Here is a 71546-nt window from a genome sequence, read left to right on the forward strand (position 1 = left end):
CTTTTTCAACAACTCTTTTGTCTTTAATTGTATCTCTGCAACTTTTAATTTGGTTTACAATCTTTGAAACTCGTGAAGAGAAATCACGAACCGACTCCCTTTCTTCCATTTTGAGATTGTCAAAATCTTTCCATAAAGATTGAAGTTTCAAGGCGATAGTTTTTTCTGAACCTTGAAAATCTTGATTTAAAATTTTTCATGCATCTTTGGCATTTTTAGCACCAAATATACAAGGAAAAATTGACTTTCTAACTCCTTGTTGAATATATCGCAACCCCATTTCATCTTTCTTTTTATATTCCTTTTGTAACTATGGATCTTCTTCATCTCCTTCATTCGAATCTTCTATCACCTCATCTTCTTCAATGACATCCCATAAAACTAAAGAGATGAAGAAAGTTTGCATTTGACTACTCCAATATTCATAATGCTCACCTTCAAAGATTGGTACTTGACTTGGCAACTCCTTGTTGAATATATCGCAACCCCATTTCATCTTTCTTTTTATATTCCTTTTGTAACTATGGATCTTCTTCATCTCCTTCATTCGAATCTTCTATCACCTCATCTTCTTCAATGACATCCCTTAAAACTAAAGAGATGAAGAAAGTTTGCATTTGACTACTCCAATATTCATAATGCTCACCTTCAAAGATTGGTACTTGACTTGGTGAATAAGTGAACAAGGAGGCTGCTGAATTTGTTGCCATAGCTGCCCAGTTTCTGTTAAAAATCTGCTGCTGCTATGGTGATTTTTGGGGTTGATTTTGTTTCAACTTTTGGTAGGATTTGGTTTATATGTTTTGCCTAAGCTCTGATACCAAAATTTGTTGGGCGTACAAGGAAATAAATAAGAGAAATATGAAATTTTTCTTATGAAATTTGAGGAATTACAAAGGAGTTGTTACAGCACACTCTTTCTCAATTTTTTTGAGAGGTTTTTCTCACTTTTTCTACATACATCACACTAGATGGATATCTCCCTATTTATAGAAAATATTGAGTAAACTAGTTTTACTAATTCTCTACAATTACAACTAGGTAAAAGCTATTTTTCTTCATCATTTACAGCTGGAACATAAGCATTTGCAGCTGTGTTTGAACATCACATAAGTGTCAAATGGCTGCTGACTGATGTAATTTCCAGATTGCATAACATCAGAATATATATTGATTGCTGTCTATGTTAATTTCCAGCTTGCATAAGTTGAGTATACAACTTGAATTGAAAATTTTATCCTTTGACCATTCAATGAATAAAGCCATTGTTGGTTGAAGTGTTCAATTTTGATTTGAACTCTTTGAATCTTCTTTTGTTGTTGAAGTTTCGAATTTGGATTTGGACTAGATTAAGATTACAAATTACTCTAGAACTTTTAACATTAGCAACATCCTTAGTTTTTATCTTGGTGGAGCAGTCCCAATAGATTACTACCCCCACTTCCCCATATATACCCCACGAGGACCCGACCGTGTCCCATCATCAAAGGTAAATAAGAAAGTCACAATAATTCAAATCTAAAGTTCCATCATTCTACACAATTACCAACCTGGAAATCTCATGTTATCTTCGCTTTAAGCCGCTATTTCACGAGGGAGAACAATGGCCACTCCATTTCTATACTATAATTTAGCAAACAGCTAGCTTGTGGAGAAAATAAGTGTTAGACAATCAGGGCTTCCAAGAAACGTTTCTCAGAATCTTTAAAAGAGAAAAAAAGTGAAAACTGACTCAAAGACAAGGAGCTTTGAATCCTTTTTATACATATACATGAAGTGATAGTACTAGTACTATATATATAGAAGGAGAAGACTAAGACTAAGACGAAGACGAAGACTAAGAAGAAGAAGGTTAAGTTTAATTGTGAGTGATCTGGTCGGGTGTACGTAGCAGGGAAAAAGATATGGCCCCAGTCGGATTGCCTCCAGGTTTCAGGTTCCATCCGACTGATGAAGAGCTTGTCAATTATTATCTCAAAAGGAAAATTCACGGCCTCGAGATTGAACTCGATATCATTCCAGAAGTTGATCTTTACAAATGTGAGCCATGGGAATTAGCAGGTTATTCCTCACTCTTCTCTATATCTTTGTGTTTGGAAATGATTAGACAGTATTTCTATAACATAATACTGTCAATTTCTTAGTTTTTCATCACATGATTTTGAAACTTGAATATTGTTATTTTATTTCCGAGTCTTATAACATTGCTACTGCAGAGAAATCATTTTTCCCGAGCAGAGATCCAGAGTGGTATTTTTTTGGACCAAGGGACAGGAAGTACCCAAATGGATTCCGAACAAATAGAGCAACAAGAGCAGGATATTGGAAGTCCACCGGGAAAGATCGGAGGGTGAGTAGCCAAAATCGATCCATTGGAATGAAAAAAACATTGGTATACTATCGAGGTCGAGCTCCTCAAGGAATTAGGACCGATTGGGTGATGCATGAGTATCGTCTTGATGATAAAGAGTTCGAGGAGACTTCTGGGATTCAGGTAGCTTGTATGGTTATACCAATTAATCACAATCACATGACGTATAATTTTTAACTACACTTACCTTCGTGATGGTCTAGATCATCCTCCCTCGATTCAATTCTTCAAAGTTATGTTTGTTTGTTATTGCATTTTTCATGGCTGCCCTCATAATATTGCTAAACTGATCTTGTGAACTTGATTTGATGATCACAGACACACACGCACGCATGCGCACACACAGAGTAATTCTTGTATATCAGTGTCTGCTCCCTTTATTTTTCTTTTGATAAATACTTCCTTTTAATTTTAATTTTTCATTTTAGGATCCTGACCATTTTTCCTCGAAACATGTAGCTAGTCCACTCTTTAGTTCTGTTGATACAGATGTCACGTTTTCATTTGTAAAGCACAAATTTCAGGCCTTAAATTGATAGAAAAGCTTTTACCCCTCTATTTTGATCTTCTCTTTTTCACTTAAAAGATGGATAGACAGCAAGATAACTACTCTTTAACATGTGCCTAGTCGATAATTGAGGGAAAATTTCTTTACGAACCCTTATTTTTCTATATATAATGAACTCATTTTCTATATATATATTGTATGGATTTGGAGTCGACTAACTCAATCCTCTAAGATCATGTATATCCATGTCTAGATTAACATGGGAATTGAAATCCTTCTTTTTCCAACAATATTATAAAGTTGGAGAGGAGAATATGTTACGTGAATTGCATGGCATGCATGGAAAATAAAACTAAAGTCACTGCTTTTGTCACCCTTAAACCACCACCTTTATCTTAATATAATCAGACAGGATATATTATTATATTATAATGTGATTCTTTAAAGATATAGTAGTAAGAAAATTACTGACATATTCTTTACTTGCACATTTCTTAGATCTCTTGAGTGACAAACTTTGGTTTCACTTTGTCTTTCTGGAATGAGACAAAAGTACTATCTCCCCATATGACTGAATCTTATCACCCCAATCATCAGTTTACTAATTTGATAATCATAAGAATTCCCACCTTTAGATTCTGCAAAATATACAATGTTACATTATTTATATATGCTGACATAAAAGCAGCCCTCCCCTACCCCTACCCCTCCCTTCCTATACTTCACTTTCATTTCTGTAAGAAGGTGTCGGTTACTTTTCACTTTATTCTTCCACTTCCCTGAATAAGACAATGGATTGCAACCCTTATGCAAGTCAGCAATTTATCTATTACTTTAATGCTTTTCTTTTTTGCTTATTATTTTTAGAGAATTCATGTGATGATTTCATTTATTAAAATACAAATTACATGGAGAGAAATTACATGAACTTGCTGATTTTCTATGGCTGATATGGAGAGAGACAGAAAGAAGTTAAAAAATTGTACTCGAGCAATTTTTACAGAGATCGGAGTGATCTTGCCTTTTTTAGTTATTATTCCAAACTTGTTATCTTCTTCTTTTAAGGCCCTTTTCTCTTACATTTTCCTCAAGTGTATCAAACTAAATTCAGCAGCCCCTATTATTGACCGATAAAACAAGATTCAGACCAATACTTTTCTTCTTTAGGAACTCCACACTCCACTCGCCTCGACTGGGGATCGTCGATAGAAAAACAATAACTAACTTGATCGTTTGACTGCAGGATTCATATGCATTATGTCGAGTTTTCAAGAAAAATGGTGTGTGCACCGAAGTAGAAGATCAAGGGCAATGTAGCGTATCGTTGCTCGACTATCCTCAGGGAGTCACGACCGAGTGCGAAACAATGTCCCCGGACGTTCCCTTGGCATCTTCGTCCACAATTTGTATGGAAGAAGAAGAGAAAGACGAGTCGTGGATGCAGTTCATTACAGATGATGTATGGTGTTCATCCAATGGACCTTTTGGTGGTGAAGAGGTGTCTCAAATGGGATTTACAAACTGATTAACAATTATTTGTGGGATGATTAATTAGTAACATAATAATTAACTTATAATTGATGCATATGATAACTTGAAGACGTTTCTTAAATTTTTCTGGTTTTCATTGTGCAATCTGATTATATGTAATTGTATTTAATTTTTTGTGTTATTGTATTGGGTGGTGATATTATTGAAGCCATGGTTACCTTATGGCTATATAGATTTAGATGTTTGTTACTTGTGGAATAAAAAGCAGATCCCTTCAAGGACAATTTTTTTGTATTTCAATTTCTTTTTTCACCTTTTCAATTAGTCCATAATATTTGCAGCTTTCTTTACTAATTCAAGGGACAATAAAATAATATTATAATTGTTACACCATAAATTCCTATGGAGGCCACGTAGCTACCAACTTAAGACCATGTTTGGCAGAGTTAAAAATCATATTTTTAATAAATTTTAATAAAATTTGATTAATGTGTGGTTGAAAATTGATAAATTTGTTAATCTCATGAATTATGCAATTAAAATTAATATTAACTTTACTTAAATTTGTATCAACTTTTTAAAGTCATGCGAAGGGCATATATGCCTGCGACAGTGAACCGTACAGAGATATGGGGCCATTGGGCCCATTCTATGAGGTCCATCTAAGGTAGATGGGCCTTTAAAGATAGGGTCATGGGGGGATTTCTCCTACTCTCAAGTAAAATTCCCTATCTATTTAAAGACTAAAGAGAAAATTAGGCTAATGAAGTACAATGAGAGGGGCAATGAAACCCCTAAACTCAAGAGTTGCATTGGAAGGAGTAGAAAGCGTTTTCACGATATAAAATTACATGTGATTTTCTTAATGCACATGTGATTTTAAAATGATTGTTCAAGTTATTAATGGATTGAATCGTAAAACACAAGGTTATGGATGACAATGGGTGAGGACTATGTTCCCCATCTCTCGTCTCAATTTCCTCCCATTCCGGAAAAGGTAATGCACGACAATATAGGCACACAAGCAAACATTTTGTCATCCCTATTGAAAAATGAAAGATTCAATAAAATGCACCTATATGTATAACTGGTAGGACAACCATTAAGAATATAGCACCTTAGCATACGAGGTTTTAAATGGCTCGGGATTCGAAGTGTCATTGTCTAACGAATAATGTCATTCAATGCGATAGGCGTATTACGTGACATCTTGTATGACAGTTTATGATTTAATGCATTAATGTATTAGTGTTTTTTTATTTTTATTTTTTATGTCACATGCATCAAATTACTAACCGTCACATGTATGCCTCGTAGAACGACTGCGATAGGTAGAGAATACAAATAACATAATTCTTATCTAAATGACATATCCTATTACCAAGTTTTTCTTCCATTGGAGGTACATTGCAGCCAATAAAACAAGCGACAGGTCGCCCCCAGGGCATATCTCCCAGTGGCAAAGGGGAGGGCGAATAGGGCTCAGCGCGACAGTGTGCAGAGTTCGATTCCCCGCAAGGTGGAATTGGTTTTGTTGCAAGCGGGAGTTACCATATGGGTTAACAGCCTTGGCCTATCCATGTGCTCTCACCCTGACTCCTGGGAGGCACATCCTGCGATTTACCTCCTCCACGATAACTTAGGGCAGGGTCGGTGGGGGCCCTTAAGGTTGAGGTTCAACCTTTAAACAAGCGGCAGGTTGGGGAAAAGAAATTATTATATTTTGGGAGCAGAATAATAATTATTGGCAATTGAAAAAGCTTTTGCCTTTATTTTACTTTGACATAAAAGTTTTTACCTTTAATTCCACTACTAATTTAATGGTCATTATATTAATGGATAAAACCAAATATGATGACACGACAAAGATAATATTGTATCAATGACGTAAAACCCTGACGACAAAGAATTGATTGTAATCTTTAAGCTTAGATACAATTATTAAAATTTAATCATGCAGAAAAAATCGCGAAGTGCGATGGAACTAGCAAAAGATACTTGTTAACACAGAGAGTGAAATGCAAAATAAATAAATAAACACACGACTAGAAATATAAAACATTTAACCAAGCATAAATAATAGTGCTAAAACACTAGTGGTGCTACGTGATAGGTCTCATTAAACGTAAAATTATTAGACTCGTTTAATTAGATCTATCATTCAGTATCATTTGATGTCACCACTACCGACGGTAAGTAGCATTACTCATGTTTAATGGCTACTTTTGGTGAAAGTAGTCAATGAAAATTGAAAAACCAACTCTTATTATTAGCATACCTTAATTTTTTGTCATATTATAGTTTAATTCTTTCTAAATTTTTGCGTTGTGTATATATATATATATATATATATATATATATATATATATATATAATAATTTCTTAGCTGTAAAATTATAGATAGCACACATACCTCGGTCAACACTAGGGAATGTTTAGTTGCACATGGTATATATATATATATATAGTACATAAACTTTATCCATAGTTATGAATCTTAAATTGGTCCGTCTGATTCGGCTCAAAATTAGTCAACCAGTCAATGATTCGTTTGGATTACAATCTTGGATTGTTTGACACTTGAATCAATTAAAGCACGTTCAAACGGATTGGCAGGAACCGGAGCTGGTTGGTAGGTTAAATCGACTCAGATTTCTTAGCTGTAAAATTATAGATAGCACACATACCTCGGTCAACACTAGGGAATGTTTAGTTGCACATGGTATATATATATATATATAGTACATAAACTTTATCCATAGTTATGAATCTTAAATTGGTCCGTCTGATTCGGCTCAAAATTAGTCAACCAGTCAATGATTCGTTTGGATTACAATCTTGGATTGTTTGACACTTGAATCAATTAAAGCACGTTCAAACGGATTGGCAGGAACCGGAGCTGGTTGGTAGGTTAAATCGACTCAGATTTCTTAGCTGTAAAATTATAGATAGCACACATACCTCGGTCAACACTAGGGAATGTTTAGTTGCACATGGTATATATATATATATATAGTACATAAACTTTATCCATAGTTATGAATCTTAAATTGGTCCGTCTGATTCGGCTCAAAATTAGTCAACCAGTCAATGATTCGTTTGGATTACAATCTTGGATTGTTTGACACTTGAATCAATTAAAGCACGTTCAAACGGATTGGCAGGAACCGGAGCTGGTTGGTAGGTTAAATCGACTCAGATTTCTTAGCTGTAAAATTATAGATAGCACACATACCTCGGTCAACACTAGGGAATGTTTAGTTGCTCACTACCATGTGACAAGATGACCTAAATTTGTCTAAAAACAATTATCAAACTCAATATAGTGCTCCTCATCTATTCTAAATTTTATAGAGGAAATTTCACCCAGTACACCATTTTTAAAAAAAAATTCCAATTTTACATTTCATAGTTTTTTATTCTGGAAATACTGTAATTTATGCAGTACAAATGAAAATTTAAAAATTCATTCTCTTCCCAATTAATCATTTAACATGCAAAAATCATGCACCAAATAGCCATTATCACTCACCCAAACCCCACCCAAATCCATATCCCCCAATTAACGTTCCTAAATATGAAATGTTTTATATTGACAAAGTAATGTCATCTGTTCATAATATGCACATTATGAAGTTAAATCGAAAGACGGAACATATTTTGTAAGATTACATAGAAGAAGGACAATACAATGTAATATCACCTGTTACATAAATATCATTCATCCGAATCAAACAAATTATGAAGTCAAATAGAAAGACAGAACATATTTTGTAAGATTACATAGAAGAATGACAATACAATGTAATATCACCTCTTACATATTTTGATTGTTCAATTCACTTCGTATGATAATCGATCTACAAAAGTAAGCAATAAAAATTTATCAGTCGATGACACTATACCAGAGGAGATTTAACTGAGATACAAGTTTGTATTCGTCACTTCCACCATTGCTGCTCTTGTTACAGTAGCATTTTAATGGTTTGAATTTGAATTCCCAAGATTTCAGCATTCTCAATTAATTAATTCCGTTTTCTATTCTGCATCTAATTGTGGTTTCAATTAGGGGTTAAAATATGGAAAGTTTGGATTATAGTAAAAGTGGGGAATTTATTTTAGTAATATAGTAATCAGTGACGGATCCAGGGGCGGCGCCCTAGCTGGATCCGCTGAGATATATATATTTTTGTTGGTAATAGATTAAATGTTTACCTTATATTTCTGATAATTGATTTTATTTTCAAACATTCTCTGTAGCTTATTTGGTGAGAGTCAGCCTTAACATACTTCAAGTCTTAAGTTTGAATTCTTGTCAATGGATTTGTTTGTATTATTTTTATTCTATGATTTTTACCAAAATTAAATAAGGGATGGACAATGAGGATTTGAACCTGTAATATCAAGCAAGGGTTGTGATAAATTTAACCATTATGGTACCTTTTGAATTGTGTTACTAAATTTAACAAAATGATATTTTGATTGTTTTAATGCAAACAATTTTGAATATTCAAATTTATACTCTTCCTTTGAATTATACAAAACTTGGCAATAATATTATTTGATGAGTTCTATTTATTCTTATAACATAATTATATATATTCAGTTTGAACAAAATAATTGTTATATTTATACTTTATGCCTTGTTTGAATCCCCTTTTTTTTAAATAAATATTTTTCTTTCTTCTTTTCATCCATACGTTCTTCAATAAAATGATATTACACGTAAATTCAAAATTTTTCTTTATTTTTAGTCACATGTTCTCCATCAAATCATCATTTCAAAATGCATTTTTTGCAAAAAAAAAAAAAAATGGATATCAAAAGGACTTTTAATATTTTATTGCAGTCAACGGTAGACGATCAACGATCGCCCGTGCTGACTCAAACTCCTGAATTCGTCCCTGATAGTAATCCCAACATTTATTTTAGTACAGTAGTAGAAAGTGAAATTTTATTTATTTGTAGGGTATTTCTAATTTTTTTCCCAATTTTATATATGTAAGTCAAAAGAACGGAATATCTAATGTAGCAACATCGAATCCACATTGCACGAATTAAACGTAAAATCATCAAGTTAAATGCTAAACTGATCATGCATAAAATAACATTTTCTAATATAGAATTGAAAAATGGACATGTTCAAATGGTTAAACACTTCATGAAATCTTACTAATAACACTATAAGATTTTTTTAATTTTTTAATTTAATTTAATTAATTAATTTATTATTATTATTTTTTTTTACCAATAATTGCAAAATCATCATGCTCAAATGGTGTTCATATAAATATTTTTGCTGAAATTTCTAAAATATTTCTCATTATTAAACTTTAACCCATTTTTCTTCAAATTCATTTTCAACAACACATTCTTCTAATAAAATAATTGTATAAAAAAGCACAAAATTTTTCCATATTTTTTTAACCACATATTTTTCAAATCTCTCTCTCTCTCAGCTCAACATGGGTTAGAAGTTTTTCGGATTGCAATTAATTTTTTTTTAAAATAGTTTTCCAATTGAACTTCAGAAGTGTGAACTTAAAAACTTCAAAAATTTAATAACAATTAAAGTTTATTTTACAAAGTTTAATGACAATTGTTCAATCATAATAATTACTGCAAAGGGAATAATAATAATTAATCAATTCTTTAATGACAAATGTTTAATCATAATAATTGATAGCATTTGATGAAACTAAAAGCCAAAACACACACCTGTAAAGCACCAAACATCTACTTCCCTATTTGCCACCAATATAATAGTATTTTCGTGCGAGTAATGTTATTCAACACTACTTAAAATGAAATATCAGTCTATGTGCCCCCGGGGGCACAACTCAATTCGTGGATCAATCAACATTTGTCTTGCTTTCAGCAGTAGGGTGGAGGTTCGAATCCTGGTGGGAACCTGCGACCAGATTTATTTGGTATGGAACAATCACTTTGGAGAAGGATCTCTTGTGCGCAGAAGTGTACAGGCGGTGGGAGGAACCTGTGATCCAATTGAGACATAATCTGCGATTTACCCCCTCCAAGGTTCTAGGGGTAAGGGTCTTGGGGGTCCAGGATTTAATCTGTGCAAGCTAAGATACCTGAATATCAAAAAAAAAAAAATACTAGTCTATGTCATTACTGTATAGTATTAAATGATATCATCATTTAAATGTAATATCACATAATTTATTTAATTGAACGTATTAATTATGATCATATAGCCTGGCGCTCTGACTATTGATGCTAGATACCTTATTTATTTTTGTGCATTATCTGAAAAATTCCTGTCTTACACGTGGCAGTAAGCGATTAGAAAATATTTATATAAACTCGCGATTGGCTGAGAAACGAGGGCTGTTTATTGCATTTTTGGTCTGCAGCACCGAGACTGGTCTTGTCCAATCATATGACAAACACGGGGCCTCGTTTGTATCCTTGTACTTGCTTTCATTTATTGCGCTAAACTCCTCAAAGTTTACTAAAATAATGTTTCAGCCTCCATTGAAATTCAAGAGTTTTATATTAGCCCATTAACATTTCAAAATAAGTGAAAATTGACTATGCTAAGATTTCAAGTGTTTTATTTATTATTGTTATTTCCAATTAAATGTTTTATTTAAAATATGGAGTACTGCTCATGAATTTAAGCAAATAAAAATTACATTTTAACACATCGACTTTATCATTTGCGAGTTTAATAATATTAAATTTCACTCAATTCAAGAAATTTTTTTAATCGTAATTTAAGTTTATCTTATTCTTTTATGTTTAACGTTCAAAAGCAATACTTGACATTGATTTTTATTTCAATCACGCTACACATCCAAACTTCAATTTAGATGGGATAGGTGTCGACACATGATTGGACAGTTTAAAAAATATAAAACAAAAACATCCAATCATTTTTAGACCCATTAATCTATCTCTTTTCTCTTTTGTTTTTAACCCTAGACAAATGGATTTATTCTTTTTATTTTATGTAAGAAAAAAGAGATAATTATTGGTTACTGAATTTAGGTGCATGTCATTGATTGGTCACTGAAATTTAAAATGTTGAGTTTTTACTACTAAACTTTGAACAATGTCAAGTTTTGGTCACTGAACTTAGGTCTATGCCTTCGAAAATGTCGAATTTTGGACATTGAACTTTGAAAAATATTGTACATTATTCACTGCAAACTCGATATTTTTCAAAGTTCAACAGTTATGATAGTGTACGTACGCCATATTTTAAAGTTCAGTGATCAAAACTCGACATTTTAAATTTCAGTGAACAATCTAAGATATGGATCTAAATTATTCATTGAGCAATTGAAGAAATTCATCTAAGTTCAGTGATCAAAATTCAATAATTTAAACTTTGTGACCAATAAAAAATATGGATCTAAGTTGAGTGATCAAAAGTCGATATTTTTCAAAATTTAGTGGCCAAAACTCGATATTTTAAAGTTCAATAGCCAATCAAAGATACTAACCTAAGTTCAGTGACCATTGGAACAATTAACTCAAGAAAAAACTGTGACATGATAGTTTCAAAAGGACAACAATTACCCAGTAACTTTGTTTGTATTCTGTACTCACGTGGATGGCATTTTCGCAGCCTCTATTAACTACCACGTCACTTTCTGAACTATCCACTTCCATTTTTTATTTGTAATTATCCCTTTCTTCAACTCTTGTAGGTGTCCGTTAGTGTTTGGGGAAAGAGGTGGTGTGGTGGTGGGCTTCGGATTTTTTCCTTAGCAGTTCGACGACAAATCCTAAAGCGGTTTCAAGGTAAAACGGAAAGTCTGATGTAAAATGCGCAGTTAATGATGTGTCTGAGTTTGTTAAATTCTCCGTGTTTTTGGTTTGATCCTGTTGGATTGAGAATTTTAGTGACTTATTATGAGTTCATTTTGATGATTAATATTGGGTTTATGTTATGAGAAGATATGTTAGTGTTTGGGGAAAGAGGTGGTGTGGTGGTGGGCTTCGGATTTTTTCCTTAGCAGTTCGACGACAAATCCTAAAGCGGTTTCAAGGTAAAACGGAAAGTCTGATGTAAAATGCGCAGTTAATGATGTGTCTGAGTTTGTTAAATTCTCCGTGTTTTTGGTTTGATCCTGTTGGATTGAGAATTTTAGTGACTTATTATGAGTTCATTTTGATGATTAATATTGGGTTTATGTTATGAGAAGATATCTTTACATGTAAAAATACAAAACATAAGCATACTTTTACTTTTCTATACGAAGAGCCTTGGCTTCCGGGGTTTGCTTTTAGGGTGTTTGTAGCGTTTTAGAAATTTTCATTTGCTGAATATGTGTTCAGTTCTCTGATGTTTCTAGGATTTAGTGATCATGTCTCATGAAGAATAACTGGATTGTTTTGGCACTTCATTTTTTTTTTTTCTTTTAAATGAATTTTGAAGGAGTCTTACCACTGTCTACTTAAGTGCTACTTTCTATCATGGCATCTGTAATAATGATATTTAAATGCATGGAAAGTGGACACTAAATGTTTTGGCAATGCCATTTTGTCTTTTATAGAAAACCGCTCTAAATTGGTGTATTAGAAATGGAGTAGTTGGCAAATTATATGTGATAACCCTTTTTGCTTTAGGGTGTGATTATCTGCAGGATTCTAATGCATAAGAAGCCGAGTATCAATAATGTTTATTGTTCTCAGTGAAGAAACTTGATTGAGCAGGATGAATACTTAAAAATGGTTACCGATAAAAGTATGATAGCATTTATCTTTCTCCTTTTACTTATTTTAATTTTTGTGGGATGGGATTTAAAAATGCATTGCTTGGATTTGAACTACCATTTCTATCTCGGTTATGCCCATTTTTCCAGAAGTTGCATTTTTTATTTTTATTTTTATCACTTTATAGTTTTGCCCCTGAACTGGTTGTTTATTATTTTTTCCAGTTTATGTGACTATGATTATTCATGTACTAAAACTGTACTTGAATTTGGTAGAAACAGTTTCTAATTCCTCTTTGCAGTAGTAGTTACCATGCTGAGGAAGAAGCGAACTGATCATCCTGGTAGAGGCAAGGGCCCTGACTCCCAGGAGACTGAACGAGGACATGGCCGTGTCCAACATCTACATCAGCAAGGTGGAGTGAGAGGATGGGGTCAACAGCGTGGAGGGTATGGTGGCCACGGCGGGAGAGGTGGAAGAATCTTTCCGCAACAGTATTATGATGGGCCTTCTGAATATCAGCAAGGGAGGGGTGGTCAGCAGTATCAAGCACCCCCTCAGCACCGTGGTGGCATTGGAGGTGGCCATGGGGCTCCTGCTGGCGTGCTGTTCAGGCCACCAGCTCCCGAGCTGCACCAAGCAACCCAGGTCCCATACCAAGCTGGGGTGACAACTCATCCATCGCCATACCAGAGGCCTGCACACACAGATGCTGAGGCTCATTCTTCATCCCGGCCACCTGAGGTAACATCTTCACAAGAGACCCAACATATCCAGCAGCAAGTTATCCAGCTAGGAGCATCTCCTTGCGATGCAATGCAACCTGCATCGAGCAAATCAATGAGATTTCCTCTACGGCCTGGCAAGGGTAGCTATGGTACCAAGTGTTTTGTGAAGGCTAATCACTTTTTTGCCGAGTTGCCTGAGAAGGACTTCCATCATTATGATGTGAGTTCTTCCTTGCCATCTCTAATTTAATTTGTTTCTTTTTAGGCACTGGGTTGTTTTTTCTTGTATAATTTGATTGCTAATCTTTTTTTAGCTTACCGGTATTAGGTATCAATTACCCCTGAGATCTCAGTCCGCGACGTTAATCGTGCTGTGATACAGCAATTGGTGAAGCTTTACCGGGAATCGCATTTAGGACAGAGGCTTCCTGCTTATGATGGAAGAAAGAGTCTTTACACTGCTGGGCCTCTCCCTTTTGTCTCAAGAGAGTTCAAGATCATCCTTATTGATGAAGAAGATGGACCAGCCAGCACTAGGTATCATTCCTAATTCTCTTCAATGTTTGTTGTCTACCCTGGTTTGCGCAATAATTTTATCCTGTAACAAGTTTTTAGCCATTGATTTCTGGTTTATCTATTGATGAAGGCGCCAGAGGGAGTTCAAGGTCGTGATCAAATTTGCTGCACGTGCTGACTTGCATCATTTAGGGATGTTTTTGCAGGGAAGGCTCGCTGATGTGCCACAAGAAACTCTTAAGGTTTTGGACATTGTTCTCCGCCAATTGCCAACTACCCGGTAGGTATATCGGCCTTGTGTTACTTATTATTTCTGCTATCAAATTTTCTTGCCGTTCATTTGATTTGATTTGTCTTTGTTAAGTGCAGGTTTTATTCAGCTAGCCGCTCATTCTATTCCCCTCATTTAGGAAGAAAGGAGCATTTGGGTGAAGGGCTGGAAAGTTGGCGTGGTTTCTACCAAAGTATTCGCCCAACTCAGATGGGGTTGTCCCTGAACATTGGTGAGCAAGTCTTGCCATTTATTTGAATTTTAAATTGCATTTCCTTTCTACTAATTAGATCCTCTTTTTACCTTTGAACTTTATCTCTAGTTTGCTTACTCATGGGGGAAGTAGTTTTTATTTTTATAATGAAATTTGCCTTCATCTTTTCTAAAAACTATATCTTTCTTCTGCTGTACAATGTTGTGTCACTGAGCAGATATGTCATCTAGTGCTTTCATTGAGCCACTCCCAGTGATTGATTTTGTCGCACAGCTTTTGAATAGGGATGTTTCGGCTAAACCACTGTCCGATGCTGATCGAGTAAAGGTTAGATACTGCATCTCCTCTCTTTATTACTTTTTCACAGTGCGTTTTGGTTGCATGCTTCATTTCTTCTTATTTACCGAGCTTGGTCACTGCACGTTTTAGTTGTCATGGTAGGGAGGTTTTGAAATTGAGATTCCTAGTTTGGCACTAGGTGCATCTCAAGGACAAGCCTCTTTTCAGAACACTGATCTTATGCTACTGGTTTGACGTATTAGCGGCCCTTTTCAGAGCAACATCCAACACCGCCAAAGTATGACTGTCCTCATATAAGGTACCATGACGACCTCAAGTCAAAGGACCAATTTCACTACCGAACGTTAGAGATTAACCACCGACACTCAGATAGTTATCCATGTGGAATCTCTCGACGGGTCTCCAATGTTTTGTTCTATAACAAATATCCACCTGTTCATTTAAGTGTTACCACACTTTAACTTGTGAGATCAGCTACTTACTTCACAAGTAAGAAATGCCACACGTGATGGTCTATCCGTAATAACGATATCCGTATCTCGTTATTACTTACGACCACGGATGATTTAAGATTCAATCAGATGTAATTTGTATCTCACAATCACAACTCCTTGTGATTAACAAATTAAAATATTTGAATCTACGGACTCTATTATTTATTTAATTGTCTATTAATTAAATAATAGATCTGCCATTTAATTGCATTAATTATATATAAAAGTATTTATGTCCAAAGTCGATTGGACCTAGGGCATAATACTTACAAAAATTACAACCTTCATCGCTGTGGTTATTGTGGTTTGATCCAAGGGATGCTTTTGCGATATTTTATTTTATTTATAGGGCTTCATGAGGCATTATATGAACTGATGGGGAAAAGGATGAAGGTCATGTAGACATTTTCCTTACATCATATTCGATACTGCTTGATATTTATAGTTCCCTGTTAACTGTTAATGGATACAGTGTATACTAATTCATTGAGTGCAAGTACTATAACACTATAATTTTGCTTGATGCATCATTATTTTATTAATCTCTCATTTGAAAGAGTGAAGCATCAGTATCAAGAATTATTTTTGGGGAGTGTGCGAATTTTATAATATAAATTCTTCATTTTTTTTTTAACGCAAATTGTCACTTTTGGTATCTGAACGATGCATTTTTACGCTGAGAGAGTGCTTAAAGTGCTTTGACACCTTTTTCATCAGACTGTGCATCATAATGCTTACTCAGAGGACCCTTATGCGAAAGAGTTCGGAATTGAAATTAGTCAAAAACTGGCTCAAGTTGAGGCTCGCATTCTGCCTGCTCCCCGGGTACTTTACTTTGATCATTTCTCTTGCTGTATATATGTTGACGTAAATTTTCTTGGTCATTTTGATGGTAAATTGTTTCACAAGTTTGGTGTTGTTTTTACAGCTTAAATATCATGATTCTAGTCGAGACAGGGACTGTTTGCCACAAGTTGGGCAGTGGAACATGATGAACAGAGTAATTTCAATTTTAAAGTTCTAATTTATTCTGCCATCTAAGCTAAAATGAACCAGAACTTCATGCATTGTTATCTTCTTATGTTTATTTTGCTTATTGCTCCAAACAGCATAGCTTTCACCTTGCAATGTTGTTCAAGTTGCATTTTTATTTTTATTTTTATTTTTATAATCATATTTGATCTTGCAGAGGATGATTAATGGAGGCACTGTCAACAGTTGGATCTGCATTAACTTTGCCCGCAATGTGCGTGACAATATGGCACAAAGCTTTTGTCATGACCTTGCTCAAATGTGTATTACTTCTGGCATGGTAAAGGCATTTGGATTTTTAACTCTTCTTTATACTGTAATATGTGAATTCTGATTTTTGTATTTTCTCACAGGCCTTCAACCCTGAACCTATTCTACCAGTTTTTACCGGGCGGCCAGATCAGGTGGAAAGAGTCTTAAAAGCTAGATTTCACGATGTCATGGCAAAGCTGCAGCATCATGGGAAGGAGCTTGACTTGCTAATTGTTATATTACCAGACAATAACGGCCCCCTTTATGGTAAGAAACTTGTGATAATCAAAACAACAGTCCTCCTCTATTTTTAGGCACCGTGCACGAATTTGATATTTGTTTGATTTTGTAATAAAATGCACATTTGATTTTGTACAGGTAATCTGAAAAGAATATGTGAGACAGACCTTGGTATTGTCTCACAGTGCTGTCTGCAAAAGAATGTGTACAAGGCGAACAAACAACAGTATCTTGCAAATGTAGCACTGAAGATAAATGTGAAGGCTGGAGGGAGAAACACTGTGCTGGTCGACGCACTCACTAGGCGTATCCCTCTTGTCAGTGACCGACCTACAATTATTTTTGGTGCTGATGTTACACATCCCCAACCTGGCGAGGATTCTAGCCCATCCATTGCTGCCGTAAGATTCTCTCTTGAGAGCTATAAGATGCTTCTTCCATATATTTGGTTTCATCTTTCTGTTGAGGTCAACTTAATGTTACTAGAATTTCATTTCAGGTTGTTGCTTCCCAGGACTGGCCAGAGGTCACAAAATATGCTGGGTTGGTTTGTGCTCAAGCTCATAGGCAAGAGCTTATCCAAGATTTGTATAAAACCTGGCAAGACCCTGTTAGAGGAACTGTGACAGGTGGCATGATCAAGTATGACATCTAACACTTCCACCTACCAATGGAAATTCTTTTACTCCACCCTTCCCACTCATGTATATGAGAGAAATAGTTGATTTATCATTTATGCTTATTTGGATTATAATTACATGGTTAATAGACATGTTTTTGTGGTTCTACAATTTAGGGAACTGCTCATTTCTTTCCATAGAGCAACTGGACAGAAGCCACAGCGGATTATTTTCTATAGGTATTGTCATTTATCAGTGAAATTATTCTGTCATTTTGGTTACCACTCTTTCCGTCATTTGTAACCTCACTATATGTGGCTGTCTACAGGGATGGTGTTAGTGAAGGGCAGTTCTATCAAGTTCTGCTTTATGAACTTGATGCCATCCGTAAGGTACTCCCTCTTTAGATTCGCGGAGTTCCATGAAACAGGCATCTAATTCCTATATTTTAATTGCTCCTTGTTTAATCTAATTCAGGCTTGTGCATCTTTGGAACCAAACTATCAACCCCCGGTTACATTTGTTGTGGTTCAGAAACGTCATCATACAAGGTTGTTTGCCAGTAACCATAATGACAGACATGCTGTCGACAAAAGTGGAAATATACTGCCTGGTATGGAGTTTAATTGAGTCACTCAGGTTTAGTGTTTTGCATTTGATATTATTATACAACACGATTCACCTTAAATACGAATATTTTCAGGTACCGTCGTAGATTCAAAGATATGCCATCCTACTGAGTTTGATTTCTACCTCTGCAGCCATGCTGGGGTGAAGGTAGAGCTTCACTTCCATTTAGTTTATGCTTTGATACAATATCATTATCGTATCGCTTACTGAAATTCAATCTTCCAGGGTACCAGCCGGCCAGCACATTATCATGTGCTGTGGGATGAAAATAAGTTCACAGCTGACGCCCTCCAGTCCCTCACAAATAACCTATGCTACACGTAAGTGCCTGATGCATATTGATTTTTTTAGGTAAAATAAATTTCTAATCAGTTTCATTTCAACTGCAGGTATGTGAGGTGCACCCGCTCTGTTTCCGTTGGTACGATTCTTTTTTATATGATTTCATGTTTTTTCTGAGAGAACTGCACTTTCGTTCCCAGTTTATTGCCCAAATTGCAAGTTGGTCTTCAACCTTACATTACAGTTCCACCATCAGTCTCCAATGCCAAAAATATCCAAATCTCCTCTTAAGTGACCCGCTCACGTCCTACTTCATGAAGATTCTGTTTATCAACTTGGATTGAGTTGGTGCCAAGAAATATGATGTGCCACATATCATGTTTTGGACAGTTTCAGTTGTTTTGGGGACTGTATGTGCAACAAAAATGAGAGGTGGAGAACCAACTTGCTAGTCAGATAATTTGTTACAGACCGAAGAATTTTCCTTCTGTACTTGACAAGGCTACTTAGAAAAATTTATATGCTGTTAACAAATGTTTATATTTTCCGGCACTACCACCTGTATACTACGCACATCTGGCTGCATTTCGTGCTCGTTTCTACATGGAGCCTGATACGTCCGACAGTGGGTCAATGACTGGTGGTGCTAGGAATGCGAAGGTTGCAGCAGCCAATGCTGCTGTGAGACCTCTGCCCCAGCTCAAGGAGAACGTGAAGAGAGTAATGTTTTATTGTTAGAGTTGTCTTCAAGAAACGGTGGAAGGCAGAATTGAATAATTACTAAGTTGATTATTGTCTCTCTGAGAATCTAAACTCGAACTTCATTACTGTGGTTTAAAACTCTGTGATGACTTGAAGATTGGTGCTTTTAAATTTGTGGGCATTTGAAACACATAATCCTTTTCATTATTGAGTATTGACATAAAATTTTTGAATTTTCTATTAATTACAGTAAGAATAGTAATTAATAATATATTTTTTATTACAATAATAAATAATTTGTACGATTAATCCCATTTATATTGAAAAAATCAAATTACGAAGATTAGTAGACTTTTTTCTCGCACGTTAATTATACTAAATTATGTGCACTAAGTATTAGGAACTCAGTTTTAAGTAATTTCATTTATCCATATAAATATTACCACAATTTTTAAAATCACAGTTTTCAAAGTGTTTGAAAAGGGCCAAGGCCAAAGTGATATGAATTATCTTACACTATCACAAGTTTGATATATTGATTGAAACAACACACTCACATGATGTCGGTATTATTTTATTTGCGCGAAATCCATGTCTCGAATGTGAGTTAAGTGTCAATAAATGTGGTCGTTTGACTTAATCCAAATGGTAGGACTAGGACATTTCCTCAAACTTGAAGGGATTAGGATAATAATTCATTACTCTCTCTCCCTATCCTCACCAACGCCGCCGTTCCCCGCCGTTGCGGGCCTGCAGTAAGAAGAAAATGCTCACCACAGCTGTTACAAATCATCATCTTCCACACCTCTTTCTTGCCCCACCGCAACCACCAATTAGCAGAACGCTGCTCGGAGTAAAAAGACAGTTTCATCCCTCACTTCGATCCCTAATACGTAGTCTATGCGTTGTGTCATGCCTCCCACCATCTTCTTCTTCTTCTACACCGAGGACCCGTTTCATTCCATCCACCAAGCTCTTCATCAGTGGTTAGCTCTGCGTTCTAATAATTCACTTTTTGTTATTTATTTTATTATTGGGGAATCTTGATTGCATCATTTATTTGTTTTATTAAAGAATAATTCAATCCATTTCATGCTGTAACCAATGGAGAACCCTTTTTGAGTAGTAATATTTTGAATTTTATTGTATTTTCTTGAACAAATATTATTCAAGTTTGTTTGTAAAGTCTTTACTGGTGGAACAAATTTTAACTTATTACGTTCTCAGAATGTTTATTTTTTTTTTCACCCCAAATTTGAAGATTCTGCATTCTTGGTTTAATTTATTCTTATTTGCCTTGTCATTTGCTCAAGATCTTTGTCTGTTTGTAGTAAATAATGCCATTAGCAGAGAAAAGAGCAGTTTTGGGGGATAAGATACAATCTTTGAAGGATAAAGTGCTATGTTGATTGTATTGTTTGGTCATGTTCAGTAGATGATACCACATGCATTTAGTATTGCATATTGTGTAAGTGGTCTTGCATGTTTGATGATTATGGCTCGTGCATCATCTCTTGTTCATATATGAGGCCTAATTCTTCACATTGTTCTACAACAAGGTTATGTCACAAAATATTGCCATCTCTGCAGGGCTTTCTTTTCGGACTACAGAGGAGAGTTTAAGGAATGCCTTCAAGAACTTCGGCGAGCTTGTAGAAGGTGAGAAAAATAGCTTTAACTTTAAGTGTTGATCAGTTATTTATTTCAAGCCCTATTGGTGAATATTGCCTCTCTCTTTTATGGAACGGTTGTGTTATTTGTTCCTAGTAAATCTGGTGATGGATAAAATCGCGAACAGACCAAGAGGTTTTGCTTTCTTGCGATATGCAACGGAGGAGGAATCTAAGAAAGCCATTGAAGGAATGCATGGGAAGGTGAGCAGTTCTTTCGTGTGTGCTTTCATTATAAAGTAATATTAAATTCAATCATGTGGAGTTCGATGAAATGTTTAGTTATACATAGACCAATAGATGCAAAGTGTTTTTCTCGAGTTTTATGATGCCTACGGCGACTGTTAGAGTAATGCAATTGTTCACCTTAGATATTAGAAATGGTTTCCTGCACTTATGGGTTTGTGTTTGCCTCCAAAGTCATGATTCATGCTAGTCTTGCTAGCATGAGAACAATGTAAAACTTGGTTTGTATCTTTTACATACAGAAGGCCAATGTAGTGAGAAAAGTGTTAATATTTTTCAAGATACTCATCGTTCCAGAGGACGTAAATATTCTTCAAATTTAGTGTTGGAATGGGTACAGGTGCTTGTGTGGGCTGACCCGAATGGAATTATGGAACCATTTGAAAATGGGTAGCTGGGAGTAGTTTGAATATCACACTTCAATCTCCCTGAACTCCAAATTTGTGGAGTGGAAGACACAATTAGAAATATGTACAAAATTTATGATCCTGTGGAGTATTATTTTCTTAAACCAAATCTGGGATCGTAGCATTAGAAAGTGTTACACTTATAGACAATTAATAATAGAAAGAAGTAGAACCTAAAGAGAAGTGACTTTTGTCTAGAGAACTGAAAGCATACAGCTCAGGTGTAACTTGGAAATTGTGCAGTTTATGAGCTATTATGATACTCAGATGGTACTCAAGAGAGAAATATTTAGACTGTTTTGCCCCAAAAACTAGAATCCAAAAAGGAATGCCATGGCTCATCGGTTCATAATAGCATCATCAGAAAGATGTGATTTTTACCCATATGCCTCTTCATATATTATTGATAACATAAGATGAATTAGTTGAGGCTGAAAAAGGGTTATGTCTCATTCTATATTTTCATTCATTTCACAATAGGGGAGTGGTCAAGCTTTGGTTTGCTGATTCGGTTGATCTCTCAAGTTTCCGTGTATATCAAGCTACTTTTGAGCTAGGCCTTTTCATCTTTCGAGGTTGTTTGACGAAGTTTTTGATAAAAGTTTTGGCATGTTATGATAAAAATTGATTAAATGTGTGGTTAAATGGATGATAAAAGTTGTAGTCTCATGAAGTGTGTGGTTAAAATTAATTATTGATTTTGACCTCAACTTTATAGCAGCTCGTGCAGCTCTCTTGAACAAGCACTTAATATTGGTAGTGATCTTGGCTTGCATGAGACTCATAACTCAAATTCTATTGGTTCCCATCTTTTATTGCGATAGATGCATTTGCTGATGAAACAAATTACATCCGATTCACACTTACCCCCTGTTAATGGTTGAAAATGAGTATGTGAAAAAAAGAGTTTAAAAATAATGGTTGTCAAATAGGGGCTTAGTTGAAGTACATTCTGTATTCCCTTGTGTATTTATACGATACCATGCATCTTTGATATGTTGACCTCAAATTGTTTGATATCTATGTTTTGTATTCTACTCTAAAGATGCAATTACACTTTGCTTCTTAAACTCACTTCAGTGCTATGGAATTTGGTGTTCACTATAACGTTTTCATACCATAAATCCATATTATTGTTTATAATGTGATTTGCTGACACAATACTGCATGATTTGTAGTTTCTGGATGGCCGGGTAATTTTTGTCGAAGTTGCAAAACCAAGATCTGAGCTTCGACGAGGACTCAAAGAGGAACCGAAGCAGTATTGAAGAGGTGGATTCGGTTTTTTCCGCTCACTAGCCATGAAGTTGATCCAGTATTGTTAATAGAGCAGGTCAAGAACACACTACGAGACACTCCCTTGACCAGAGCTGTTACGTGAGTGTCTCCCTACTGGATGATAAAGTTTCGAGCTTAAGCTCTTCCATTGTTTGAACTTGAAGCAGGTTCTTTAAAGAAAATGTCTACGCACTTTTTCTTGTGGAGTGAAAAATGCAAAGGGAAAAATACATTACCAACTTTACTTTCTGCTGCAGAAGTCACTGATTCAAGATTTATTTTTGGGAAAATTGCAGCCGAGATATCAAGCCTTTCGTTTATTATCAAACTTAACCGTCTTATCCTTTTAAAATTAGTCAAAATTCAAGTCAAAGTTAATTATTTGGTCAACTAACAGTCAAATTAACGGTTTCCATCCATTTGAATTTCAACTGCGAGTTTTTGAAAGGTTTGGTATCGTGGGTAGCACAGATGAAAGGTTTGGGTCAAGTCTGATAATAAACAAAAGGCTTGATATCACGGCTGCAATTTCTCCTTTATTTTTTTACCAGAATTTTCGATTATTATATATGTTCACGTGGTTGATGCACTCAGCTATTTAGTTTTAAGAATAAGTCAATCTAAACATGCTTATAATCTTGCTAGAGGAAGCGAAACTGGGCGCCTATGGTAATTAATAATATTAAGGCCCTGTTGAGCCCCATTAGTTTTTCATTAGAATGAAAATTTTGACCGTTATCCATCACATGAAGTTACCATATTTGACTTTTTATCTCTTATGTGGGGCTTATAACGACTATATTTTTTATTCTTATTTTTACAATAATGTGGCTCAAACGGGAGCTAAATAAGACTCGATAGTGGATGGTCTAAAAAGAAAATAAATAAATAAACGTCAATTTCATTATTATTATTATTTTTTACTAATCAACGTTTTTTTTTTTGTTTTTATTAATTTGTTCTTTCATCCTTTGAATGGAAGGTTAAGTTTGAAAATTGTTATTGAGTTGCAACCATTTTAGCTAAAAAAAGAAAAAAAATCTTCAAATTTAAAGACAATTTATATCTAGCCTGAAATTAAGGGGGAAAAAATAGAATAAGAAGAAAGAGTGTTAATTTATGAAGATAAAATTAACAGCTAGTTTGGTAGAGATTTTAATCCAATTAAAATCAATTTTTTGATCGTTAGTTCACTATTTCACTCGTTATTTTTGAATTATACTCTCACAGGTTGGATCCACTTTATCTATAACGATAAAAAAAAATCAATTATCAAAATCTCTATCAAACAAACACTAAGCTCATGTTTGGTTTCCATTCTTTCTTCATTAAAATGAAAAATATAACCGTTATCCATCACATCAAATAATCAAAATTGAATTTCTATCTCTTGTGTGGGGTCTGTAACAACTATATTTTTTTATTTTCATTCTTCCAAAATTAAGAAACAAACGGGGCTAAAATAGGAAAATTATGTCCCTGTTTGATATCCATTCTTTCCTCATTAAAATAAAAAATATAACCGTTATTCATTACATTAAGCCACCAAATTTAAATTTTCATCTTTTGTGTGGAGTCCGTAACGATTATATTTTTCATTCTCATTCTTCAAAAAATAAGAAACAAACGGGGTATATTTATTTTTGTCTAGATGGAGACATTTGCACAAAAGTAAATAAATTATTTATTTTCAAGAATAATTTACAGTCAGCAAACTTTTTCAGCACGCTGAACCTTCTGAGTTTATTATGGAGTACCTTCCACCACCACCGCCGCCATTGCCCCTGCCACCTCCAACGTCGAGATCATAAAGACTCCCTTTGTTCACCCTAACAGCTTCCAAAGCCAAACCTGCCACCGTCACTGAAACTCACTCATGAAGATGTCAATATACGCCACCGTAGAAAGAACACTGTTCAAAGACAAAAACGGCGGAGCAACCCATTTCACAATCATCAAACACCGCTTCTTAAGCTTCTTAATCTGGCAAGCCCTTCGGTTTACTTTTTTACTTTTTCTCTCCAAAACCATTTTACTTTTCCTGCTTACTTCAACCTGTTAAAGTAAGCATTCACAGATCCATTTCCCTATGTAATTGAAGCAATTAACTTTTTCAATTGATAAATTCTAGGTCCATTACCCTGACTGTACCTATCCTTCGGTTCGAGCCAGATTTCACGTGACGATTCCTTGTGCATAACACTAGGATACAACTCCTTAGGGATCGAATTTATGATCCATGATGAAACAATGTGATTACATCTACGCCAAGCAGCATATAGAGGTGAATCTATTGAAGGTCTTGATAAAGATCCATCAATGAAACCTTCTTTGTTTTTCACGCTCAAAGCCATTTCCACAGCTCGACTCCACGTCGAGTAATTTTCATCAGAAAGCATAACCGATACAATCTGCATACCTGTGTTGTCTCCATAGTGCACGTAATAAGGACTCGCAGGATTTGAAATCATTCGTTGAGCTGCAATTATCAGGTCTTTACCACGATTATCAGCTTTTGGTGAAGAATTGTTAGTCGAAACTTCAATTTCAGCATCTGAATTCGTTGCCATGAACGAAAGTCTTGATTAATGCTCTGATACTATGTCAATTTTATACCCTAATTAGAGAGCAAAATGAAAGAAAACACGAATGGGAAAAGAACTTTTCTCTCTTAATACTGTTCGTGATACAATTGTGTATATATATACATTTAACCAAAAAAATGACAACTCAGCTAACTGGTGAATTACATAAATAACCCTACATTCCCGTAAGAAGTGCAGCATCTAAGTGAGGCTTTTCTAGGGGATTCAAGATATTGACTTAGAGCCTGCACTGAGAATGACAAATCTGGTCTTGTAATGGTCAAGTATAACAGCCTTCCAATTAGCCTTCTGTACATTCCTGGATCATCTAGCAACTCCCCTTGATCTTTAGTCAATTTTAGACCCTGCAACATAGGACATTTGGCAGGCTTTGATCCTAAATAACCTGCATCTTCAAGGATTTCCAAGGCATACTTACGTTGACAGACAGCAATGCCTTTGGATGATCTTACAACTTCAAGCCCCAAAAAAAATTTTAAGACTCCTAAATCCTTCAGCTTGAACTGATTGTCCAGATTCCTTTTAAAATGCTCAATGTATGTCAGATCATTTCCTCCTATTATGATGTCATCAACGTAAATGAGCAACACAGTATAAGAGCAGTCAGTTCTCTTGCTGAAAAGTGAGTAATCAGACTTAGATTGAACAAATCCTTGAGATATGATGAAGGATGACAGCTTGGCATTCCATTGCCTTGAGGCTTGTTTGAGTCCATAGATAGATTTGTTAAGTTTGCATACCAATGTGACACCATTCTCCCCCTGCTGCTCATACCCTGGAGGCATCTTCATATATACTTCTTCCTCGAGGTCTCCATGAAGGAAGGCATTGTTTATGTCCAGCTGGTGCAGATGCCAACTTTTACTGGCTGCAACTGCCAACAACGCCTTGACAGAAGCTAACTTAGCCACAGGAGAAAAAGTTTCCTGATAATCAAGGCCAGCCTGTTGAGTAAATCCCCGGGCAACTAACCTGGCTTTCTTTCTATCTTCAGTTCCATCTTGCTTAAGTTTGATCTTGTACACCCACTTACAATCCACAGCCTTCTTATTTGTAGGAAGTGAGGTGACTGTCCAGGTATTATTATTAACTAAAGCCTGATATTCATCATTCATGGCTTGACACCAAGCTGGGGATCGAATTGCCTCTATAAAATTCCTTGGCTCAACATTGGTAGATAGTGACAACACATAAGCCCTGTGAGCTGATGAAAGTGAATCATAACCTAAAGTGTTGGATATATCACAGGATTTGCCAGCACCATGATTGGGAGTAGGTGAGGTAGAATGTTGTTGGGAACGTTGAGAGGCTAGGTCACAATGGAACTATTGGAGATAGCTAGGAGATTTTCGAAGTCTAGTAGATCTGCGAAGAGGGTTGACATTTGAATGTTGTGAAATAGATTGAGGGGTAGGATTAGATATAGGTGAGGATGGGGATAAGGACACAGGAGTAGAGGTAGAAGGTGGCAAAGATGGACTAGGCTGTGATGGTAAAGATGATGTATGAGGAATGCAATCTGATATAAGAGGAGATGAAAAAGGGAATAAAAGGGCTTGTGGAGATTGAGTAGAAGTTGCATCACAGTAACCAAGGGTAGCTAGGAATGTAGGATCATTGAATGGAAATATATTCTCATGAAAAATGACATCCCTAGAAACAAAAACCTCATGTGTATGCATATTGTACAGCTTGTATCCCTTTTGAGTGGGAGGATAACCAATGAAGATGCAAGGAATAGCTCTAGGGTCAAACTTATGCCTATGCCTTTGAAGAGTGGAAGCATAGCATAGTGAACCAAACACTCTTAAATGAGAGTAAGAGGGCTTTGCTGAGAATAGGATCTCATGAGGGGAGTTGTTTGATAGAGATGTACTGGGTATACGATTAATGAGATATGTGGCTGTCAAGATACAATCTCCCCAAAAATTGTCAGGAAGTTTGGCTTGGAATTTTAAAGCTCTAGCAACGTTCAATAAGTGTTGATGTTTACGTTCAACTATGCCATTTTGTTGTGGTCTCTCAACACAACTCACTTGATGTATGATCCCTTTTGAGGAATAAAAGTCAGTCATGATAAATTCAGCGCCATTATCAGATCTTAGTGCCTTAATTTTGGTACTAAACTGAGTTTCAACCATATTGGAAAAGGTTAGGATAATTTTCCTGGTTTGTGACTTAGTTTTCATTAGGAAAGTCCATGTGGATCTACTATAGTCATCCACTATAGTCAAGAAATATTTCGAACCATCAAGTGAATGTGATTGATAAGGACCCCAAATATCACAATGAATTAGCTCAAAAATGGATTGAGAAACATGTAAACTATGAGGAAAAGGTAATCGATGCTGCCTTGCCATAGGACAAATATTACAATGAAAGTCAGAATTCAACACAATTTCAGGTACAAACTTCTGTAAAGTGAAAACTTTAGAATGAGGAATATGTCCTAACCTATAGTGCCATAGTTCAAAAGGCAACCTAGTGACAGCATTAAAACTAGGAACATGGTCATTGTTCATGACTTTATTACAACCAGCATTGAAATGATGAAGAACAGATTTGTTGGAACAGGTAGTGTGTGATGGACCACTGTTTGAAGGAGTACGAAGCTGGTAATGATACAATCTAGCTTCAAGTTTCCCAACTCCAATTGTTGTCCATGTAGAACGGTCCTGAATGAGGCAATGGTCAGATAGGAATATTAGGCAACAATGGTGAGAATGAATGAGTTTGCTAACAGAAACCAGATTGCATTGGAAAGAAGGAATGCACAACACATTAGTTAATGATAGATTTTCAGACAACTTCACAGATCCTATATGAGTCACACGAGCCTCATCTCCATTAAGAAGTTTAACACTTGCATTTACCTCAGCAGTAATGGAGGATAAATGATTGATAGAACGTACCATGTGGTCTGTGGCACCAGTGTCAATTATCCATTTATCTTTAACAGCTGAGACTGCTAGACAATAAGTGTTACCTGAGAATAAGGGAACATCTGGCATAACTAGGTTTGCTTAGCTTTGATTATCAGCATTACCAGATTGAGGGATCACATTTGAGAGTTGAGTGTGAAGTTGTGGCTTCAGTATATTGAGAACTTGTTGGCATTGTTCCGGTGTGATAGTCAAACTTGAGAAACCATTTGACAGATCAGAAGAATTAGCATTTCCAGTTGCTTGATGTGCACTCGAAATTGGTTCCTTGCTTCTGTCCTTTGCCAACCTATGTCCTGGAGGATATCCATGAAGTTTATAACACTTCCCTTGTATATGTCCAAGCATCCCACAGTAATTGCATTTTGGCCGTTCCTTCCTTGAATTTTGGTTTGTGTGTGCTGATCTCTGGTTATTTCCAAAATTTGTTGAATTATTCATCAATCTACTTACAAATGCACCAGTTTCCACATGGACTTGGCTCCTTGATGCAACATCTCTTTGCCTTTCATCTTGTTGAACTAATGCAAACACTTTGTTCAACATTGGTAAAGGCTCCATCAGTAATATCTAACTTCTTACATTGGAATAGCACTCATCTAACCCCATTAGGAACTGCAATATCTGTTCCTCACTTAGATGCCGCACACCATGTGCTCAGATATGTGAAAGGAACACCAGGGCAAGGATTATTCTTTGCAGCAGATTCTAATTTTGAGCTCAAAGCTTTTTGTGATGCAGATTGGGCGTCGTGTGCAAATACAAGAAGGTCAGTTACAGGGTTTTGCATATTTCTTGGAGGGTCCTTAATATCTTGGCGATCAAAGAAGCAACATACTATATCAAGGTCATCAGCTGAAGCAGAATACAGGGCCATGGCAGCAGCAGTCTGTGAAATAATTTGACTTAAGAAGGTGTTGACTGATCTAGGGGTTGATCATCCTAAAGCTGCTCTACTATTCTGTGATAATCAAGCGGCAATGCATATAGCTAGCAATCCTGTCTTTCACGAGAGGACGAAACACATAGAACTAGATTGTCATTTGGTGAGAGAAAAGATACAATCTGGTGACATAAAAACCATGTATTTGTCCACAAAAATCAGCTAGTAGATTTGTTGACTAAAGCTTTAGGGGGAGCTAGATTTCAGATATTATTATCCTAGATGGGTGTTTTGAATATTCATCAGCCATCTTAAGGGGGAGTTTTAGGGGAATGTAGGGTTATTTATGTAATTTACCAGTTAGCTGAGCTGTCATTTTTTTGGTTAAATGTATATATATACACAATTGTATCACGAACAGTAGTAAGAGAGAAAAGTTCTTTTCCCATTCGTGTTTTTTCTCATTTTGCTCTCTAATTAGGGTATAAAATTCACATTTCCCCTTCACTCAATCCCCTTATACTCACAATTTCCTTTCCCTCTTCTATTTCCTTTTCTTCCACTTTTCCCTCTTCCTCTTCGCAATTTCCCTATTCATTCTCTCCTCTCCTAACCCACTTCCCTCTGCATCTCCGCTCGACCTCCTCCTCGGTTTGGCTCGGCTTCTTTTCGTTTCCAGAGGCTCGGCTGAGCCGGAACTTAGGAGAAAAATTAGGGTGTCATTGAGCTATGTTTTGTTTGTGAACTTTTGCGCAGTGGCGGGTGCAGTTTCCTTAATTTGCGTGTGCTGGGGTTGTGAAGTTTATAATGTAGAGTCGAGGTCTAGATGGTATGATGTATATGGGAAGTTGGGGGTTAGAGGTTTTGTGGTGGGGTTGTTTTATGGGATGCACTATGTGTATAAACAGCGATGGCTTTTGCGATTTCCGATTATTCAGGTAACTATGATGTTGATTTATGGGCATAACATTTCATTGTGATGAAATTGTGAAGAAAAAAATGATAAATATTATGCTCTTTTATCTCAATAATGAAAATCGAGTTTTGTAAGAATAATAATACTTGCTAATGTAAATTCAATTTGAAGGGGTGTTTATATGGAATTGTATTTCATCAGTTAGATTTGACAATATATTTGCATACATCCTTGCATATGATGTATTAATAGTTCCTGTTTGTTTTCTGTAAAAATATGTAATGCTTCGATTGTAGACGTTCAGTAACCATACATTATCAAAGTAACCTTTAGTGTCTGCATCTTATGTGTAGCTTTCAATGAAACATAAATGATTCAGAAAGCATTCCTTGAATTTGTTTGATTTTATAATCGCGTCTGCAGGGAGAATACACGTTGATTTGTTAAATATTTTAGAATAGGATGTTTTGTGTGGCAAAACACTTCTAGGTGTAAAAGGCTAATGCTGTTCAATTTTCATTTATTGATTTCCCTGTGTTTATTGTATGGTTACAGAAGCAAATCAGTTCCATTGGATCACCCTTGAAATTTTATTTGCAATGCTTGAAGGATAGATAGATTAAGATTATTCTGTCATGCTGGAGAGATTGTCGTTCTATGAAATCATCAAGAACTGCAGTTTTGTTAATGTGATTCACTTAATAACATAATCCCTTGTATCATGTCTACTATCGACAGCGTCCTCCTTTCTTCAGCTTTAAGATAGGTCTTCCCTTAGCTGTTGGGCAAGCTTTAAAGTTTTCAGCTGCTGGTTACCTGTTATCAGGTGTGCTAGCTTTTTTCCTACCTAATGGATATACAAGTCAGGACACGATGGGAAAGTTCATGAGCGAGCAGATTATCTTCTATATTGGAAGCTTTGTAGTGATTCTTTGTTGGGAATTAAACCATCATTTACATCAGGTTTCTTCCTTAGCAAGCATGTTTTATCAAGAAAAAAAAAAAATTCCCTTTGAACCTTTTGAATTTTAATTCCTTATTGTCACCTAGGAAAGCATCTCAAGTTGTTATCTGACACCATATTATTTGCATGCATGAATAATATCTCTGACTATTTAGGTGATTAAGATTATTCTGTCATGCTGGAGAGATTGTCGTTCTATGAAATCATCAAGAACTGCAGTTTTGTTAATGTGATTCACTTCATAACATAATCCCTTGTATCATGTCTACTATCGACAGCGTCCTCCTTTCTTCAGCTTTAAGATAGGTCTTCCCTTAGCTGTTGGGCAAGCTTTAAAGTTTTCAGCTGCTGGTTACCTGTTATCAGGTGTGCTAGCTTTTTTCCTACCTAATGGATATACAAGTCAGGACACGATGGGAAAGTTCATGAGCGAGCAGATTATCTTCTATATTGGAAGCTTTGTAGTGATTCTTTGTTGGGAATTAAGCCATCATTTACATAGGTTTCTTCCTTAGCAAGCATGTTTTATCAAGGAAAAAAAAAAAAATTCCCTTTGAACCTTTTGAATTTTAATTCCGTATTGTCACCTAGGAAAGCATCTCAAGTTGTTATCTGACACCATATTATTTGCATGCATGAATAATATCTCTGACTATTTAGGTGATACACACAAAGCGGTTTGTATTTGCACCTCCAAAAGGCTCAGCAGCTGCAGAAACAAATCCAAGCGAAGCACTTCTTGACACTCTTGAGGAGAGCACAACAAAGTCTCTTTTGCAGTATCTTGCATATCTTGATCTATGTATGGTATGTGAAAGCAATGTTGATACATGGCGCCGAGCAGCATTCTTTGAAGAGACCGGCGAGACTTATAAAAGAGTAATAGCTGTATGCTTGAGGCCTCTGGAACAGCTCACTGTAAAGCTAAATGAAAGTCTAGATACCCCTTCAATAGATAACTCCTCCCACCTGTCCAGCCAGTTATACTTGCCGGCAAAGGGACCTGAATACTCTAAACTCTGTGAATCAATTTATGACACCCAGGTAGAATTTTAATACTTCTATTCTCGTGTTGATTTGTTCCAGAAATGATATCCTTTTCTTATAATTCGATGTTCACCTTTCAGTTTCTGGAAATTGATATTTATTATGTTGTATGCTGAAGAATTTGTGTAAATATCTGTAAATTTTTTTTTATCAGATCTTCAGATTTGTTTGGGATTCTCAATTCATATATTTAGGTAATTCACGTACTAGAAATTTCATGGTCTTTCAACTGCTTACTAATGTACATGCACTATGTTTCAAACTGACACATTCTCCATTTTTCAGTTATATTGTTTTGTGCATATGATTATACCTTCTCATCATACTATTTATTTTATGCATTTCTTTCTCCATTGGGCCCGCTTCAAACAAAATGAGAAAAAAGGGTAGGAAGGCAGCTGCAGCAGCAGATAAGGAAGAGATTTAGAAAAGTTCATTTACAAAAAATATGTACTCAGTACCTATGATAATTGTTACACACTTCACAACATTTTCATTATAACTGTCAAACAATATATTTTTTTTCAGAGCTTCATTTTTCATTTTGATTTCATTTATCTTGACTGTAAGCATATGCATTTAGACCACTAGGTTGGTCACTGAGACATATCGAGTTTCTGGAAATTGATATTTATTATGTTGTATGCTGAAGAATTTGTGTAAATATCTGTAAATTTTTTTTTATCAGATCTTCAGATTTGTTTGGGATTCTCAATTCATATATTTAAGTAATTCACGTACTAGAAATTTCATGGTCTTTCGACTGCTTACTAATGTACATGCACTGTTTCAAACTGACACATTCTCCATTTTTCAGTTATATTGTTTTGTGCATATGATTATACCTTCTCATCATACTATTTATTTTATGCATTTCTTTCTCCATTGGGCCCGCTTCAAACAAAATGAGAAAAAAGGGTAGGAAGGCAGCTGCAGCAGCAGATAAGGAAGAGATTTAGAAAAGTTCATTTACAAAAAATATGTACTCAGTACCTATGATAATTGTTACACACTTCACAACATTTTCATTATAACTGTCAAACAATATATTTTTTTTCAGAGCTTCATTTTTCATTTTGATTTCATTTATCTTGACTGTAAGCATATGCATTTAGACCACTAGGTTGGTCACTGAGACATATCGAGTAAAGAAAATTATCAAATTAGTACGTTTGGATTCTTGTACAACCGTCACAGTGCTGATGGTAGAGTAACATGTTGATGTTTTATGATGATATATCATGTAACTGCAAGAGACAAATACACTTTCTCTAGAATATGAGATAAGACACTACCTTTTCTGTTATTTGGGAAATTCTTAAAATTATCTAGAGCGTCCACTATATGCTTTTATTTTCCTATTGTGAAATGGAGACATCACATTATTGCTTTCAGTCCTGACCTCAGAGCTCAATTCTCAGATGAGAAAAATTAAATCATATTCTGTTTGTTCCTTTGTCCTATGCCAGTAAACTTCTGGATACATCGCACCACATTGGAATAAAGAAATAATCACCGGCTTTTAACTAAAGGGGTCTATTGCTATTTCTTATGCATCCTAAACTTGCATCTAAACCGAACCTCCACCCTGCACCACCGATTACAATACGAACACAACCAGCAAAACAGAGTAATCTAGTTGCTTTAGCTTGATACTTAACTAGAATATAAAAGTATCTCATCGTCACCGTCCAAGATCAAGAAGTGATAAATAGAGGCATTGTCAGAAAAGGGTTTCAAGTTTGAGCTTGAAGTATTTTCTGTAATTTGTTTTGACATTTGGAATTACTATATTTGAAGCCTTTCAAATTGTGCCCGATTGCCTTTTTACATGAAAGCAAGGGAGGTATTCTATGAATAAGGTCTACTCTTACTATTCGCTACCAAGAGTTTTTGTTTAAAAGTTCAATAGAAAGAACACAAGAATTTGTAATCTTTATGCATGGACATATTTATACCTCTGACAACGGTAGATTTTGTTATTATCCTAAAAAACCTAACCATTCAATTGTGAGGACAGATTGACAAAGAGTGCGTTGTTCAAAAGTCTGAACACCAACAAATTTAGGCAAATTTGTATTCATTTAGAAAGTTGAGTTATCACCTGACTTGTAAAGCTGTTGACTTCTTGACTTAATCTGGTTTTCAGGTTCCTGAGAATCTGATATGGTAGTTGTTTCTGACTCCGCATCAGGCCACTCTGTTTTAATTTTGATTTTAGGGAAATGGGTTTCATGGTAAATTTGCTTGCAAATATGCTGACACTTGTCAAAATTATATGAACACTTAAAACACTGGTCAAAATTTTATGGCTGACATACATCGTGTGATGTGAGACAGAAGTTAAGGGGATAAAGAGAAAATTTAGAAGATCAATGTAGTATAAGAAGTAAAGTATTCTTCTCCTCTTACTTGATAAATATGCAATCAAGGAACCAAAACTAATAATTCTACATCATTGAGAACAAACAGACGAATAGATAGCACTAACTGTTTTCGTAGTACGGTTCCACCATTTGGGCTTTGAACAAGATGCTAACTATTGCTTCTCTATGTCCCAGGTATGTGCCCGGATTGTTTCATCATTGACTGCACGTTCACACAAGGAGGACAGATTTGGGATTGCTCAACTCTCTGGAAGTAATGCTGCCGTTATCTCAATCGTACTATCATGTTTGCTGGCTGTTGAAACTCTCATGGGGAAGAAGACCAACTTACAGTCCCCAAATCATCTGATGGTTCCTGCTGGAATCAATTGGGCCACAATAAGCACAGAGAGAAGAGACTCTACTGTAGGTGCCACAGGAAAAAGAAGAAATAGCCCTTTTTATGCCAAAGCATATGAAATTGCTGGTATTTTGAGGAGTTCAATTTACTGCATTGTCTCTGCCTTCCACAATGAGATGCTCAACAGTTCTAAAGCAGGACATCTTGAGAAGGATTGGATCGTTAGTGGTAAGCCTCTCTATGGAACCCACGAGCTCCTTTTACAGAAATTGCGTCTTTTCTTGGATTACCAAGCTTAGCTAGTGGCTCATTTGTTGGATCTTTTCCTCTCATTCCGTGTGGATACAAATTTTGAATTGTCACTTTTATGATTCTTGCAATGAGCTGAGGTTTCCTTTTTTATTAAATAGAAAAGAAAAAAAAGGAAGACAGACAGTATACCATGTAATCCGCTTCTCTTGAATACTCACAAATATACTGTAAAAGTTCCATTAATATATGGATATTTGGGATCATTTCTGAACCTATATTTTGTTTTAGTATGGCTGTCAGTTTGTAATTTCTCAAAGTATATATTTCACATTTCTGTCAATTATGCAAAATTGGATTCCATGTCTCAATCCTGAAGGGAACAAGAGCCTTATGTAACATGTGGGTTGAATAGGTGATCATCTTTATTTAGTTTACAATACGTACTACACATTGTTATTGCCTTTTCTTTATTGTCGAAAAGTACAGTCTTAGAAACTGGCAGTTCACCAAGCCTTCGTGATTGAGGTACTTGGTAGATATTGTCATTGCTAAAAAAAACTGGCTTTTGTGGCCTAATGGCTTCTTCTTTTCATCTACACATTCATCAGAGTCTTATGCTTTTTTTTTTCTTGGTACACCTTGTTTTTTCCCTAGATGAGATTTCTTGAGGAAAACATGGTCATATCTATAATGTTGTGCTTTGTTTTGAGATAGTTGTGATTTGTGGATGGTCGGAAATTGTTCTCCACTAGGATACTCCCCAGTCCCCTATTTTAACTCACAGCCACAGAACTGGATGACTTCATTGTTTCTAGTCGAGTGTCAAGTTTGGCTAGTGTTTTATGTTCTGTTTATATGTTCTATAGAACTTCATTTAAAGCTGATGAAGTATTTCACAAAATTGTGATGCAGTTTTCATATAATGTGCTTGAAGAGATATATATAATCTTGATTTAACATGGTTCAATATTGTACGAAAAGGTTTGACTCCGATGTGTTTTTTGCTGGTTGTGGCAATGAATCGAATTCAGCGATAAAAAATTGTTGTATTTTGTATAAATGCAAATAAAAATTGACATTTTGTCATTATTTTCTTCCTTTTTTCTCTCTTTTTATTCCTTTCATTCCTCATATTCTTATTTTCTGCAGTTGTCATGTATATATTTTCTAACAAAATAAATTTGACAATTTCCAAAAATGAAAAAATAATGAGGCAGCAATGCCTTGTTCTCCTAGTCTCTTTCATGGTGAACACGTATATCCATTGCCAAGGCATATAGGTTTTCTATAAACCACGAGCAAAATGGGCTAAAATTCTTAGCCTTCTGGAGGATTTGAGTGGGAGAATTGAAATGGATGTCAAGTTCATGTTGAGTCAGTTTTCATATGAGCACAACGGTTATTGGTGGAATCGTAATGGTCCCTTTGTTTATTTATGCTTTTCTTTCAAAATCAGGATTATACGAATATTGGATTTGAAAAACATACGCGCATTTACATCATGAACGAAAAATGAACAATTTTTTGGTATTTGTCAAAGATGTGCGAACAATATTTTCACATTGGGTTAGACATGAATTCTGGACTTTTGCAGAAAGTTGGGGGGCCTCAACTAATCGCGATTATCAGTGATTCCATTATGAGGGTCTAGCACATTAGATATATAATGTAGACCTTGATGGAGTGTGATTTTTCCCATGTAATCACTCAATTATGTGTGGACTAGGATGATTCAAAGCATACTTTGTGACGTGTAAGCAATATTCTCATATCCATTGGACGTTGAATATTCTTGAATTGGTCAGGTGAATGGAATAATACTGAATATTGAGATGAATGAATGGCTAGTGATTAGAGTAGGAGCATCATTTTTTCTTACTCGGATTGCCACCTCCAAGCAATGAGAAACAAGAAACTTTTTTATAGTGGCAGAATGCGTCACTGAACACTTTACAAAAGAGAGGCAGTGGACATTGGCCATGCCAAGTGTAATCCCAATTTCCCAAACCTCTGGATATAAAACAGAGACACTAGGTAAAACTTAAAAAAATACCAAATAATTGAATATGGAAGAAGAAAAACAAGGGCTTGTAAAGGGAAGAGAGAACAGGTTACAATTGACAGTAGATGAAGTGGTTGAAGAATATGTAGGATCATTTGGATTTTCACAACTGGTTCACGTATTTTTGGTGTCATTGGCTTGGATTTTTGATTCCCACAACACTTTGGTCACCATATTTACTGATGCACAACCACACAGTTGGAAATGCATTAGTCCTATATGTGATGAAAATGAGGCTTCTGTTTGTGGATTAAAACCAGGAACTTGGGAATGGGCTGCTGGGAATTCAAGCTCTACTATTGCTGAATGGGGACTGGTGTGTGATCAAAACTTTCTTGCTGCTATACCAGCATCACTCTTCTTCCTCGGTTCCTTACTAGGTAAACATTTTCCATCTCTTGATTTTCGTTGAACCACTTGATCTGAAAGTTTTTACTTGCGCAAACAGGGTCAGCTGTGTATGGTAGGCTAGCAGATGGATTCTTGGGAAGAAAAAGATCAGTGCTTCTTTCATGTCTTCTAACCTCTGCAACAACTTTTCTCACTTCACTTTCTCCAAATATATGGATATATTCTCTTCTCCGTTTTGCCAATGGATTTTCTAGATCAGGCATTGGCATTTGTTGTCTTGTACTCTCAACTGAAGCTGTTGGCCGCAAATGGCGTGGTCAAGTCGGCCAATATGGCTTTTTTTTCTTCACCGCAGGCTTTCTTTCACTTCCTTTGATCGCATATCCAACTAGAACTTGTTGGAGAAACATATACAAGATCATCTCGTTCCTTCCTCTAGTCTATGCCGTTTTTATACTTGTGCCCTTTGTATCGGAGTCTCCTCGTTGGCTTCTAGTCCGAGGTAGGAGCGAAGAAGCTCTTGATGTATTGAAAAGATATGCCAAAGTGAACGGGAAGAAGTTACCTCCAAATCTAAGTCTGCTGGAACCACCTTCTTGTGCTGAACGAGGGGCTGTTCAAGGCACAAAGAACCTATGGAACACTAACTGGGCTGCTAAAAGAATGGCTATAGTAATGATTACTGGTTTTGGAGTTGGTTTTGTCTATTATGGAGTTCAACTCAACGTCGAAAACCTGAACTTTAACCTCTACTTCACGGTAGCCATTAACGCAATGATGGAGATCCCGGCTGTTTTTGTTGGCAGTGTACTCTTGAGCTTCACCAACCGTCGTTTGCTCTTCTCCATATCGGCTTACATTGCTGGAATTTCATGTATCCTCTGCATTATCTTCTCAAGGACATCGCACAAAAAGGGAAATCGATCAAAAGGTAGTTTAGCTCAACTAACTATTGAAGCAATAGGCTTCATGGCTGCTTCAACTGCATTTGATGTGATGTACGTTTATTGTGTGGAGCTTTTCCCTACAAACGTGAGAAATTTCGCTGTTTCTATGCTTCGACAAGCCTTGATGCTAGGCGCGTCTATCGCTCCTCTACTAGTTGTTGTTGGTCGATTCAGCCCGTCTCTTTCGTTTCTTGTATTTGGGCTACTATCCATTGTCAGTGGAATGATAAGCCTGTGGCTTCCTGAGACTAGAAACTCCCCACTCTATGAGACTTTGGAACAGCAAGAAGAGGAAGAAAAATTCAATACTATTAGTGATGACATGGAAATTGAACTGGGCAAAGAGATAAATAACACAAGCGTATTTACAATTTAGTGCAATTTATCACATTCCCACCTCTCCTTGTACATATTTGAATACATTTTGCCACTACAGTTGCTACAGTAGCTCTGAAAGAAGAATGAAAGAGCTAAATTACAAGTATTATATTAATGAAAAGAAATATGCAGCTTGAATAGATGTTTTCTCACATTAGATTCAAGAAAACAAACAAGAACGACGAAACATGTATTAAGATTCTTATCATAAGATTTGATAAAGTTTAACGCTCAAGAACATAGGAAATCGCTACACAGTGCTATTATATACCATCATCTGGTAATTTTTGAATAGTTTTAATTTTCTTGGCTGTTACTAAAATTGAGATGAGGGCCACAAGATCCACAACTGAATAGATCCATTTTCTTGACCCTATTCCACAACTTGGAAACTCTTGCACCTTCAACACCTCCATGTTTAGGCTTGAAGTCCCTTTTCACATTGGCAGCAGCACTTGCACGCACTTTGAAGCAGTTATCCAAACTCACCTGACCTTTAATCCTACCAGTCTTTTTCTTAGCTTTGATTTTCTGTTCATCTTGTTTAACAAGTTGTTCATAGTACTCCTTGTTTCTCTTCTCCAGTCCATATATCTGCCCTTGCAGATCTTCAATCTTTCGACTCAGCACGAATACCCTGTGATCCTCCCTCGTCTTCAACAGACACCTCGCCAACTCAGCAGCCTTTCTCTTCAGAAACAGAGATTCTGAAACCAACCCTTTGTTTTCTTCTGCCAGTGAGGACAATCTGTAGCCCAATGTCGCGTTATCATTAAGTAGTATTAACCTTTCCGACTCGAGCACATCCAACAAGTTCTTTTGCAGCTCTATCTTTCGTGCTGATTCACTAGACCTCTTCTCTGCCATCCTAAGCTCGTTTGAAAGAATCTCGTAGTCCACTGTGTTCATAACCATGTCGGCTACCATCATTTCTACATCCACTTTGGCTGGAAGTGGAAAGGGAGATTGGAAAGACAACGAACTTTCTGCATCTGAATCAATGACTTCCTCCGAGTCTCCATGATCAGACCGTTGATTTTCATTGAAATTCGAGGGCGAAGAACAATGACTACGATGATGATAGTTCTTGGCAAGTGATTGGCAATAACGGTCTGCCAAAGAGAGGTAGTCATTGTACAAGTCTTGAAGCAATGCAAGCAGCTGAGGCCTTTTCTGATAGTAGGCATTGGCCCTTTCTGCAAAGCTATCAGCACTGTCTTCTTTAGGGATTTTTGATATCAGCATCTTCATCCTCTCGTCCAAATCTGATAAAACCGAAATTATTTAATTATATGATAATCTTGGCTTTATTTGTATAACTTTTGAAATTTGAATTCTAACTAGAACACATTTTTTTTTTTTCAAATAATTAACATTCATTTTATTTACAAGAATGGACCCATAGCACGTCCTGGATATCAAACAGCAGTGACAGTTTTGGCTCCATTTGACAATGAAATGGACTCAATTCATTTGAAATTCAAAATGATGTCGCTCAAATTATGCACAACCCTTCGTTTCACCATTAATATTTACCTTCGAGAACAACCATAAACAAGAAAACTAGCTAAATATGCTCAAGGTTATATCTATTCACTGTCAACGTGAAAGCTTCGTTTACATGTAACTATAAGTAGAACAATCTCCATATAGCCAACGGGATGAGCATACACTATAATTAGACTCCAAACATTGTAATTGTTTTCAATATTTTTGCTTATTTATAATTAATTGGCATTATACGATTCAGTGTTGGAACATGCAAATCAATGTTGGGGTACAAGAATATAGCCTAAATCTTGTACAGAATAAGACAATCTAGTTAAAATGGTAAAAAGGATTGGCCTTTTCTGCCTAAACGGGTCGGGTACGTGACAGAAGAATGTACGTAACACATGGGATGACATAAGAATGGGAGATTCGAATCAAATTGTTTCTGCAAAATCAGGGATTTGGTTTGGCAAAATGGTTCAAATTTTGAAACTAGAAAGGTGCAGTTGAGGGGGAATTGGTCTTTGCAGGCTTTTTGAATTGAACTTTTCTGGGTCATTATATGGTTGAAAGTGACCCATCAGAATAATCTGATACACTCAAAGCCAAAGAGAGGAAAGCAGGGTAAGGTTTCATCTTCATTTCCTTTTTCTGGGGACCCACATTTCAAATTATATGCCCAACGAAAAAAAAAAAAAGGATTATTTTGAAAAGTACGAATACAAGTCTCATATGCCCAATGAAATAATAATAGTAAAGCAGTAAATTAATTTTTACCAGCAATAGTGCAAAGAAGCCAAGAAGGTTTACTGAAATGGTTTGACGGTGCATAAGCTTCTGCACCAGCACCATTTTTCTTCATTTTTGCAACCATTTCCGCAGACAAAATCTGACCTACAATACCAGAAATTAATGCAGGCACCAGACAAGACCCATCATAATTATATACATACGAGTAAATTGATCTGGAGGAGTAAATGACGCAGCCTGCTTGCAGTAGTTAATGCTTTAAATGGAGTACAATTATGAATAAGAACAGCATAGAAGAAGTTAATAAGACAGTAAATATACATATTATAGAATATTACAGCATTCAATTTTGTTGAAAAATACTGCAAATTACAAACAACCCATTTCATGTTTAATCTTGTTAGTGTGTGTTCTTGGGAAGTATCGTGAAGAAAACAAAACAAAGGAAGAACAACAAAACCCAAAAATTCAACTAAAATCTTGGAAAAAGAAAACTGTGGATAAAAGATTAAACAAAGAATGCAGAAGGAGGATGGAACTTCAAATCTTCAGCGATAAATTCATACCTTTAATTGTTGTGTGAATCGGACTGGGAAAACACGCACAACACACAGTGCAGACTGCAGATGAAGCAGCTTATATAAAGGCAGAGTGGCCAAGTAAGGTTTGATATTTATATCCGACGTATAATAGTAAGAGGCATGGCATGCTCTACTTACTTCTTTGGAAATAGAGCCTATAAATTAGCCGCCAATTATTGGGTTTTATGAAATAAACGTGTCATTTTTTATTATTGGTATGATTTTTGTTATATAACATTTCTCTATTTAAGATTTAAGTAGATGCTAAAGGATCAGCAATCTAGAAACAGTTGAGTGATTGAACCCTTCTTTGGTTATCATTTCGGAGAAAATAATGCATTTTGAATGGTAGATCGATAAAGAATGTGTAATTAAAAATTAAAGAAAAGTTTTAAATTTACGTTTAATATTATTTTATTGAATAATGTGTAGTTGAAAATGAATTTTTAGAAAAACAAGAATCAAACAATGACTGAATATTTTAAATGAGATGACATTTAAATTGTCAATCATCGACAGTTTAGATAAATAGCATTATTGAACCTAAACCCACATTTGATCGAGCTTACGAGTTATTTTACAGGATGAAAAATTAATTTTTTTTGAAAAAAAAATTATTAGTAAAATTAAATTTGAATACTATTTTTGACGAATAAAATAACTAAAGTAAATGAGATTCTCTAAAAGATGGGCCGAGTTTCTAATCAAATTGACAGGGATAAAAGTAGAGTATTGGCTGTATATTTGGGACCCAAGGCCCAACTCACTAGTTGAGATGAGACCTATGGTCCGTTATATGTCCTGGGCTTAGGCCCATGGAGTTATTCTTCTAAGGGTGAAAACAGAACCCTTTAATCGATTTTCGAAGCTATAACTTTGGGTTCATATGGACCTGTCAACATTTCAGATTTGAATAGAATCAAATCATTTAGAAATAGTTCAATTTAGCTGTTTGAAATTAAATAAAATATTGTTTTTACGGTTTGTGTTAATTGAAATGGTTAAATTTTGTATTATTTCATTGCTTTTAGCTTATATTGAAACCAATATTTGAATTTGTAATACTGATGTAAAGGTTCCAATTTTAGATTTTATTGAGATTTTAAATTAATATATTTATATTTTAATTTGTTTCAAAGGCGTTACGTTTGTGTCACAATCCATGTTTTGAAATCCAAATCGAACGGCAAAAAGTGGATTATTATGAAAAGTTTTTTATTTGAATATTTTTCCAAATCTTTTTTAAAAGATTTAATTTAAGAATATACAAAAACTATTTAAATCGAACTGTATTCACCCATATTTAAGATGGGACAAGACTTGACCAAGACATTTTAGAGTAATTGCTTGCAGAAGAGGTCATAAGCCATTGTGCTTATCGTTTAGATACAAAGATTACGTAAAAATAATCCACATCAAGAAACCGAAGCACAATTTTACATTTGAAACATGCCAAGATTCTTCAATAAACCGGAGAATAGTTATATGGAAAGCCATGTTTAAATTGAGGATTACAAAAGATAAGTTGTTTGGGGATACTATGCAGTACTTAAAGATGTCGATTATTGATCATATCCAAGAAGCGTTGATAAGATTCTTGTCTTTGTAATCTCATGTTGTCGTTAAACGTTTTGATGAATGCCTCGACTTTGTTGTTCAACTCATCAAGACTCATTATAGAATCTCTTTGTAGTCCACCTCGTCGCATTATCGACACTGCATCGTTAAATGTTTCTGATTTTCTTAGCTCTTTCCACGCACAATAACTTGACCTTGAAGCAAACAATTCCTCTGAATCAACTCTTTGCACTCCTGCAGCCCTTCGCCGTCGAACCGCATCCCATGTCTCACTCTTCTTCATCACTTTTTCCCTTTTAGGCTTTTGCTTATCTTTTCCTTCCCGGGTGATCGCTTGCCATGTGGCATCCATTGTATTCGTATCCTCATATTCCTCCTCACTATTTTTCTCATCATTATTTGTAGTTGACTCGATCTTTTTGTTATGCTGTGATGGTACGACCGTTGGTAATGCTGACAGTATGATTGCCGGTGATTCTGATGATACAACTGCCCTTCGCCGTCGAACCGCATCCCACTTCTCACTCTTCTTCATCGCTTGTTCCCTTTTAGGCTTTTGCTTATCTTTTCCTCCCCGGGTGATCGCTTGCCATGTTGCATCCATTGTACTCGTATCCTCGTATTCCTCCTCACTATTTTTCTCGTCATTCTTTGTAGTTGACTCGATCTTTTTGTTATGCTGTGATGGTACGATCGTTGGTAATTCTGACAGTATGATTGCCGGTGATTCTGATGATACAACTGCCCTTCGCCGTCGAACCGCATCCCACGTCTCACTCTTCTTCATCACTTGTTCCCTTTTAGGCTTTTGCTTATCTTTTCCTCCCCGGGTGATCGCTTGCCATGTTGCATCCATTGTATTCGTATCCTCATATTCCTCCTCACTATTTTTCTCGCCATTCTTTGTAGTTGATTCGATCTTTTTGTTATGCTTTGATGGTAGGACCGTTGGTAATTCTAACAGTATGATTGCCGGTGATTCTGATGATACAACTGTTGGTGATTCTGACGGTATGACTGCTGGTGATTCTGATGGTACCACTGTTGGTGATTTGGAAACTTCTCTGTCATGATTTTCGACATCTGCATCGTCATGGTGGTGGTGGTGGTGGTGGAATCGGGAGGATATTACTATCAAAAGAATTACGAAATTGATGGCTGCGATCATGCATAGCGAGGAAGACAAAAACGAGTTGCAGAATTCGACTAGAATTTGCGGGAAAGTTGGAATCTCGGCCTCTTTGAACATGAGGAGAATGGAGATGAATCCTGCAGATAGAAACAAGATCTCCAAGGCCTTTATTGCAATCTGCACGAGTTTCCGTTTATTATGTGCTAAACTCTCTACCAACACAAAGGCCATATCAAAATACCTAATTAATAGGCGAGTAGGTAAGTGAAATTAAGAGACTCCAGAGACTGGGATATGTGTGTGTGTGTGTGTGTGTGTGTGTATATATATATATATAGGCAAGGTTCATGTCATTCATGGTGGCAGTTTTTGTATTGGGGTTTTCATTTCTTTTGCAGCTTACCCACTACTAGAAAATTATATTAATATTAGAGAGACTTCACTCAACTGCACTAAACCAAAACCACCTTTAAGCTCCACTATATTATATATAGAATTGTTTCCATTCCAAAGGGCACATTTGTAAATTTTTAATTTTTTAACTGACGTTTATCAGAGATCACCAATAGATATTTCGATGGAGACTTTTCATCACCAATTTTTAGCTATACATCCACCACATAGACGGATGATCATATCTAATTGAAATAAGCAGCGTTATTCATTTACTAATGATGAGATACACAAGTCAATCATCTATCGGTCTTTCTTTATTATCAATCTTTGGATTAGATATTTTAAGTGCTTGACGTGTACATAGTAAGTATCTAAGTCATTGTTCAAATATCTTGAGGAAATAATAATCAAGAAGATTTAGACAAAATTTACTAGTAGAGACCATTAAATTTGTTTATTCATAGTTGAAACGTATATATATTGGAAGAGAAAGATGAAAGCAAAACAAAGAGTAAATTAATGGTCCATTTGATATACATATACCTATATATCGTGATCAAATGGCAGAAAAATATTATTCATAACAAATAATATTTTTAATCAATTTATAAATTCGTTTATTTCCACAATTTGGTCACGATGATAAATAAAACTCTCCTCATAACTTGCGGGAAAAGTAATCAAACAATTAATCAGTTAGTTTGCTAGTCAAATCTTTGCTAATATATATTAATTTTCCATCAGTAAAACTATGTAAAGCAAAAATATTTTATCCTTCGATAATTTATCAATAATTGATCGATGATAACGACGAAAATGGACTATAAGTATATTACAAAGACTATAGTGGTGGATGACGGTGGTGGGACACCACTCTCCGGCGATTCCGTCGGGTTGTTATTTTTTAATACCACTTTAAGGAAAGATTGTGTTAAATAAAATGGGTCCACTAACTGAACGGTCTATACTGCGTAAAGTAACCAATATAGAAGACAAGCAGCTGCATGGATTATTATTTTGCAAAAGCACTTTATTGCATACTAAAATGTATAGCTGCCTGCATGCATCATCATTTAGAAACCTCGAATAATTGTCACGTGTCACATAACTGCCATAGTTTCGATTTTTATAGTAGATAGAGGTGGTGTTGACACACTAAAAGTGCAACCCAAATCAAATAGTCCAAAGAGTGAAGTCTAATTGGGGAATCAAGGATAATGATCCAAACAGGATTATTGATGAATGCGGTGGAGGCCCACGAAGACGGTAACATCATCGCCCAAACTTGCAAGACGTCCAAAATTTGAGCGAATGGAGTACCTTATGGTCGCCCAGAGTGATGACCCCGTTATCGCCCAAGATCTTAGTTAGCATAAAATATTATGGTTATCCAGAATAGTAATTATTGAAGCAGTTATTGAGTGATCTTATCACATTCCACGATTCAAGGAGCCCAGTTAAAGGCGGTTGAACGATAAAGAGTAATGGCAACAGTTAGAGACGGCAGTTCCACAACAAGTTAGCCACCATAAAGAAAGTGGCTAGTTATACAGCAATCAAGCAGTTTCCAAGCGATTTGTCACGAAGAAGTCATCAAGGTAATATAAAAGGAAGAGGAGACATATAGAAAAAGGAACGAATCAAATACTCTCAAACAGAGAATATATAATTTCGATTTCTTAGTTTAAACTTAAAACACTTCTTTTAGTACTCGTGTGCTTGCGCTCCTTGGAGGCATTCTGTCTATTTCCAATTATAAATCATCGCCAATAAAATACCCCTTTTTGGGACTTTGTCTCAAGAGATTCGTTCCTTAAACAATCGTCTCATCCCTTTTTAATTGTTAGCGACTACTCGCGCGAAACAATTTGGCACACCCAGTGGGACCTTGGTGTTTGGTGTTGAAAATACAAAACGTGAAACAATATGCCTCACAAATCTGATAAGGAAGCAACAAGTCAGGGAGGAGTCCAGTCTATGATCAAGCGATATGAGGAGCGGCAAAGCTCTCCATGAACAGAGGGACAGAGCCAGAGCAGTCACAGTCGTTACGAACCAATGACAGAGTTGAGTCCTCGAACCATGCGTGCATTGCTTGGAGAACTCACACAGGATGTCGTTGAACAGGTAAATCTACAAAATGTTCATAATATGGAAAGATTTACTCAGAATGGGAATGTACATTATGACAATATGGCCAAACAATTGAATACATTAAATGAAATAATGAATAAGTTAGTAGGCCAAATTTGTCAGCCAGTTGTGCCTATTGCAAATCACTTTCAAACTAAGACAATCGTGGGACATAATTCCCCGGTCCTAAGTCCAAATCAGGGGATAGAACCACCTTTTGGTCCACCTACTTCAAACCATGGGGATGGTGTAATGGTACATCTAACTTGGGGGGTAACCTAAATATAAGAGATAATATCCTAAATAATGGACAGAATACCCCACATGTCAATGATGGAATAAATATTCAGGTTAATGGTAACAATGGCCCAAATCATGGCAACTTTGTTGCCAACCAAGGACCAAATATCAGGTCTCAGGCAAATCAACCGATCAACCAACCTGTAGGAATTCCATATGACCTCAACGTCATGTTGAGAAATCAAATTATGGAAATAGTACAAGATCAAATGACTTTTGGGATACGTCCTGTCATTAGGCCGACTTACACAAAGCCATACCTTGATTGGGTAGACCAAGCATATCCATGGCCTAGAGGGTATAAAGTGCCAGAATTCTCATTATTTACCGGTTTAGGAGAGGTGTCTACTTTAGAACACATAAGGCGATTCACACTGCAAAGTGGTGAAGTAACCGACTACCATAAAATGAGGTTGTTCCCTAATTCATTAACAGGAGTAGCTTTCTCTTGGTTCATCAATTTGCCAGCACACTCTGTTTAAACATGGCAACAATTATAGCAATTGTTCCATGCTCAGTTTTATAAGACTGAGTCTGAAATTAGTTTGGCCGATTTGGCGAATCTACGTCAAATGCCAAACGAATAGGCAGAAGGTTTCCTTCAAAAGTTCAAGACAGCAAGAAGTAAATGTTTTATACCTTTGCTCGAAAAGGGTTTGTCAAAATCGCTCAAAGTAGTCTAAACTTTGATTTGAAAAAAAAAATTTCAAGACAAAGAATTTTCTGATCTTTTCCAATTGAGCGTAAACGTGATTAGGTATGAACGATTAATAAGAGAAGAAGAGCAAATGAAAAATTCTAGTAAGGGGACTTATTATAGAGATCCAAATTTTGATGTTCATACCATTAATGACGAGTATTATGATCAAATCCAAATGTGTTTGGACGAATTAATCAAAGGAGACGGTATACTTGTCCTATAATGGCTAAACTTAGATCGTCGGGTAAGGATGAGCCTATAAAAGATGAAAACAAAAAGGCTAGAACGTTCTCGTTCTATGTAACCAAAGCTGACCTTATATTTGATAGACTATATAAGGATAAACAGATAAAGTTGAGCGATAAACATAAGTTGCCAAGCCCTGAACAAATCAAGGGTAAAAAATATTGTAAGTGGCATAATGCATGGTCGCATTTGACTAACAACTGTTAGGTTTTTCGCCATGTGTTACAGGACGTCATTGAATCAGGATGAATTACGTTCGAGGATAAGAAGAAGATGACAATAGATGAAAACCCTTTTCCACAGCCACTTTGGGTGAACATGGTGACGACTGGTTTTAAACACAAGTTGCCAAAATTCAAGTTGGTTATAGATGACGGAAAAGAGGACCCTGGGCCACACCCCAGTGTCTTTGAACGTATCAAAGGGAAGGAGCCTAAAAAAGATGAAGACGTCCTATGTGCAAGATGTAAAAGATAAGTGAGTGCAAATACAGAGAACCAGGGATATGGCAGCATCACCATCGCCCTAGTTTTTTCCCAAACGCTCAGACCGCAACCTCGCCAACCAAATGTATGACATTCGTTCCAGTATAATGCAGGAAGGGTCATACCCTTCAACGAGATTACAAGAATCCAACAAAGACGTTTTCAACGAAATTATGGACGAATGATGAGGTAACAACAGAGAGTGCCACGTCCTAAGGCGCCTAAACTACTCGAGGTGGCCAATCAAAATGTTCTCGAAGACAGTGAGGAGACTGGTACAGGTGAATCGATGTAAGAATTACCAGAGAGTTCTTCTGGAAGATCGAAGTTTGAGCGAGGCAGAAAGGACAGAGAAGATCCAGATCAGCCCCTTACTATTCAGTTCGATACGTTACCTCCTGTCATGGCTAATGACTATCTACTAGCCAATGAGTTCAAGAACAAAGAGAAAGAAGAAGAAGAGATGGAGGATAATGAGGAAGAAGCATGTGTGCTGGAATGTGAAGAAGGCCAAACTTCTAGAGGGGCCTACAATGGTGAAAATGATGATGGTATGACGGACATCGAAGAGGAAATTGATCTGGAAGCAGAAAGAAGAAAGAGAGGAGTATCGCACAATACCCTCTTGAAGCAACTACATCGAGAGGGAGTTCGTGAAGTGGACTTGTTGGGGGAACCATCTGGGCGTTCTTTCTATTATTACGTGCTGTACGGGACGCCCAAGAGGAAAAAGAGAGTACCTCGCTCTGAAAAGTATGGATCATCTCCAAGAATAATGTCTCCTCCCACAGGTTGGGTAACCGAAGAAGAAGCATTAGAAAACAATAAAAAGGAAATTCAGGAAGCGGAAGTTCAGTGCGACATACTGCATGTTGACTTATCACAAAAGGATAATTTAACAGAGAACAAGCAGGAAGTGAAAATAGATACTGCCGAAAAGGTTATTTTTAAGAGACCAGCCATGAAGTTAACTAAACATGAGACTATTTTACGTTAAGGCTTTAGTTAACGGTATACCTGTGGCGAAAGTACTAATCGATAATGGAGCAACTATCAACACCATTTCATCTAGGATGATGAGGAAATTTGCAAAGACAGAAAGTGATGTGATTCCAACAGAAGTCATTCTTACAAGTTTCAATGGAGGAGCAATTCCAACTAAAAGGGTTATGCCATTGGACATACCTGTAGGGACAATTACTAGGACCACAGTTTTCTTCGTAATAGATGCTCCTACTAGTTACAATGTAAGTGATTGGATACACGGAAGTCGCTGCATACCTTCATCGCTCCATCAATGTCTGGTTTTCTGGAATGACAAGGGTGAAGCAGAAGTGGTGCAGGCAGATCATAGACCTTTTGTCACAAAAGAAAACTCAGTGGAAAGATTCATGTACGAAGGAAATTACGAACCTGTCCGAGTGGTCCAAGATGGAGAAGAAACTCAAATTGTTACACAGAGTGAAGAGCCGCTTTTGATAGATGCACTCACTGAAATGTTCAGTCAAATGAGGCCAAACATAGTGGCCCTGGAAGAGCCAGTAATTGGCAAAAAAGTAATCAAGGAGTTTTAAATGAGTTGTAAGCAACAAAGGCAAATGACCGATGTTCAGGCCTTCAAAGCCAAATTAATGGCTTTCAATACAGAATGTAAAGACAAGACGAAAGAAGAAGCAGCCTTGAAAGCATTGGGAGATAAATTGGCAGTATTCGAGTTAGAACAAAGTATTGGTCGAGAAGTCAATAAGGTGAATTGTTTAGAAGAAGAAGTGCCTATAAGGGAAATGGACGATGAAGCTGGATACGCTCAAGCACAAGACTCTCTGATTAAAGTGAATATTGGCAATGAAGGGGAAGATCGCCCAATATTCGTCAGCCAGATGCTCGATCAAGATGTTAGTGATAAATTAATCGCTTTATTAAAAGAATATAAGGATTGTTTTGCTTGAGAATATGAATATATGCCTAGTTTAGATAGAAATTTGGTGGAACATAAATTGCCAACCAAGCCAAATTTTAAACCTCATAAGCAACCTCCTAGGCGTTTTGCTCATAATGTACTTCCTGAGATTAATAAAGAAATAGAGCGATTATTAAAAGCAGGCTTTATTAGAACAGCCAGATATATAGAGTGGTTGTCCAATATCGTGCCAGTGCTAAAAAAGAATGGTAAATTAAGGGTGTGCATAGAGTTTAGGAACCTAAACATAGCCACACCCAAAGATGAATATCCAATGCCTACGGTAGATTCTTTAGCAGACTCGACTGCCGGACACGTAATATATTCCTTCATGGATGGGTATTCAGGATACAATCAAATTTATATAGTTAAGGAAAATATACACAAAACTGCCTTTAGGTGCCATGGATCTCTAGGATGTTTTAAATGGGTAGTTATGCCTTTCAACCTGAAAAATGCAGGAGCGACTTATCAAAGGGCAATGAACTTAATTTTTCATGATATGATAGGCAAGTTTGTTGAGGTGTATGTAGATGATATAGTGGTCAAATCTATTAAAGAAGATGACCATTTTGAACAATTGAGATGTTCATTTAAGCAAATGAAACAATATAAACTAAAATTGAATCCCTTGAAATGTGCATTTGACGTTAATGCAGGAAACTTTCTTAATTTCTTAGTACACAAAAGGGAGATTGAACTTGATAAAAATAAATCGAAGGCTATTTTAGAGGCCAAACCACCTAGCAATAAAAAAGAATTGCAAAGGTTCCTAGGTCAAGTAAATTTTTTAAGACACTTTATTTCTAACTGTGCAGGGTGAACTAAAGCTTTTTCACTACTTTTAAAGTTAAAAAATCAGGACGAATTCGTCTGGAAAGAAGAGCATCAAAAGGCTTTTGAAAGCCTAAAGACATATTTATCAAGTCCACCAGTGTTGGTGTCACCAATCCGAGGACGACCAATGAAAGTGTATATATCGACTGAACAAGAATCAATAACTGGAATGGTCACGCAAGAAGACCAATTTGGTGAAGAAATGGCGTTTTACTACTTGAGTAATCGGTTAACAAAATGTGAATGTAATTACTCTGCCATTGAAAAATCATGTCTTGCATTGTATTTCACGTGTACGAAATTAAAGGCTTATTTACGGTCCGTAACCATTTATTTGATTTCTAGAGTAAATTTGGTTAAGTATATGTTCTCTCGCCCTATTTTACACCAAAGGGTAGACTTTTGAACATTAGTATTATCAGAATTCGAAATACAATACATACCCCAAAAGGCAATAAAAAATTAGGCTTTGGCTAACTTTCTGGCCGATCATCCATGCCTTGACATACCTGAGGAAATTGAATTAGAAATCAATTCATTCCGAATTAAAAACTTGGGTTTTATATTTCGACGGGTCAAAAACCTCTAAAGGTGCAGGAGTAGAAGTAGCATTGATAAATTCTTTAGGGATTTGTTACAAGTTCGCATTCACTTTGGATAGGATGTGCACCAACAATCAAGCCGAATATGAAGCCTTAATCGTGGGCTTAGAATTAATGATAGATATGGAGGTAAAGAATGTGATCATTAGAGGCGATTCTCAATTGGTAATTCACCAATTGATCGGTGATTTTAAGTATCAAAGTGATTCTATTATAAGTCAATATGAAATCGCCTAAGAATTGTTGGAAGAATTCGACCAAGTAGAGCTTCAATGTGTTAATAGGATATATAATGACATAGCAAATAAGTTGGCCCAGATGGCCTCAGGGTATTCAAAGGCTTTAAATTGGAAATCCACTTATGAAAATGAAGTAATATTGCCCGTAGTCCAAAGAAGGGCGAGAAGGATTGAAATTCATTGCATACAAGATGGAGATACAATGGATTGGAAGGCAGAGATTAAAAGGTTCCTTAAAGAACCTAATAAAGGAGGTAGTAGGAAAATGAAGTTGCGTTTGCTAAACTATACACCGATAGGTGAAGAGTTGTTTAAAAAACAATCTGATGGTATATTACTAATGTGTCAGTTTGCAAGAAATTAGAACAATCATGGTTGAAGTGCATGAAGGGATATTGGAGCTCATCAAGCTGGCCAAAAGATGAGATGGTTAATTATTAGAAATGGATATTTTTGACCCAAGATGGGAGAATCATGTGTTCGATATGCGAGGAGTTGTCTAACATGCCAAAAGCATGGTCCAATACAAAGGGCGCCAACAAGAGAGATGGCACCTATTATCAAACCCTGGCCATTCAAGAGTTGGGCGATAGACCTGATAGGGAAGATTTATCCCCCATCGTCCAAGCAATATACCTTTGTTATAGTTGCAACTGATTTTTTCACTAAGTGGGTAGAAGCGATACCTTTAAAGGAGATCACCCAAAAGAGTGTCATAAAATTTATCCGTGATCATATTATTTATAGATTTGAGATTCCACAAACTTTGATGGTAGATCACGGAACTTCTTTAAATGGAGATCAAGTGAATGAATTCTTGAGCGAGTTTGGAATTAAATTAGTGAACTCCGTACCATATTACGCTCAATCTAACGGACAAGCAGAATCTTCTAATAAGATTCTAAAAAATATCATAAGAAAAATGATAGATAAAAATGTCAGAAATTGGCACGAATGTCTAAACAATGCCTTATAGGCTCATAGGACGTCGTCTCGGTCAAGTACCAAAGTTACTCCTTTCCAACTTACTTATGGACAGGAGGCCATTTTGCCTATGGAAATCAATGTGCGATTAATCAGAGTGTGTTTGCAACATAAGTTAAGTGATGGTGAGTATACCAAATCACTAGTTCAAAACTTATTGGAGTTGGACGTCCTAGATAGATTGCAAGTTCAAAAACAAAGGATGGCTAAATTTTATAATAAAAAAATTATAGCCAAGTCATTTAGCCTGGACGAATTGGTTTGAAAAATAATACTCCATTTGGATAGCAAGAATCCAAAGTATGGCAAGTGGTCGCCCAATTGGGAAGGGCCATATAAACTAAACAGTGTGTTGCCTAATGGAGCCTATCATTTAGAAGATTTGGATGGCACTAAGCACATGAGGTTCATTAATGGTAAATATTTAAAAAAGTATGTTCCTTCCTTATGAGAGAATGAACAAATTAAAGTGTAATCAAATTGCGTTGAACGATCGTAGATAAATAAGGCCAGAACGAAATACGTTCAAATAAATTCTTTTATTATCAAATATTCGTTACAAATTGTGAGATACAAAATACTAAATGCTCTATAAGCTACAATTGAGAGCAAACTAATTTCTCGGTCGATCGCCAAGCAAGAGGGTGAACCGGTCTTGGTAGCCGTCCTGACCGCACTACTGCAAGGACAAGCAGAGAGACCGAAAAGCACTCTCAACAAGCAAAAAGGAAGAAAAGCACCCTCAAATCGCCTGCCTAATCGCATTGCTGTAATAACGGGAAAAGAGACTGAGAAGCACTCTCAGCAAGCAAAGTGACTTGAAAACCATTCTCAAAAATTGTCTTCCATCATTGAACTCCTTGTAAAGAATATGAAGATGATGGGAAGAACTTCGTTGGCCAAAGAATATTTCCTATATCTCCCATACCAAAGGTGGTGACATCAAAACAGATAGCAAAATGGGCGGATCAAATGATCCATTTCTATGGAAGACGAAAATTTTGGATCAATTGTTGAGATGCCAAACGATGGCAACAAATTAGTTTTTGAAGAAAAGAATAGAAATGAAAATGATGAATGCGAAATACACACGCATTTATAGAGGCGTGAAGGTGAAAAGAAAGAATATGAATGGTCACATTCGTGCCTAATAACTGAAATCAAATGGCCCAGAGTCTTGGAAAAAGAAACGGAAATACTAAGGAAGAATGTACATGAATCTTAGCATAAAGCAATTAAATGCTTGGGAGGTTGACGATTAAGGACAACGTCAATTAATACGCAAGTAGACAAATTAATCGTTCATTAATGACGATAACTGCTGTTACATTCAAAATTAGCAATGGCAATTAGTGCAAAGTTACAAAAGGAAAGTTAGTACGAAGTTACAAAAGAAAAGTTAAGGCATTGGATGTCTTAATTACAATTCACCCCAGGCCGAACGAATTCTTTCCCTCCCCCAATCTTCGCTCTGTTGAGAAGAAGCGACATTTAATTCAACTACAAAATCGTCATCAACCTCCAGCTTTTTGTACTGCTCAACCAAAGACTTGGTTCGTTCAATTCCTTGGGAAGCATTATGCTTTTTAGCAGCCATTCTCGCCCTACAATCGTCCATCATTGCTTGAAGCTCCTTCATCTCTGCAACCAAACTTGTCATCAAAGAGTCTTCGATCATAACGTCGGAAGATATTTCTTTTAATTCGCCCTCGGCTTTGTTAATCTCCAGAAGCAAAGACTCTCTTTCAGATGCAGCACGAAGATATTGAGTACTCCTGGCCTTCAGTTCAACATTTTTGGCTAGCAAGAAGAGGATGTCAGAGTGAACAACCTTCAACATCGCTTTAAAGTCAGCAAAAACATTGAGCGACGGAAGTGTAAGTGCTTGCGCCAATTTCGCACTCAATAGCTCAAGCTTATCCTTATATTTAGTAGCACTAGCCTGACCGATATCCATGTCCATAAAGACACATACTCAAATATCGACTGCTTGAGAAACTTCATATTTTCCTCTGAAGAAGCAGAAGGATGACTAGTTGAAGTAGGACGAGACGTCTTGACTTGCCCCCAGGAAGTAAACAAGTCTTGGATGGAACACACAATGTCATCAGCACCCTGCAAAGAAAAATGCAAACATTGAGGATTTTTACTTCAATAAACGAAGCGAAAATAAATGTGAAGCAAAAGGTTACCTCATCAGCAATCTTGGGAAGTTCAGGCATATCACCAGTTGGCTCCACCGCCTGTGGGGGCTTTCCCTTATTTGGGCGAGAAGACTCTGCCACAACGGGCAGGCCCATGGGTGCCTCTGCATAATTCAAGAAGCAACGAATCAAAAATCAGTAGCACAAGCAAAGGTAAAACATCAAAATATGTATTACCTTCTGGTTCGACATTTGGAAGGTCGGCGCCCTGGGAAGAAGGTGGCCCTTCTACTGGTTGTGATGAAGGTTCCGGGACTAAGGGTTTCTCTTTAAGCATAATCCCTTCATCAGCTGATTTGGACGAAGCAGCTTCAGCAGAAGATGATGGAGCAGGAGCTGCCAAAACCAAAGCTTTTGAAGGAAAGGCTGAACTTTTCTAAGAAATTCAGATAAACAATTAGTACATAGAAAAGTATGTTTGTGAATAAACAAATTCAATTACCTTTCTCCTAAGGATGAGAGGAGCGTCATCATCATCATCATCATTATCATCCTGCAAAATGGGAGATGCTGAAGCTGGCCGTTTGCGGCTTAAGGCACCTTTAGCTGCAGTAGCCTTGGCAGGTAGAGAAGCAGATGAATGGATAGAATGTTTAGCGCGAGTAAGGGAGGAAGGATTCCTAATGGACATAGGGGTGACCAAAATAGGAGAAGTAGAGGGAGTGTCTGGCTGGTCCAGTAAATGGAAGACACGATTAGCATCAGTTGTAAACAATCGGCGTTTTACTGATGGCCAAAGCTGTTTAAAAAGAGGATGGACGGCACAGCTAGAATTGAAAGGGGCTAATGAAAATTTGCTCGTCAAAAGAATGTTGCGAGCATCTATAGCTTGTGCCTTTGCCTTATTAATAGTGTGAAAGCGGTCTGTCAAATTTTTGGAGTAACAAGGAGGAACAGGCCAAGTTTGGCCAAAACCAAGTTGGTGAGCAAAAAATTGGGGAGTATGTATTTCAACTCCAGTTTTGGCATTGGTTCCAGTTAAGATATCATGGAACAATTCCCTCCCAATCAAAAATTGAACCCAAACAAGCAGAGAGGCACTCGCACTAACTAGGGTGGATGGAGGTTGCACATAATTTGGAGTCAAGTAAGCAGGAAAAGGAAAGGACGAAGAAATCGAATTTAAGGTATAAAAGAATGAAAAAATGTCCCTATTGGACATATTTACAGGGTTCAGTGGACTAATGGCTAGCCCATAGCAGCTAGCAGAATGAAGGGAAATGGATGGAACACCAAATGGTGGAAAGTATGCTCTCAACCACAGTTGAGTGAACCAAAGGGGTCCACTGCCAGTGGGAGATGCACCATTCTTCAGTTGAAATTGAAGGAAAGCCATGCCTCTATAAAGGGCAGCTAAAGAAAAGGAACATAAGTTCAAAGGTCTATTGCGCGTCAATTCATGCGCTATAGGTAAATAGCTCATAGAAGGTTTCATACTTGGCACGCAGAGAATATATTTACAGAGCCAAATCTGAAGAAAGGCCACATGCTCAGCATGGGAAGATTCAGCGCTTGAGTGATTATAAAAGTCTTGCAGGCTTGAATAGGATTCAGTAAGTTTCTTGTCAAATTTCAGGGCAACATCGAAAATCAAGATACCAAGAAAGATGGTATCGCCCAAAGGCGGAAGATTTACTAGGGCTCCAACGTCCCTTAAAGTAATAGACATGGGACCAAGAAGGAAAACGAAGGTGTTATATTCAGAAGACCAAAAACTCAAAGTAATAGGAAAAAGCACTGGGTCGAAAATTGGGGGTTGAAGAGTGATTTCTAGTAAGTCTGAAATCCTAGCACGATAAAAAATCACCTTGGTAGGGCCATGATTCACTAGACGTGCATGCCATCTACGAAAAATAACATCAGCTTTAGGCCAAGTGTGAATACGTTTTTCACGAATCGGCCTCAATGGCAGAGAGTTCAGGAACGGAGGACCTTAAGTGCAAGGGAACAGCTGGCCTACCGGCACTTGTCCAACGGCTTCGGCATTATTGAACGATGGACCCAAATAGAATTTATTGAGGTCAGCATTAGCTTGTGCAAGGAAGTTTGGATTTACATACGGCCTAGTAAAGATTTTTTGGAAATCTTCGAAACTAAAAGAATCATCAGATTGAGTTTGTGAAGTCGCCATTGGGAACAAAGTACAGTTTCGTTAAGGTTTGCCTGAAAAACGTAGCAGAGAAGCAAGAAGATGAACAGTAAAATAGTGAGGAGGAAGCACGAAATATAGAGACGTGATTTAGTGGTGCGATGAAATGACATGTCTTTTGGGTTTATAAGGGTTTGAAACGTTGCACCTTTCCAGGCTGTAGAAGGAAATAATGATTGAAATTCTTCGAAATTCAAATATTGCTGGAAAATACAAAGTGAATATGGCAAAGATTAATAATTGGTATTAATTCTGCCATATTGAGGGGTAATTGTTAACACACTAAAAGTGCAACCCAAATCAAATAGTCCAAAGAATGAAGCCCAATTGGAAAATCAAGGATAAAGGTCTAAACAGGATTATTGATGAATGGGTGGCGGCCCACGAACACTGTAACATCATCGCCCAAACTTGCAAGATGCCTAGAATCTGAGCGAATGGAGTACCTTACGGTCGCCCAGAGCGATGACCTCGTTCTCGCCCAAACCTTCGAATCGCCCAAGATCTTAGCAAGCATAAAACATTATGGTTATCCAGAATAGCAGTTATTGAATCAGTTATTGGGTGATCTTATCACATTCCACGATTCAAGGAGCCCAGTTGAAGGTGGTTGAACGACAAAGAGTAATGGCAACAGTTAGAGACGACAGTTCCACAACAAGTTAGCCATCATAAAGAAAGTGGGTAGTTATACAGCAATCAAGCAGTTTCCAAGCGATTTGTCACGAAGAAGTCATCAAGGGAATATAAAAGGAAGAAGAGACATAGAGAAAAAGGGACGAATCAAACACTCTCAAACAGAGAATATGTAATTTTGATTTCTTAGTTTAAATTTAAAACACTTCTTTTAGTACTCGTGTGCTTGCGCCCCTTGGAGGCATTCTGTCTATTTCCAATTGTAAATCATCACCAATAAAACACCCATTTTTTGGACTTTGTCTCAAGAGGTTTGTTCCTTACACAATCGTCTGATCCCTTTTTAATTGTTAGCGACTACCCGCGCGAAACAGGTGTTAACTTGGGTTTTTGACTGAATAACATGGTAAAAAAATTTTGATTCATTATTGTTCACGTGCAAGGCTCTTGCATATTTAGACAAATCATTAGATGCACAGTCTTTTTTGCTAGTGGGGGAGGTAGTCGCAAATACTTCGACCGTCTAATCAGTTAACTGTATATGTGTATTTTTAAGTATGGGATAAATAGACAATGTGAGCCACAAGGATGTGTATGGTATCGGGTTCAAGATAGAATTTCAAGCTAATTACAATTGCGAAAGTAAAATTGCATTAAATAATACTAAGTATGAGCTTTTATAACGAAGGAAAAGAGGTGATTATTGTTGAATGAAAGACATGTGGCCTCATCCTTGGGTTCGATGTGTTACTATCATAGACATTAGCTCTGAGTTCTAGGTTCAAGTGGCATTTATTGATTTTGAAAAATGATCACCCTACGATCTAGGTCTAACATTCGAAAAGTAGATTGATATGTGGGCTGAGAAACTTCTACTACAAAAATATACGTCAAATCCATCAATAACACGAAGTATCTCTCGGACGGAGGATCTCTTGGATGAGGTAAAGCTATAGAAGACCCCTTGTGAATCAAAAGCTAATTGCTTTAAAAATAAGCTGCAATATGTCATGGCATATCATCTCGATTATGGAGATGTGATCTCTATATGTCGATTCGGTTGAGGTACATAAGGGCGTCACTTTGGCTTCCTCTATTTGATAGCCTCGATTAGGTTAGGTTAAGTGAAGTGAAATGCGGACCTCTGGTGATTTTTTGCTATTTTTCAAGTTGGCTATTGCGTGAACAGTAATACGAGCTTCATAGGATGAAGGTAACAAGAGGTTTTGTGCAAACTGAGACATGTAAGAGTCATATCTTAACTCAGCAAAATCCTTTGTTGAGTTATATCGTGTTTTGTGGTTGAGTTAACATTTTTATTGCAATATTGGGGAAATAACAAACTTTGTAACTCGTAAACTAGTTAGAACATGTTGGTGAACTACCAAAGTTGTGAACTGCAAGATTAAAGCTTGTTTGATGGAATTTATTTGGAAAAAATAATGTTTTGAATAGTGAATTTCTGAACAATTTTTTCGAACAATGTATAATTAAAAAGTATGAAAAAATTTCGATTTATATGCGAAATATTTTATTTTGTGAATGTGATTGAAAATAAGTATGTAGACTAAAGACTTTTGAAATAATAATTGTCAAATAGGTGCTGATAATTTTGGACTGAGTTAATCAATAGTTAAGTAGTTTGACATTTAAAATCAGTTCTGTTAAATTGTTGGACGATAATTTTTTTAAAATATTCATTAATTAACCTATAGTGACCTAGTTTTAAAATTTCATGTCTCGATGGGTTAAAGATTCAATAGTTTTTCATTTCTCAGCTAAGCCATTTGAATTCTGAAACAGCACTAAGGGCCCGTTTGGTAGGGATTTTTTGCCCCAAAAAATTGATTTTTTGACCGTTATTTTACTATTCAAGCCGTTTATTTTCTGATTCAGAAATATTAGTGGATTATTTCAGACAAAGCATAAAAGACATTGACTTATTTTTAAATAAGTATTTATTAAGCCCCTGTTTGATTCCCATTACCAGAAAATGAAAATGAGGGGAATAGTATTTTTTAGAAAAATGAGTGGTTGAAAAAGAATGAAAAAATTTCAGTTTACGTGTAATATTATTTTATGGAAGATTGTGTAGTTGAAAATAGGAGAAAGAAAAATGTAATGTAATTTAATTTAATGGGGATCAAACAGGGGCTAAGTATATACGTCTGTTTTTACATAAATAAATGAATATAAATTACAGACATCGGGCATTGTCCAACGTCGGTGAATAGAGTTTTTGGAGGGAGACAAAACAACTTGAAAAACCAAAACATATCAGTTCACAAAACAATTATAAATAGGATAGATATCACTTGACTCTAATTAATTTAATTTTTTATTAATTAGTGCAGTAATTTTCCAGAAATTTTCATACCATAGCCCACATTTTTATTTATTTTTATTAATGACATGACGTCCAACCAACTATTGTGCATTTAAATAAAATAATGAAATCTTGAAGTCAAATTAAGCCAGAATTTAATTATAAATAAGTAAAAAGAGATAATCATGGGTTTAAAATATGAAAATATCCCAATCTGTCTTGATTATTATGTCACTGTGATGATGAAATCTATGTCACAGAGTACGTAAGCAAAATTTGCACAAGATTATTTATTTAATTTTCAACTTAATCCTTTGAATTTCGAAATTGTGGCGTAGTTTCGAAGAATTTCTTAGAAACACTAAATAATGCGATAGTAAATAATATTGATAATAGTAATTAAAATATCAATTTAATATTTAGCAAAGCAAGGAGACGACGTGTGAGACATAAGCACGAGTGAGACATAAGAATAATTATTAAAAAAAAAAGTTGCACAAGATTATTCATTTAATTTTCAACTTAATCCTTTGAATTTCGAAATTGTGGCGTAGTTTCGAAGAATTTCTTAGAAACACTAAATAATGCGATAGTAAATAATATTGATAATAGTAATTAAAATATCAATTTAATATTTAGCAAAGCAAGGAGACGACGTGTGAGACATAAGCACGAGTGAGACATAAGAATAATTATTAAAAAAAAAAAGAAAAAGAAAAACAATAAAATAGATATTAGTTTAATCGTGATCAATTTCTTCTTAAATGCAAAGAAATTTCCATGTAATAACCCACGTATATTTAATTAGTAAATAACGTCTAGTGAGTACTAACTAATTCGTCTATATTTTTACTATTAAATATTAAATAGAAGGAAAAGAACTTTTAAGTCAATTTCAAGTCGCATTTAGCTACATTTAACATTAAATTATTAAAAAGAAATGACCGTGGATTTAAATATACATAAATAGTCTAATCTATCGTTATTAAATAATTGTAATTACAATATATATAGTAGAAGCTCATGGCTCATGGGTATGGGGGCACTCACTCCGAGCTGGTGGACATGGGCTCTCCCGCAGCCCACAAAAGAGTGAGTGGGCCGTAATTCGAACCAGTTCAAAGAGTGAGCCAAGAACCCTTCAGCGTGTGAGCCATGGGTATATATATGTATATTCTTTTTATATAGATTTTGTAATTACAATTATTCAATAAAGATAGATTAAGATATTTATGTATATTTAAATCCACGGTTATTTCTCTTTAATAATTTAATGTTAAATGTAGCTGAATTTGACTTGAAATTGACATAAAAGCCCCTATTGGGTGAGGAATTAAAATCAAATTTTTAATAGATTTTTCTGTAAGTTGATTGTGCGGTGCATATATTTAGAGTTCAATGAATTGAGTACGTAGGCAAAATGGGCCAAAATAAGCCAAAGTCTAAATTAGGCCTGTTAAATACTTTTAGTGAAAATTTCATCACATACCTTATTTTTAATAAATATTGAAATTATACTAAATATTTTTTAAACCAAAATTACTGCATTTTATGTAATAAAAATAAATAAAAGCAAAATTGCTTCTATCAATCCATTTATTGATTCCATGGCTGTAACTACTCTTCCACACGTCTCAACACTCTCGACGAAGAAATACATTTTTGAATCTACATGGCTTTAATCAATCCGCCAAACACGCTCCAACTATCCCTAGTTAACTTTTCCAAAAAACTACCCAAATTGTGTTCTTACTTTTTAGAAGAAAAATGAAAAATTACCTCTTATTTGAAGTATTTTCCCATTCAATCCTTTCTTCACATCCCAAATTTAGGTTTTATTTCACTCAGTGTATCTAGAAATTGATACCAAATCCCGGTTGAACGTTGGCTTCAGGCAAAAACAGACTCCTAATTGAAGGTTCACAATAGGCTGTTAATCTGTCATATCGTTTGTCAATAGGCTCAGATAGGAATGAAAATGGAAATTAAGATACCAACCAAATAGATACCAAAACGCAACTGGGAACTACCGATATGTGCATAAAAGTCTACAAATGAAAAAGAATTAAAGATGAAAAAAATCATCGAAGACAAAAGTGAAGATCTGGAAAGAATAAAGAAAGAAATGGAAAAACTCAAAATTCAAATGGACGAATAGCAACAAAAAAGAATGAAACTGGATCAAGTGTTAAGCTTAAGAGGCAAGGTCTTTTGGCATTGCAACTCACTCATAAAGTAATACAGTTGGAGTCAAAAGCATTTGAAAAATTAGCTGCTCATGCACTTAGCTACATCAGTAATAAATCGGAGTCTGCGAGTAATATTGTAGTCCAGTTGCTCGAGGAGAATATCACATGTTAAAAAGAAGGGCAAACGAACAAACTTCACTTGCAGAACAGTGTATATCAGTATCAATGGAGCAAAAACTAGTGGCGGAAAACAGTCAGGACTCGTCCTTTAGAAGGTTGAAGCAACTATATTCCCACCACGGATTAAGCAAAGGGAGAATGGAAGAAAATAGAAGTCCTAATGAAGGTTTTGAGAATTTTACAGAAGACCAATATGCAAGTATTAGAGAAGTTACTTCAAGGAATCAATAAGAATTCAAAATTGACAATGGCAACTTTTTAGTCAAGAAAAAGCAAAAAAGAAGAAAAACACATTTTCTGTCAAATAAGGAGTTGTTTTGTTCTAAAATTTTAAATATTTTCAATGATTTGCATTGCACTGATCACACTCTTCTTTTACAAGTTAGTTAAAACAATTTATGTGATATATAAATACTTTTCAGTTCTAATATTTTGTAATTGATATATTTTGAATGAAATGCTGCAAGTTTCATTTAAAAAATAGAAAGCATGTCGAAAAATCATACATGAAGATTATAAGAAAGTCATAACACCATGGAAAAGTAAGAGGTATATGTACATAAACAGAACAGGAAAACTGGAGAAGCTAAATAGTAGAAATTGAATCATAATCACCTAGATTTGAAATCCAAACGTAAGCATTCTCAAAAAGTAATTATCATTCATTTAGGTAGGCAAGTTTCTAATTGACCATTCTATAATTTTTTCTTGTCTCTCCATTTTGTCCAGTAAGAACACCAATGTTACCCATCTTCACCATAGATATACAAAAATCTATTGAGAAAAGGAAAGGGAATCTGCTATAGTTCATGACGAATGAAGAGGTGATATTGTTACCCATAAGGGCTTAGTCAGATTGTAGGAGGCCAACTTGTTTACTAGATTCTTGAAATAGTTTCTGTCGAACTTGTTTGTCGTAGTAGCATCCAAGGAAGCCAAATTCTTATTAGAATTATTTTGATTTGGACGGATTCGATACTACCCTATCGGAGAAATTTATTAAATGAAAAGTATAATCATTGAATTTTATGTAAGTTATCCACGTGGAAGCATACGAGGTAACGTGATTACATTAGCAAAAGAGTCATGGAAATTTAGGTGTAGAATAGAGGCAACCATTCTAGTTTCATTAGCTATAGCAGACCAATCACCATATCTAACAATCTTAAGTAAGTTGGGACAAATATTGTCATAAAATTTATAATCAAGTTAACTGCAACTAAAAGAAACAAGAAACAAAACGAAAAGATGGACAGAAGAGATGTACGAAAATATCGAATAACTTTGATTCATATCTTCAATGTAGAAGAGGTCTGAGTTGTCATTTACTAATTGATGCGTATATGTTAAATTACATCAATGTAGTAAATATCTTCATTTCCCATTGGAATAGGACTTGAAGATCTATCCATCATCTTCGGTAGTGGCAACGATCACCGTTCAGGTCGATCTACCAAAAAATTCAACCCATTTACCTTTCTAAACAACTACATTAGCAAAATCCAAGGCTACGGTGCGAATGTTCAGCTTGTTTTTGAAGGCCCTGATGGAGAATGAGTAGATTTCCAACTTTAAATGAATCTCGGTGATTATTTTATTAGACCAGGTTTAGAATAATTAATTCGGTAACTTGTCGAGAATGATCCCAACCGGTACAGGACACCACGTGCATCGAAATCTGCAACGGAGGGTAGCCTGATATAAAGATCAAGGAGGAGATGCTGAGCTCGGATTCATCCCAATGTGTCGTGTGTAAGGACAATTACGAGTTAGATGAGGAGGTGAGGCAGATGCCGTGTAAACATTGACAAGTTTATTTTACTCATGAGTTTAAGGCAATTTTAACTTGATTTTAAGCTAGATTTCACGAGTATAGGATATTTTTAATGTTTGTATTAATGTTGTTTTATAGGTTTATCGAGATGGCGAAGGATACAAAGAAAGATCACTAAATTGAAGTTAGTGGCATGCATGGAAAAGAAGTTGTGATACAGGGGAAAAATAGGCAAAGCAAAGATAGGACGAATGACACCAAAACTCAATAAACCAAGAGAGAACCAGAGTGTGGGTGCCGCGACACCACATTTAGGGCACTACGGTGCCCCACACTCCAGAACCTCGACTCCGCAGTGCTGAGAGATATGAGGGTTGTCGCCACGGCGCCCACCCAAACCGTTGCGACGCCAACCCGTTTAGTTTCGCGGCGCTGGGTGCACTTCGGCCCCCTTTTTTAGTCCATATGAAAACCCTATTATTCATACACGGCAAGGGACCTATAAAAATGAAAAATCTCACACTTCAAGGGGCTACACACATTAAGAGGCGAAAAATACATCTTGGGAGAAAAAAGGAGAGATTCAAAGGAAGAAAACAATGACAAATTTATCATGTGAAGTATCAATTGGAAGAGGAAGGAATCCTTGGTGCAAGATTTACTTTTTCTTCTACATCTTTAATTCTAAATCCGGTGATATATTCTAAGACAATTTGTTATTTCTTTTCTTTCATTATGTGCAGCTAAATCCATTGTTAGGGTGAATAATGTAAGCAATTTGGGACCCTTTATATTTTCTTATTAAAATTCTTGATTTTTAATTTTTCAATGTGTTAATTTTTGCTATGTATTGATTGCATTAAATTATCTGATCAATAACTTGATGAATTTTGTAAATCCTTTACGAATAAAGATATGAGTTTAGGATTTAGGCCATGTAGTAAAATTCACTACATTGATATAACGAGTAGAGATACCTATGTCAATTATTGCAGTCATAATTGAATTCTTAGGACAAAGAACTCGTTTGATTAAGTTGAATTTGCATAAAAATATGGAATTTAATTATTTGAACAGACTCAATGAGAACTAGATAGGGGTAAATTGAATACAACAAGTGAATTCGACCGAACACTTTATTAGAATTGAGTCTTATTCTGCCCTAACGTCCTTTAATTATTTGATTTTATAAAACAATTGTGTGAATATCCATTTATTTTCTAGAATTAAGATTAAAACTCAAATCACTACAATTTTTAATTTGTTTTCATCAAATAGTGGTTAAAGAAAAAATGAATCAAGTGCTAGAAATTAGTCCTTGTGGGATCAACAATCCGGACTCTTAGGTCCACTATTACTTGTTACGGTTTTTACACTTGTGAAACTGAAATTGACAACAAACATATTTACCATAAAGATTGTATCTTTCCATGGCTTGAGTTGCATAATTCTTGCCCAGATTGTCGATATGAGTTGCCCACCGATGACCCAACTATGAAAATTGGAAAACGGGACAATCCAATACTAATAGTAGAGGATGAATAATAATAATAATAATTATTATTATTATTATGAATTGGACCAAACCATTTTATTGAAAGTGGAATAGTTCCAATACTAATTTATTATGAAAAGATAAGAGATTAAGCAATATATAAAGTAATTAATCAAAAGAATACAAGAATAAAATAACTTGTAGAAAATGGAGATTTTATTATAATATAGAGAAAGAATACGATGATTTTGTGTTTATAATTTGCATAATTTATAATGAGGTTAAACAACTCAACTAAATTGTAGAGAAGAGTAAAATATATAGGGAACAATTCAAGTTCTAAAAGTAGAGTTGTTGACGAAATAGAATACCCAAAAGTTTCCTTATACAACACAAATTTCAACTCCTAATAGGCTTTTAAATAGAACTTCAACTAGAATTTGTCCAATAGACTTCGAATAGGACTTCAAGAGCATTCCAAATAGAATTCCTCTTAATATGCGCTTTAATTAGAACTTTCAATTATTTTCAACAAAGAATTAAAGTCACACCCAAATTCTAACAATCTCTATCTTGACATGAATTTCACAGCAATGAGCAAAACAAAGAAAATGGAAAAAAAATTCTCCACTTAGAGACAAATTCCACTGCAATGAATAAACTTGGAATCTTCAATGAAAAAACACTAACGAACTTTTTCATCAACAATTCCAACTGAATATTCTCCATCTTTGCTACCCCAACTAGGGGCAAAATGATCTAATGACCACCAAACATGGCTGACACAAGACTTATAACAGAATCACAACTGAATGCATCAAAAGAAGAATCTTGGCTAGAATTAACACCCTTAACCACATTCAAAACATCAACAAAATCAGCATAATTGTACCTATATGGAATCTTATGGTAAAAAAAAGGGTCTATTTCTAGCAAGTGAATACGATGACACTATCGATAATGATAGCAAGACGAATATACCCATATCTTCAAAATTCAACTGAGATGTAATCTTAAACGAAGACCCCAAATTAGACTCCAATGGTATAGAAGCCAACTTTAAATCCATGAATTGTTAAAATATGCTGATTATTCTAAAATTCTGTATAATATTGCAAGACATAAACAAAACATGGACTCTTTTACCAACCTTCAGGACTCCACCTTCAACAGTGTACCTGTACCATTTTGAATCAAGAGTACTTAAGGAGATAAGATTTCTCTTCAGATCTAGAATGTGTCTCACTGCATCAAATGCTCTAACTGTCCCATCAAACATCTTTATTCTGACCCGACCAATACCAACTAATCGACAAGTTGTATAATTGCCGATCATCATAACACCTTTTGCATCCAAAATCCAAGCCTCGTCAGGATTGGAGTTGTAGTCAGACACAAGAAAAAGCTCTCCATCACTATGAAAAGTTTCAACAATAACTTTACCTGAAGTATATAATTGTTTTTTCTTCAGAAAAGCTGCAGCTAAAGTTTCTATATTACGCAACTTATTGCAATTCTTAAAAAAGTGCGTCGAATTCTTGCAATAAATTTTAGAGTTAGACCTTAATTTGCCCTTTGGACAACCTGTAAGTGTTATGCCCTAGATCCAATCGATTTAGGTTGTAAACGCTTTTAGCTGATCTCACGAGCTAAAGTGACACTTAAATGAACACGTGAATGTTTTGTTATAAAATAAAACATTGAAGATCCGCTAAGAGATTCCACATGGATAACTATCTGAGTGTCAGTGGTTAATCTCTAACGTTCGGTAATGAAATTGGTCCTACAACTTGAGGTCATCATAGTACCTTATATGAGGACAGTCATTTTTTGACGGTGTTGGATGTTGCTCTGTCAAGGGCCGCTAATACGACATCATTCGGGTATGTCAAGAACCATATGAAGGTTGTGAATGATCAATAGAGGATTCGTCACTCTTAGATGGTAAGATATTGTGATCTGCATTTCGTTCAATTAAGTCAATAACGAAATCCTTGGCCAAGGTGTACATATAAGTCGAAAAGGAGTTTTCGACTCATATTGATTTAATAGAAGAATGAAAGATATGATTGATAATCGAGATTGACACACTTCCATATCTCGTAGTTGATCGGATCATATTGACGAAGGATTATAATTTCATGGTAAACGAACAGTTTTGGTTATTTCATACCACGTGACATTTCCCGTCACATGTGTTGCCCTGATACATTGCTAGATGTCAATCTAGGACGACGAGTGTGAATCTGTGATAAATTAAAAGAGTGTTTAATTTATCAATTTTGATTAGATCAAAATAATATTTCACGTCGTTAGGCATCGTGGTCGGGAACCTAATGGGTCGCACATAAAAGAGAATTGATAGGTTGCAAATTTTCAATTGATTAATTTAACAATCGTTGGATAAATTAATTAATTGGATTTATTATTTATATTCCCAAATTAATTAATTGGATTGATTAATTCACGGATCGAGTTTAATTAAATGGATTAATTAAACAATGGACCGGATCGGGCCGAGCCCGTTTGGGTTTATATAAATACATGATTAGGGTTTGAGGTCCATAAGGTTTTCATTATTCTTGCTGGCACAAGAGAGAAAATTCTAGCAGTTGCAGTCTATTCTTTGTGTGGATTTCATTGGAGGCTGGACAATTGGACAACTGTAGGAGGCAGATTCAAATTGCTGGAAAGGAATAACGCGAAGAAGTTTGCAAATTAAAGAAAATGTATATTTCTTATCATAGTTTTTATCTAAATACAAAGCTGAATCCAAAATGGGAATTGAAATTTGTTAAATTTCGCTGTGCATGTTTAAGTAAATTCTCAACACAACCACCATCAAGAACAAGACCATCTCCATGAACCTCAACAATATGCTTTATCTTCTTCTTTGAAAATAGAGCATCATAGACTTCTTCAATGGTGAGATCACGACTATATAAGATCGTATCTTTAAACAATATAAGAAATGGACAAAACAACAACAAAATCAATTCCATATAAGTGAGCACTGCTCGTCTCCTAGTCCACCATAAAGAAAATCTTATATTGTGATCCAATAGCAGAACATCAAACTTCATAGTTGTCATTACAAAAAATCAAGTTAAGCTATTAACTTGATCAAAATCTCAATCTTCCGAAGAATTACAAAATCAAAAGCTCTGATACCACTTATTATGAATCGAACCAGATTTAAAACTACTTTATTGAAAGCTAAATAGTTCCAATAACAATTTATTATGAAAAGATAAGAGATTAAGCAATACATGAAGTAATTGATCTCGAATAGGATTTCAAAAGCTTTCCTAATAGAATTTCTCTTAATACACTTTAATTAAAACTCTCAATTATCTTTAAAAAAAATTTCGGATCACACCCAAATTCAATTTCTCTTAATACACTTTAATTAAAACTCTCAATTATCTTTAAAAAAAATTTCGGATCACACCCAAATTCTAATAATAATAATAATTTAGGACTGGAGTTGAGTGGTATGGAGCAGATTGAAAAGAATTAAGTCAAATTGTTAGAAAATTTTTAATATCTTGGACGATATATTCTCACATATACGTGGGACCCGTATGAATAAAAAATGCAAAAAAAAAGCTCCCACCCACATATATGTCAACTAGAGTGTCATAATATTTTTGGCACCGTAGCTTGATTGGATTGAAAATAATACCAATGCTCCAACGCCGAGAACGATAGAGAGGGTTGGATTCTTCTGCTGAGACAAGCAGCAGTGGAGGAGCTGGGGGGTAATGATGGAGGGAACAACAGCAACAATAACAGTGACGGAGAGAACAACTTCAACCATAACAGTGGAGGAACAAATTGTGGTTTCTGGAGGAGGAGGGCAAGCGAGAGACCACCTCAGCTAAAGTAAGTTGGTTCTGCGACTTTTTGAAGATTCGCATGGATTCGAGGAAAGATTTAAGCATCTAACTGGTTAAAATAATAATTTTTCAGAAGTTGTCATGCATACTCTAAATAGTACCCAAGAACAGGTAGGCTGTTTACCTATTTTGAGTGTTCAGAAATTCTGGGTCTGAGGGAAAATTAATTAGGCTTGATGAAAATTTGGGATGGTGAGAGTGAATGTCAGTTCAGTTCCTATAAGTTTCAACTCGGAACGCAAGTGCTACTGTAGAAACATACAGATAATTGCCAAAAGGTCCAAAACTAACTCGTAAATTTTAATTTGATTTTCTTTTTGTTACTTGATCTCAATGTTTGATATCAAAGGCTGATGTGAGAGCATAACTCAAATTATATGTATACTCAAGACAGTTATTGTGTGGCCAATGATAAGACAATGAGTGCACGCCTCACAAAACTCTGGCTCATGCCTTGAGTAGTACGCCTCGGTAAATCGAACCTTGATACAGCTCTGAAGTGCTTAGTAAAAGCCTTACATGAAGAGTGCCTTGTATGAGCTTTGAATGCGTTTTATAATCATGTTTCTATCTAACGTTGGTTCACTGGGAGGCAAAATAGTTTAATGGCTCAAGGAAATGTGTAAAATGAGGGAAGAGCAGTGTTCTTGTTCTATAGAATTTCATAAGACTGCTTAGTTTCTGTTTCTGTCATGCCGTTTTCTGGCCATGTGATGTCACTTTAAGTTACTAGTTTGCAGATTAATGGTGACAGGGTGCAGAATAAGAGTAAATGAGCACATTTCATCCGTGCTACGTATCATCAAACACTCTTGTTCTTTTTCTGGCCATCTCATAGACCGGAATGATGTGCTCAGAGAGAACTCAGTGAACTCGTTTCAATTAACTGATTAATGTGACTATTTAGTGTGATAATCTCGGGAGTCGATTGTTGTTACTCTCATGCTTTCATTGGTTGCAGTGATTACTGTTTCCAAATAGATTTTATAGAACCCTTCTTCGTAGCTAGAATCTGGATCATGATGGGATTGTTTAGCCATCCGAGTTTTAATATCCTCTTGTTGTGAAAGGGGTAGCAGAGAATTGTGCAAATTCAACACAAGGGATGTGAGAGAACTTCAATTCAGATTTATCAATTTTGAACGTTATGGTCACATCAGACTTCTTTCTTGAAATGTCGATCCTTTGTACAAGTGAATGGGAATATTTTTGCTTACAATTTAAGTACTAGCTGGGGTAATCTGGGAGTAAGAATTTAAGTTAGC

The 71546-nt window shown here is 35.8% G+C and overlaps 6 protein-coding genes across 8 annotated transcripts; 5 read left to right on the forward strand and 1 right to left on the reverse strand.

The window, feature by feature from the left end:
- The first annotated feature begins 1511 nt into the window (after positions 1 to 1511).
- On the forward strand, positions 1512 to 4542 carry LOC111405344 (NAC domain-containing protein 45). 2 transcript variants are annotated; one of them, XM_023034172.1, is made up of 3 exons: positions 1512 to 2061; positions 2217 to 2494; positions 4123 to 4542. In XM_023034172.1, exons 1-3 carry the CDS (start codon positions 1905 to 1907, stop codon positions 4402 to 4404), a joined length of 717 nt encoding a protein of 238 aa, XP_022889940.1. In that variant the 5' UTR covers positions 1512 to 1904; the 3' UTR covers positions 4405 to 4542. The 2 variants fall into 2 exon arrangements, with proteins under 2 accessions (XP_022889940.1, XP_022889939.1); XM_023034171.1 differs by having other exon boundaries at positions 1513 to 2061; positions 2217 to 2497.
- Positions 4543 to 12544: 8002 nt separating this feature from the next.
- On the forward strand, positions 12545 to 19546 carry LOC111406484 (protein argonaute 1B-like). Its single transcript, XM_023035901.1, has 19 exons — positions 12545 to 13089; positions 13360 to 14006; positions 14115 to 14323; positions 14433 to 14582; positions 14672 to 14805; positions 15005 to 15215; positions 16292 to 16406; positions 16510 to 16581; positions 16771 to 16893; positions 16967 to 17132; positions 17244 to 17506; positions 17605 to 17747; positions 17902 to 17964; positions 18054 to 18117; positions 18203 to 18338; positions 18429 to 18502; positions 18581 to 18675; positions 18745 to 18776; positions 19191 to 19546. Exons 1-19 carry the CDS (start codon positions 13074 to 13076, stop codon positions 19373 to 19375), a joined length of 2898 nt encoding a protein of 965 aa, XP_022891669.1. The 5' UTR covers positions 12545 to 13073; the 3' UTR covers positions 19376 to 19546.
- A 437-nt stretch (positions 19547 to 19983) lies between these two features.
- LOC111405345 (organelle RRM domain-containing protein 6, chloroplastic) lies at positions 19984 to 23199 on the forward strand. The gene is made up of 4 exons (XM_023034173.1): positions 19984 to 20325; positions 20930 to 20998; positions 21107 to 21213; positions 22841 to 23199. Exons 1-4 carry the CDS (start codon positions 20106 to 20108, stop codon positions 22928 to 22930), a joined length of 486 nt encoding a protein of 161 aa, XP_022889941.1. The 5' UTR covers positions 19984 to 20105; the 3' UTR covers positions 22931 to 23199.
- Positions 23200 to 24801: 1602 nt separating this feature from the next.
- On the forward strand, positions 24802 to 35627 carry LOC111405346. Its single transcript, XM_023034174.1, has 5 exons — positions 24802 to 24983; positions 29874 to 30309; positions 31026 to 31250; positions 31912 to 32295; positions 34860 to 35627. The coding sequence occupies exons 1-5, from the start codon at positions 24817 to 24819 to the stop codon at positions 35322 to 35324; spliced, it is 1677 nt and encodes a 558-aa protein (XP_022889942.1). The 5' UTR covers positions 24802 to 24816; the 3' UTR covers positions 35325 to 35627.
- A 1678-nt stretch (positions 35628 to 37305) lies between these two features.
- Positions 37306 to 39155, forward strand: LOC111405347 (organic cation/carnitine transporter 1). Its single transcript, XM_023034175.1, has 2 exons — positions 37306 to 37719; positions 37788 to 39155. The coding sequence occupies exons 1-2, from the start codon at positions 37344 to 37346 to the stop codon at positions 39011 to 39013; spliced, it is 1602 nt and encodes a 533-aa protein (XP_022889943.1). The 5' UTR covers positions 37306 to 37343; the 3' UTR covers positions 39014 to 39155.
- Positions 39156 to 39180: 25 nt separating this feature from the next.
- LOC111405349 (kinase-interacting family protein-like) lies at positions 39181 to 41969 on the reverse strand. Of its 2 annotated transcripts, none has more exons than XM_023034177.1 (3): positions 41823 to 41969; positions 41284 to 41395; positions 39181 to 40280 (listed from the first exon to the last, which is right to left on the reverse strand). In XM_023034177.1, exons 2-3 carry the CDS (start codon positions 41378 to 41380, stop codon positions 39313 to 39315), a joined length of 1065 nt encoding a protein of 354 aa, XP_022889945.1. In that variant the 5' UTR covers positions 41381 to 41395; positions 41823 to 41969; the 3' UTR covers positions 39181 to 39312. The 2 variants fall into 2 exon arrangements, with proteins under 2 accessions (XP_022889945.1, XP_022889944.1); XM_023034176.1 differs by having other exon boundaries at positions 41284 to 41400; positions 41823 to 41954.
- Positions 41970 to 71546: the final 29577 nt, after the last annotated feature.

The sequence above is a fragment of the Olea europaea genome, chromosome 12, assembly GCF_002742605.1.
Source record: "Olea europaea var. sylvestris chromosome 12, O_europaea_v1, whole genome shotgun sequence".
Classification (NCBI taxonomy): Eukaryota; Viridiplantae; Streptophyta; class Magnoliopsida; order Lamiales; family Oleaceae; genus Olea; species Olea europaea.

Coding starts and splice junctions, on each gene's coding strand:
- LOC111405344 (XM_023034171.1), top strand. CDS start 1,905: ATGGCCCCAGTCGGATTGCCTCCAGGTTTCAGGTTCCATCCGACTGAT. Junction 2,062..2,216: donor TGAGCCATGGGAATTAGCAG/GTTATTCCTCAC, acceptor TTGCTACTGCAG/AGAAATCATTTTTCCCGAGC. Junction 2,498..4,122: donor AGACTTCTGGGATTCAGGTA/GCTTGTATGGTT, acceptor GTTTGACTGCAG/GATTCATATGCATTATGTCG.
- LOC111406484 (XM_023035901.1), top strand. Junction 17,965..18,053: donor CAGCGGATTATTTTCTATAG/GTATTGTCATTT, acceptor GGCTGTCTACAG/GGATGGTGTTAGTGAAGGGC. Junction 18,339..18,428: donor AAGTGGAAATATACTGCCTG/GTATGGAGTTTA, acceptor GAATATTTTCAG/GTACCGTCGTAGATTCAAAG.
- LOC111405345 (XM_023034173.1), top strand. CDS start 20,106: ATGCTCACCACAGCTGTTACAAATCATCATCTTCCACACCTCTTTCTT. Junction 20,326..20,929: donor CACCAAGCTCTTCATCAGTG/GTTAGCTCTGCG, acceptor CCATCTCTGCAG/GGCTTTCTTTTCGGACTACA. Junction 20,999..21,106: donor CTTCGGCGAGCTTGTAGAAG/GTGAGAAAAATA, acceptor ATTTGTTCCTAG/TAAATCTGGTGATGGATAAA.
- LOC111405346 (XM_023034174.1), top strand. CDS start 24,817: ATGAAGATGTCAATATACGCCACCGTAGAAAGAACACTGTTCAAAGAC. Junction 24,984..29,873: donor AAAACCATTTTACTTTTCCT/GCTTACTTCAAC, acceptor TTCACATTTCCC/CTTCACTCAATCCCCTTATA. Junction 30,310..31,025: donor TGCGATTTCCGATTATTCAG/GTAACTATGATG, acceptor TACTATCGACAG/CGTCCTCCTTTCTTCAGCTT.
- LOC111405347 (XM_023034175.1), top strand. CDS start 37,344: ATGGAAGAAGAAAAACAAGGGCTTGTAAAGGGAAGAGAGAACAGGTTA. Junction 37,720..37,787: donor CTTCCTCGGTTCCTTACTAG/GTAAACATTTTC, acceptor TTGCGCAAACAG/GGTCAGCTGTGTATGGTAGG.
- LOC111405349 (XM_023034177.1), bottom strand. CDS start 41,380: ATGGTTGCAAAAATGAAGAAAAATGGTGCTGGTGCAGAAGCTTATGCA. Junction 40,281..41,283: donor GCTTCTTTGCACTATTGCTG/GTAAAAATTAAT, acceptor CGGTTTTATCAG/ATTTGGACGAGAGGATGAAG.